The sequence below is a fragment of the Anguilla rostrata genome, chromosome 4, assembly GCF_018555375.3.
Source record: "Anguilla rostrata isolate EN2019 chromosome 4, ASM1855537v3, whole genome shotgun sequence".
Taxonomy (NCBI): domain Eukaryota; kingdom Metazoa; phylum Chordata; class Actinopteri; order Anguilliformes; family Anguillidae; genus Anguilla; species Anguilla rostrata.
Genome location: NC_057936.1, coordinates 41,864,149 through 41,936,237, shown reverse-complemented (window position 1 = coordinate 41,936,237; position 72,089 = coordinate 41,864,149). Strand labels below are relative to the sequence as shown.

The window sequence follows — 72,089 nt, the reverse complement described above, 5'->3', positions numbered from 1 at the left end:
TGATAGAGAATGTAATTAATATTTTCCTCATTAATGATGTATTATTTCACCCACCTGCAACCCATCTGCTATTAATCAGAATATTAATTCTTATGACTCGGCCCGCCTAATCCGCAGATTAACCGCGGGGCCCGCGGTTATCCGCGCATCACTAAATGTCACACTGTGCATGCAGGCACAAATAAACACATTTTTAGAAACAATTTATAGTTAATTTCATAAAATGTAGTAATAATAAAAATAAACAACTTTGTTTCTAAAATATTTGTTGAGCTGGCAATGGAGGTAGGACATGAGTTTGGAGGATCCTGATGATTTTTATCTAAATTGTTATTCTTTGGCGCTTTTCAATCATATTTAGCCCCAATTTTCATCATTCTGTTTTCTGTTTGCAAATTTAACTTTGCATAAAAGTAAAATGTCTGGAAAGAATAAAACTCGTAATGCTACCCAGTCACAATCGAGGCCTAGTCAACACGCAGCGACCACCTCCGTGCAGGACTCGTCTCCGCTCGCTGAGTCTGCCTTTCCCCAGGCAGAGTCTGCAGTCGACACGGTGGCCCTGAAGCTCGAGTTGCTAGCTTCTTTGAGGAAGGACATAGTGGAGATCTTTAGAAATGAACTGCAGGCGGCACTTAGAGTTGATTTGTCAACTATCAAATTTGAACTGCAGGCCGTGAAAACACAGCTGGTGTACGATAAAGCTGCTACTGCTGCCGGTATGTCTGCATTAAAAGGAACTGTTGGGGAAATGGAGCGTTCGCTCTCTGGCTGTACTGATGACATCGCTGAGATGCAAACTGTGATTAAGTACTTTACTGCTGACTTAGCCAAGTTGGAGAAGAAATGTGAAGATATATGGCGCTTCTCCATTGACCAGCATGGCACGGTACAGGACGGCAAGCATTCATACCCTACCCGTGCCGTGTTGCCTGTTGCGCTTCTCCATTACACAACAGACCCGTGAAGGTAAGATGAGTCATGGGAGGTGTAAAGCGGAGTAAAGCGTCCTAAATGTGTAATAATTAACTCTTGTATGTATTTCTATACTCTGTACTCTCTTATGTTTTCTTTTATGGGGATGGGACGACATGAAAACAATTTTCAACCGTCCACCACGTTTTGGCAATGTTCCAACTTTCACGTCATCACTGTTGCATACATCACAAAAACTATTATACTAATAACTAACGCTTACATTACAGTGTGAAATATCCACATTATATAATACCACTAACCTATTTAAAGACACTCACTTTCAAAAATAACATATATAACCAAAATATTTTGAGCAGTAATACTTACATTACGTCTTACGTCTTTTACTGCTATCACAGAGAGAATGCGTAAGTGAATGCAATGATAAGAAAATTTTCGGTTACGCTGACCTATAAAACGCTATTCCAAAAGCAAAATTAGATATGTTATACATCGTTTGAAAGCTTATACTCTCACCTACTGAATAAATGAATCGTCAATCAAGCCAGTCTGTAATAAAAAGGCGACAACGCCGTAAACAACACGTGTGGTATTACCCTCAGCTCGTTATTTACGAAGATACCCAGGCATCACAAATGTGCGTATATTTCACAAACGGATTGTCCAAGACAATATATGACCACTCAATCTCAAAAGGAACATCTCTACGTGTAAAACCAATGGTAAGGTTGTATATTTATTCAATATTTAGTACCAGATATTGACTTCAGAATTCGCTAGTTAACGTTACTCTCTCTTGCGTTGTGGTATTTAAAAATGGCGGTTGCTGCCGGAGAACAAACTGAACATGGGATGACGTATTTGTGATGATTTCCATTGACCAATCAACGGTCTGCAGTATCGAATTGCAGCACGGATAGTACCTTTGGTACCTACCCCAGAGCAGTAGCTAAAATCGGCAGGGGTACTTGCGGCCCGGCACGGGTCATGTGGCAGTGGAGAAAGCAAAACAAAGCGAAGCATGGATTCTGGCATGACACGGTGGTGGAGAAGCGCCAGTAGAGTATAGATCATGTCGTAACAACATCAGGATAGTGGGAGTTCCAGAAGGCCCTGATATTTGCACCACCGTCACTGTTGCTTCCTTGTTAAAGGAAGCATTTGGTCTGGATAAGGAGCCGGTTTTGGATCAGTCCCACCGGACCCTTCAACCTAAGCCGAAGCCTGGTGAACGACCATGAGCCATTGTGGTAAGATTCCATTATTACAGTGACTGTGTTGACGTCTTGCGCCGTGCGAGAGAGCTCCGTCAGATCGAGATCAGGGACTTGACCATCTCGGTCTTCCCCGACCACACTGCCAAGATAGCCCGGGCTGCGTTCAACAATGTCAGGCGTCAACTCCGTGACATTGAAGGCGTTCGTTATGGTCTGTTTCATCCAGCACGGCTGCATATCACTTACAATGGCGTGGAGAGGGAGTTTCACTCAGCGGAGGAGGCCAAAGACTATGTTAAGACGTTGAAAACTGGGTGAGATATAGTAGTTCTGAGTTGACTACTTTCTTCTGCACCCTTACGTGTGCAACTACACTTGGCTCTTGGTTGCTGCTAAAAGGTTATCATTGTAATAATTGTTTACAGTTTGTGAATTCAATCCGTTTACAATAGATAGATATTTGCTTTTGCACAAATAGGTTGTTTTCTGTGTTGATACAATAACAAGGGTAGCGCTATTTTTGTATTTTTTTTATTAGCGCATAAGAGTATTTTATTTTTGTACTCTTCTCTTCAATATTCCAGTGCTTTTCTAGGTCACGGTTGTGTACCACGAAGTACAATTTTTATTTGTGTCCTTAAAGATCAGTGAAATAATTTTGTTTATGCACTATCTCGCTCTACATCTTTGGTTCTACCTCTATTTGACTTAATGTTATTTGTTTATTTATTTATTTATTTATTCTTTTTTGTACAATGCTAATGTATTGCTTATACTTTATTTATTTGGTCTGAGCGGTAACTGGACAAGGGTGATTTAAGACATTTAATATTATCAATGCTGTTACTTTGCTGTAATGTTTGTCATCAGACAAAACAATATTTCTAAACTGGAGTTGTTTGGGGGTTTCTTTATTATTGTATGCATGTCTTTGTGCATATTGTTAATAAGATTTGAAATCTGTAGTAGTCCTTTCTTTTTCTTTACTTCTGCTTTTTGTTTGTTCAGCTTACTCTCCGAGTCGTTTTCACAATTATTGTGGACGGCTTTCTTTTACTGAGGGATACACTGCTGTCTCCTTTGTTCAGTGTTTATATGGGGACTTTGTGTGTTTGTTGGGGGGAGGGTCTCCCACCTCGGCTCTCTATGGCTATTTGTATTTTTGTTGTTCATTTCACATGAATGATTAACAGCAATGTAAATCCCAGCATTGCTGAGACAGGCACACCTGTCAGATTTATTAGTTGGAATATCAGAGGCATGGGTAATCCTATCAAGAGATCTAAGGTTTTTACCCACCTGAAACATTTAAACTCTGATATAGTATTCTTACAGGAGACACACCTTCGGATTAAAGTCACAATTGGAAATATTTGTGTAAAATTGCACGAGGTAATAATGCCCAAAGCATAGGCTCTGCGTCTCGGGGCTGCTGTCTGTGAACACTTTAGAAGTGGTTTGATGGTCCTAGGCCCTATTATATGGGAGCTATTGAACTTTGAAAGCGTTTGCCAGCTGCATTTTTTTTCCAAATGTCAGCTTAAAGTCACAATTGGAAATATTCGTGTAAAATTGCACGAGGTAATAATGCCCAAAGCATAGGCTCTGCGTCTCGGGGCCGCTGTCTGTGAACACTTTAGAAGCGGTTTGATGGTCCTAGGCCCTATTATCTGGGAGCTATTGAACTTTGAAAGCGTTTGCCAGCTGCATTTTTTTTCCAAATGTCAGCTTAACCCTCTGGGGTCGAGAGCTCCGCCGGCGGAGCTCGACAAGATGAAATTAACTTTCGTTTCTATTTGGATGATTAACTTCACGTGCTGTTATCATACAGACGCAACAAAAACATTGACAGAAACCTTAGAATCGCGACTTTCCAATGCGCCCATTGGCAAATAATATGAATTGTTTTAAAAGTTTTAAATTTGATCAATTACACCATGTATGCTTCGTTAAACTTTACTCATTACTATGTGAATTTCGCTCAGCAGGAAGTCCGCCCAAATCGCATTCACATGTTAACAACATTATAATTACTCTCCATAGAAGGAGACTAAAGGAGGGGCGATGCGAGATCCATGTGAGAAATGCCAAGTCTGCGAAAGTGGGATAGAATGTCAAAGTGTCACCTAATTCACTTATTTTGAGGTGAACATTTCGTTTAATTTTGGAAAATGGTCCGTCCGGAAGCCGACACTGATGAAGAGCGGTGTCATTTCGAACAGCGAACTGATCCAGCTGAGAATCAACTTCATGCGTAAGTATATTTCTTATGATCATATTGGTAAATATGTGTACTGTATTGCAACGTATCTGTGTGTTTGTAGGAATATCCAGCAATATGTGCGTTTGAAAATTCCCACACTATGAACGATTCGAACTATTGCATCTCAAAATTATAGGCCAAGCTCTCTGCATCTGGTTGTGTTAGAAGTATCAGGTAGACTGTATGTTTTTCGATCATATTCGTAATAAATAGCTCACGCCTGGCGTGTAGTGGCGTGGATAGGATTCTAAAACTGATGTCCTTGCACAATCGATATTGGCATACTGTAAGTAAGTTCGGGAAATAGCAATAAAATAACCACTTAACTAAACAGACCTAGCCTACTTCAGATTGAGGCATTGTTATTGATGAGTTGCATGTAGTTTAGTTGGAATATCAGTGTTTATTTAGTTTAGCTAATGTTGTTTCGTTGATAGCTTGCATTATTTGTAAATGTGTGCTGTATTACATTCTCTGTGTGTTTGTAGAAATATTCACTAATATGCGCGCTTGTAAATTCCCACACTACGAACGATTCTAACCATTGCTTTTCAAAATTATAGGCTACCTCTCTGCGTCTGGTTGTGTTTGTTTGGTTCTTTGTTTGTATATGATGACACATTTCATAAATTTTGTTTTCATTAGTTAGTGGTTTGTCCCTTTTTTGTAAAGCACATTTAATTTTCACCTGTTGAAGGAAATGTGCTATATAAATAAAGTTTGATTTGATTTCACATTTCCTAACAATTTTGTTTTTATTATATTTGCAGAGATGTTGATCAGGAAACACGGCCTAGTTCACCACTAGCTAAGAGGCCAGGCAGGCGTTGCAAGAGTACACCAGTCTCATCTCATCTTCCATGCAGTTTACTTCAGTAAATGTTCTAAAATCAAAAGATGTCTTTGTTTCTGTCTTCTAAATGGCTCACTGAGTCTTTGTCTTAGTGGTGGGGAGGCTTGTGGCCAGGTGTGAATAGCCTACTTAGCTGGCTGGTATTCCTACCCAATGCATATTCATTACGGAAAGGCCATTTGCCCTCCCATTCTCACCTGGTGTTGAAAAATAGTAGTCACAACACTAACCTTTAGCAATTTATTTTATATTTCTCATTGGATTTGCTAAAATATTTTGTCATCTTTTGATACCCAAGACCTTGAAGAACACATTTCAGTGACCAAAAGTCTTAGTCACAATTGTTTAGTGTGTTTTATTACAACATTCCTGTGCATGTTCAAAACTACTGTTTACAGTTTGTGTGTTTTTAGAGCAGTTTACAATCCACACGATTATGACCTACTTACTGCTGCCATATTATTGTAGCTGAGTTTGTGCTGAAAACAAAGATATGAAACACTTTGGAATCACTGTATATAAAGTTGATGAAATTTACACAAATGTCAGAGCATCGCACAATCACCAGTGTGCCTCATTTTACCCTTAGACCCCAGAGGGTTAAAGATCACCATAGGCTCCATTCTCCTTGGGTGAGTCAAGTCTTCCATTCCAACTTTAACTCTAAAGCAAGAGGGGTTGCCATTTTAATAAATAAGAAAATTAAGCAACCGTCCCTTTTTAAATACTCACCTGTTAATTTTTGGAGGGGATTTGTGTTTTTGACCCAGTGTTGGATCGGTCTAATCCCTGTAACTTGTCTCAATCGGCTATGTCTAAGACATTCTCTGACTTTATGTAGAGAATGGTCTCGTTGACCCTTGGAGATTTCGTAATCCTTTATCTAAAAAATGTTTTTTTTCTCAGGTACATAATTCTTATTCAAGAATTGATTTTTTTTTTATAGACGGTACTCTTAACTCCTGTGTAGTTTCCTCTGATTATTTAAGCATTGTAATATCTGATCATGCACCTTTATCATTAGATATTCAATTACCTACTTACAGACGTAGTCCTCCGCTTTGGAGATTCAACTCCCTTCTCTTGGCAAACAAAGAATTTTGTGAGTTCATTTCGACCTCTATTGATAATTTCCTTGCCTTTAACCAGAATGACTCCACTTCGTGTTCATTACTTTGGGAGGCACTTAAATCTTATCATAGAGGGCAAATAATTCTAATAAACTAAATACTAGGCTTAAAGAACTTACATCTGCGATAAGTAACCTCAATCACAGATATGCATGGAATCCTTCTCCAGAGTTAGTTAAGCAGCGTCTTGACTTGCAAGCAGAATTCAACCTCATCTCAACCAAATCAGAATCAGAATCAGAATCAGATGCAGAGCACCTGTTACTACGTACCCGTGGCTCATATTACGAACATGGCGACAAAGCAAGTTGTTTATTGGAGCATCAGCTAAGACGACAAGCTGCGTCATGCCTGATACCTCAAATCAAAAACACTTCTAACGTCATTACTACAGATCCCATGGAAATTAACACTACTTTTAGTTAATTTTACTCTTCACTATATAAGTCTGAATACCCAACAGATGATACAAAAATGAGAGAATTTCTTGAAAATCTTTCAAATCCTGTCATTGATCCTGATTCCGCAAAAGAATTGGACTCCCACCCCACTCTCTCTTAAAGAAGTAACACATTCGATTAAAGCAATGCAATCTAATAAAGCTCCAGGCCGGATGGGTTTCCGATTTAGTTTTTCAAAACATTTATTGGAATACTGGCCCCATTGCTTTTATCTATGTTCAACAAATCATTGGAACATGGTTCATTACCACCACCTCTGACTCAAGCATCAATAGCTCTCCTTCTTAAGAAGGATAAAGATCCGGCTTCCTGTGGTTCTTACAGACCATTATCTCTACTTAATGCTGATGCACAGGTGTTGGCTAAAGCAATTGCATCTCGTTTAGAGACTGTGTTCCCTTATATTATGTCTGAAGAGCAAAATGGTTTTATAAAGAGACATCAGTTGTATTTTAATACTTGTACATACATAATATAATTTACTCTAAACATTCAGCTGAACTCCCTGAGATTGTAATTTCCCTAGATGCTGAAAAAGCATTTGACAGTGTAGAGTGGGAGTACTTGTTTGCAGTATTAAAGAAATTTGGATTCGGTGAAAAATTAATCTCTTGGATTTGTCTCCTTTATATGTCTCCTAAAGCTAGTGTACATACAAATGATGTTCGTTCTGATTATTTTGTTCTCGAACACGGAACTCGTCAAGGTTGTCCTTTATTGCCTTCGCATTTCGCCGTCGCCATCGAGCCACTGTCTATTATATTAAGGTCCTCCCCCTATTTAAAGGTATCATTTGAAATGAGGCGGAATATAAATTATCGTTATATGCTGATGACTTGTTATTGTATGTAACTGACCCTGCAGCCTATGTTCCTGTTATTCTAACTATTCTGGAGAACTTCAGTTCCTTTTCAGGTTATAATTTGGGAAAAAGTGAATGTTTTCCTGTCAACGTTGCAGCATTGCAACTTCAGCAATCAGACCTATCTTTTCAATTTAGTCGTTCAGGTTTTAAATATCTGGGTATTAATGTGACAAATTCATTATCTAACCTTTCATTGGCGAATTTAACTCCCCTCATCTCAAAAATAAAATCTGATATTCAGAGGTGGAGTAACCTCCCCCTTTCATTAATTGGCAAGATCAATGTTGTTAAAATGAATATATTACCTAAACTTCTTTTCTTATTCCAATCAATTCCTTTATTTTTGCCAAAACATTTTTTTGATTCATTGGACAAGATAATTTGTTCTTTTATTTGGTTTGGGAAGTCTCCAAGGGTTCGCAAAACTTTATTACAGAGATGCAGATTTAGCGGTGGAATTGCCCTACCTAATTTTCAAGTTTATTATTGGGCGGCATAAATCCACAAACTCTATTACTGGGTAGGATCTCCTGGATTTTCTTGGTGTAAATTCGAATTATCGTCTTGTAGGGCATCCTCTACATCTGCTTTACTTTATTCTTAGTACACTGTGGTACTCAACACACTTAAGATCTGGTATCAATTTAGACGTCATTTTAAATTTGTAGCTGCATCCTCTCTGGGTCTCTTAAACAACAATCATTTATTTCCCCCATCACTTTTGGATTCCACCTTTTCTTTATGGTAATGATAAGGGCATTAAACATTTTCAGAATTTGTATGTAGATGGTGTCTTCGACAGTTTTGCCAACTTGTCGTCTGCTTATGGCCTACCTGCAACTCATTTGTTTCATTATCTTCAAATTCGTAATTCGTGTTTTCCTAATTTCCCCTCTGTTCCTCCCAAGCAGCCTTGGGAAAGCTTGCTTTCACTTAATCCACAACAGAGGGGAATGATTTCGAAGACATATGATTTTATTCTGTCATTAGGCAGTCAGTCAATCATCAAAATTAAGAAGGTATGGGAAAAGGAATTGGGAACACAATTAAGTGAAGAGTGTTGGGAGGAAGCTATAGATAGGATACGGTCTACCACTTCGTGTGCTCGTCTTGGACTTATCCAATTCAAAGTTCTACATAGTGTTCATTTTTCTGAAATACAGTCCCCTCCAAAAGTATTGGAACAGCAAGGTCAATTCCTTTGTTTTTGCTATACACTGAAGACAATTGAGTTTGAGGTAAAAAGATGTACATGAGATGACAGATCCGAATTTCAGCTTTTATTTCCTGATATTTTTATCTAGATTTGTTAAACAACATATCACCTTTTGTATCAGACAACCCAATTTTTAGGTGAGCAAAAGTATTGGAACATGTGACTGACAGGTGTTTCTTGTTGCCCAGATGTGTCCTGTTAGATTGATTGGTTAAACAATAAATAGTTCTGAATGTCTACTCTTGGTGTTAGCCTTGGGTTTTGCCTGTGAAAACTGCATTTGTGTTATAAAATATAAACTAACATGAGGACCAGAGAGCTGTCTTTGGGAGAAAAGCAAGCTTTGAAAAGAGGGGAAATCGATCAGAGCCATTGCACAAGCATTGGGGATAGCTTGTACGACAACCTGGAATGTCCTGAAAAAGAAAGAAACCGCTGGCGTACTGAGCAACAGATATCGAACAGGTTGACCAAGGAAAACAACAGCAGTTGATGACAGAAACATTGTGAAAGCTGTGAAGAAAAACCTCAAAACATCAGTCAGTGACATCACAAACAATCTCCACAGGACAGAGGTGAAGGTATCTCAGTCAACTGTTTGAAGAAGACTTAGAGAGCAGCAATATAGAGGCTATACCACAAGATGCAAACCACTCATCAGTAGTAAGAATCGGAAGACAAGATTACAATTTGCAAAGAAGTACAGAGATGAGCCACAAAAGTTCTGGAACAAAGTTTTATGGACTGATGAGACCAAGATTAACCTCTACCAAAGTGATGGAAAGGTCAAAGTGTGTAGAAAGAAGGGATCTGGTCATGATCCAAAACATATAAGCTCATCTGTGAAGCACGGTGGAGGAAGTGTCATGGCTTGGGCTTGCATGGCTGCTTCTGGAGTGGACTCACTAATCTTTATTGATGATGTAATTTATGATGGTAGCAGCAGGATGAATTCAGAAGTCTACAAAAACATTCTGTCTGCCAACTTACGGAGAAATGCGTCCAAACTAATTGGGAGGAACTTCATCCTGCAGCAAGACAATGACCCAAAACACACTGCCAACACAACAAAGGATTTCATTGGGGAGAAAAAGTGGAAGGTTTTAGACTGGCCAAGTCAATCACCAGACCTTAACCCAATTGAGCATGCATTTCACCTCCTGAAGAGGAGATTGAAGGGAAAAACCCCCCGAAACAAACAACAACTGAAAGAGGCTGCAGTAAAAGCCTGGAAAAGCATCACAAAAGAAGAATGCAACAGTTTGGTGATGTCAATGGGTCGCAGGCTTGATGCAGTTATTGCAAGCAAGAGATATGCTACCAAATATTAAGTGTTATTTGCTTTCATTTACTTAAATACTCTCTGTTCCAATACTTTTGCTCACCTACAAATTGGGTGGTCTGATACCAAAGGTGCTATGTTCTAAGCAGTTTAGGTGTAAATACCAGGAAATGAAAGCTGAAATTCTGAACTCTTGTCTCATGTTCATCTTTTTATCTCAACCCCAAATGTATTCAGTGTATTGCAAAAACAAAGGAATTGGCCTTGCTGTTCCAATACTTTTGGAGGGGACTGTATATCCTGACATAGTAGACAAATGTGATAGATGTCATGGCTCTCCTTGCTATCTAAGCCATATGTTTCCACCCCCCCCCAAATCTACATGTTTCTGGACTGGTTTCTTCAGTATTAAGTCCAACATACTTGGAGTAAATTTGCAACCATGCCCATTGATTGCTATATTTGGGACTCCTGTCAGTATAGTAGCATATCCTGTGCAAAAAGATATTATAGCTTTCACATCCTAACTAGCCAGACGTTCCTTACTATTGCATTGGAAGTCTGCTAGGTTCCCCTCCATTTCTCAGTGGCTTAAAGACACCATATTTTTTTATAAAACTCGAGAAAATTAAATATACAATGAGAGAATCTACTGAAAAGTTATTTCACAAATGGCAACCTTTTATATCTTATTTCACAGATTTCGGTGTAACACCGGAACCGGTCCGTTCGGGCTAAACATCATCGACAGCGAAGTAAAGTGAGGTTAGGATGGCTAATGTCATGGGGCTATCCCATGCCCTGTAAGTAAGATGCACACTGGCCTTTACACACGGTAACACTCAATATTATTTATAATACCATCTTGCTGGCATATAGAATTGTTGATACTTGTGTAGTGGCTAAGCTAACATCATTATTGCACTTATCCCTAACAGGGTTTGCCTAATACAGCTCTGGTCACCACATGTGTTGAGGCTTAAGCTAGCCAAACATTAGCTTAAGCCAGTTCATTGTTTATCATTCATAGTATGCATACTAACACCATTTACAGATACATAATTAACAGAAACGCACATTAGGAATTAAAAAAGGTTTATTGAAATGTATTGGGTCACAAATTACCATGTGTTGGTCTCTGTGTTCTCCCACACTGGTGATTACCCCACGTAGGAGCACCGACTGCCAAACAGGAACTGGAAGATTCCAAAATATTTTCTAGAGGGGAGACCCAGACTGCACCAAGTGTGGTAGAGTACAGAGGGGGGTTTAAGAAGTTAGGAGGGAATAGGCATTTAAAGTACCCTAATCAATGTTTATTGTGAGTATTTATATGTCAGTATGGATATAAAAATCTCTCCTTATCTGCAGTATTATTTATCCATGGGAATAATGTCTGCCTGTATTGATTGATTGTATGTTAACTATGGTTTGTCTCTGTAAGAGGAGCTTCCAGTTCAAAGCCTGGGATAGAAGTTCCTCTTGGTCAGTGCTGCCTGGAACTTACTTGAAGCAGCAAGTGCTAGGGCCCAATAGTCAAGGACCTAGCTTTTGGTTAGTGTTTTCTTTGTTTTGAAAAGTTAAGTTTCCTTAAGTTGATTTGAGGAGCCTTGTATTTCTTTTTCTTAAAATTTAATGTTTTTTTTGATATTTTCCATTTTCTTCTTCTTTTTTATTTTTGTCCGCATATGCTGCAACCTTTTGACGGGTGGAAAAAAAATAATAAATCAAAATACCAGCTGATAACTGCCTTTGTGACTCTTCTTTCACCATTGGCCTATTCCTTACAGCTAACATTATGATTTATAATATAATATATATCAACATTACGTAACTTTAACATGAACTGATCGTATTAAGCGAAGGCTTAATTTGATTATCGATAGCATCAAATCTATCTAGGATTCCCTGGTTGGGTTACTTAGCTATGTTGCGTTTCATGCACATTGAGCTAGACAGTATGCGTAAAACACCTAAAGTAAAAAGACAAACAGACCTTATGTTGATCTTGATTGATAGTTGGAACAGCATCTGGCTTTAGAAACGTTGTCTTGGCAAAACCCATCCTCTTCTGTTCATAATTGTAGAATGAATCTGGGGTAAAATGTGTAGGGTACTGCGCAATTTTGTCGCCTTTGATATTTCTAACTTTGCACTGTTTTGTTTTTCTATATAATCGATCCAGACCTTTCGGAGACTTGGATCTTTTGACAAGGCGTGAAAAGATGCATTCCTATCTCTGCAATCTTTAATAAATCAATAAGGCATTGTTGAACTGGATAGTTAGCTAATGTTAGCAGCAGACCCGCACAATATGTATTTCAGAATTTGGTCATGGCTCTGAACTTGGGAGCGCACACTACATAAATATTCATACTGGGTGAGTGTTTTGGCCACCGCACATTGGTCAATGCAAATTAGAAACATTTGTGACATCACAAATTGGGTCTCAAAATCACCAATACCAAATACTCCACCAGGCGGAGGAAAAAAAAAAATCTAATTCATTACATACATGTATGAAATACTTTTAAAATCAATGTGTAAGTAACCTTATAGTCTTTGGTCATAATATAAGCATTTTAAAATCATGATTTTGACTGCACAGATTTTGACTGCAATGGCCATGAACAACTTTGCAGTTAGATGTTCTTTAATACTGTCATTTGCTCATGCTTTTAAAGAAGGTAGCCGAGTAAGCACAATTCAGCCCCGGTTTTACTTCCACATGGCCTGGCTATATTCTAGCTGGCTAGAAAACATTCACATTGCAACCAAATCTAGCCGGTTTACCGAACGTCTAGATGGTATGTCATAATTGTGAGAGCCTGCTTTTGCCGCCAGTCTGATCGTGTCACTCCCTGCATATGTGCCGGGCTCCTTGGAGTCTGCGTGGAAGGAACTGTGAGCGAAAACCAAGGGCTCTTTTTCCACCGTTGTTTTTGTTTATAATGTCTATGCGTAAATGAGTACAATGTAAGTATTTCTACTGTTTTGCTGTGCTTGTTAGCCTTGCTGGTTTGCTGTGTTTATTATTTGGCCAAAATCGCCAATTATTCTAGAACATATTGTTTAATTGCTGTATTATTTCTGTGTTGCTAGTTTGTCATACAGCGGCTAGTTCGGCTAGGTTGCTACACCCATTAATAATCGCGTATGTAACGTAGCAGTGGAAAACGTCAGCATTGTTAAGTTAATTATGATGTAAAGCACCTTGTCCATGCATAGTACTGCGAGTTATTCTGTTGATGCCACTGTATTTATGTTAATGCTAATTTAGCAAGAGCAAATATGCTACCGATGTTAATTGGCATACTAATGCTTGTAGCCTTTGATTATTGTGAAACTGTATTCTTCAGTTAAACCCGGATAGCAGCTACTAACACTATAAGGGTGGTAAGTCTGCCCCAGGGTGATAATTCATGTTATTATTCTTATTGTAACTGGATATATTGTTATTATTATGCCTTTAAGGTAATGTAATGTTTTCTCCTTTGTATTTTCTTTAGACCACACACACACACACCAATGACAATGCATCTTAAATAAAGCTGCTTAAATGAAGAATCCTCCTCGCTGATTCTCTAACTGGAGTCAGGTCCATATCGCCCCAACTCTAAACACCAGTCTGCAAATTCCAGAGGTCCCTACACCTCTAGTATATGGTCCTTCGAGCCGGATGAGTTATCACATTACCAGGCGATATGGATGAAGCAGCTTCGGATGCACAAGAGCCAACCGGGCGCCCCCACAGAGAACGGCATCTCCCTGCACACTTGACCGATTATGAGGTTGGATATCCAGCTCACCCGGATCATCCTCCAACCCCACCACCCCGCTCCTATAGCAGAAGGAGTGGCAAGATGAGGACTCCATCCCAGAGAAGTGAAGCCAACTCCAGCTCAAGTGTGCTCTCCATTCCAAGATTTGTGGGCAAGTTCCCCAGCCAATACTAGAAGAGAAGGTAAAGCGCATGGAGCTAGAGGAGCTGTGTCGCCAGCTAGATGAGGACCACAGCGCTGACTTTGAGTGCCAGCGTCTAGCCAAAGAGGCACAGCGCCTTCAAGAGGAAGCTCACGAGGCTAGAGAAGCCTTAACTAAACAGCTGATCAGGCGGCGACGCCTGAAGAAAGCCGAAAACGAGTTAGAGGTAGCCAAGATCATCAGCTCCTTTCTCCAGGAGGGAGATGGGGCCCCAACACCGGACCAAGTCTCATCGGCACCTAGGTTTCTATCCTTACCCAGGATGCCACATGCTGACCAGGCAAATACGCCTCCTCCTCCGGCACGAGGGGATAGAACTGCTGATGGCCCACCACCCACCCTGCCAATTTTCAAGAATTGACGCAAGAGCGATTTTGCCCTGCTCAAGACGGCGCTGGATAACCTGCTGAGCAGCCACAGCCACTTGAGTGAGCAATACAAATATCAAGTGCTACTGGGCCACCTCAAGCTACCCAGCGCACTACAGCTCGCCAAGGCTTATATGCATGAACCAAGGCCATACAGCACGGTACTGCAGGCACTCCTGGAGAAGTATGGTCAGCCAAGGCAGCTCGTTCAGTGTGAGCTACGCCCCTGCTATCAAGTTCGGAGATACAGATGCCTTCGATGCCTTCGCTGTCAGTCCAGTCGCTCGTGGGCATGCTGAAAACCCTTGATGGACAGAACGGTTATGAGCTCAGGTGTGGATCACATGTCGACCGTCTCTTGAGCAAGATGCCCCCCACCTACCGAGACAGATTTGTGGAACATTGCCTCAGCCGCAGCATCCTACAGACAGGTACAGACCGAACCTATACCTTGCCTGACTTAGCCTCCTGGTTTCAGACCAAGTCTCAGGCTAAGAGACTCCATAGCTCCAAGTCAGTGAAGAAAGAGCAACGATCAACTTGACCGAAGGAGAAAACAGCAGCAGCTCTCCTCAGTGAAAAAGAAGAAGTAAGCCCTCAAGAGCCTGCCCGTGCCAAATTCACCTCCAAACCCAAGCCATATTGTCCACATTGCAATAGCAAGGAGCACTTCCTCAACTCCTGTACTGAATTCAAGCTCACCACAAGTCAGATCGTGAAATGGATCAAAGAGGGGAAACAATGCTGGAAGTGTGGACGAAGCCATGCAGCAGACACTTAAAGCACCATGCAAAACCTGCAAGGAGGTACACCTCACCGTCCTGCATGATGTGGTTCAAGAAATCCAGACCTCCGTCCTAATGGTCAACTTACCTCTGACTAACATCTGCCTTGATCATCCCAACCGTTCACAGAACGTAATGTTGAAGGTGGTGAAAGTCTTCCTTCGCAATGGAGACAAAACTATGGAGACTTATGCTGTCCTTGATGATGGTTCGGAGCTGAGCGTCGTCCTTCCTCAGGTCGTGCAGCAGCTCAATATTCCCCGACAACCAGAGGCTCTTTCCTTGCGGACAGTCCACCAAAATGTTGAACATCTTAAGGGGGCTTCAGTCACCCTGGAGGTATCCCCACTGCACAAACCCACTGAGAGGTACTAGATATCACAGGCCTTCACTGCTGACGGCTTACATTACATTTACTTGGCAGACGCTTTTATCCAAAGCAACGTACAAAAAGTGTATTTCATGGTCATAGACAACTGCTGAACACAGGTTCAGTAAGGTACAATACTTATTTTGTACAGCTATTTCTAGCTAAGAACACAGTTCACATAGTGAACACTATTCTGACCTAACCTCTGCAAAGCCAACTAGGCAGAAGAATAAGCTACAGTATTAAGACAAATACAAATTACCAAAAGTGCTGGGATGGGGCAACATGTAAGAAATGTCATGAAAAGGGTTTTTTATTTTTTTTATTTCATTTTTTATATAAAAGAGTGAAATATACAGTGTGGTGGTGGTTAGTCTAGGTATAGTCTGAAGAGATGAGTCTTCAGGCCACGGCGGAAGATGGGTAGTGAGGGGGAGGTTCGGAGAGAGACGGGGAGTTCGTTCCACCACTGGGGAGCTAGGGTGGAGAAGCTCTGTGATCCCTTTTGGCGGGTGGGAGGGGTTACAAGCCGCCCTGCTGCCGCAGAGCGGAGTGGTCGAGCAGGCACATAGAATCGAGTCATGTCCTGCAAGTAGATGGGGTGTGCCTGACTGAACATTCTTACCCCGTCGCTGCACTATAGAAGTGATACAAACATCTGAGAGGTTTGCCACTACCTCGCCCAGCCGCTAGTGCTGATAGGTTCAGATATACCACATCTGCTGATGCCCATACAGCCAGTATGTACTGGACCGCCTGGTGGGCCCATTGCTGTTTGTACGTGATTGGGTTAGTCACTCCAAGGTCCTACCAGCATGATCGAGCCCCAGTGTGTGGAACAACAGTGCCTGCGAATCTCCACTGTCTCCCCGTCCAGCGAGCTCCTCAGGCATGTGGAGCGCCTTTGGCAAGTGGACATGTCCCCCTATGTGAGCGAGAAGGTAGCCACCTGTTCCAAGCAGGACTAACAGGCCCTCACTCTGCTCCAGACCTCCACCACTCGAGTGGAAGTGGATGGCATCCAACGTTATGCTACCCCCCTGCTCCGAAGGTCACCGGCTACCGCTCTCCAAGCTACCAATGAAGAGTCGTGCTGCCCAGCTTACGCAGCACAGAACGCCGACTTGCCAAAGACCCCAGACGTGCAGAGACCTATTGCAGGGAGATCCACAAGCTTGAGCAAGCTGGATACGTGGTGAAAATATCCCAAGAGGAAGCCAGCCAGACTGCTGAGTCCTGGTTTATTCCACACCATATGGTGCACCATAATGGCAAGGACCGGATTGTGTTCAATTGCTCCTTCCAACATCAAGGGCAGTCATTGAACGACATACTCCTCTCTGGACCTATCTTGGGCCCCTCCTTGCTTGGTGTCCTCCTTAGATTTCGGCAACATGCGGTGGTGGTGAGTGGTGACATCAAAGGGATGTTTCACCAGATCCGCTTGCTGCTAACTGACAAGCCCGTATTGCGCTTTATCTGGAGAGCCATGCGGAGGACAGAAGAGCTGAACATCTATGAGTGGCAGGTTCTGCCTTTCGGAACCACCTGCAGCCCCTGCTGTGCCATTTATGCTCTGCAGCGCCATGCTCGGGACAAAGGGAGCGACAACCCTGTCCTTGTGGAGACAGTTGAACACTCTTTCTAAGTCGACAACTGCCTTCACAGCACCGGCAACACAGGAGAAGCCAGAGACCTGGTTAATAGCCTACGCCAGCTACTCCACACGGGAGGTTTTGAAATCCGCCAGTGGGCGAGTAACACGCCATCAGTCATCGAGCACCTTCCATCTGAGGCTAGATCAGAGAGTAGTGAGCTGTGGCTATCCAAGAACAGCACCGACCTCCAGGAGCCTACTCTGGGCCTGCGGTGGAACTGTCTCAGTGACAATGGACTGGGGTACAAGCATCGCCCTGTTGAGACATTACCACCAACGATGCGGAACCTATATAAAGTGCTGGCAGGTCAGTATGACCCCCTCGGGTTCATCATACCCTTCACCACGAGAGCCAAGGTTCTCATTCAAGACCTGTGGAAGGAAGGTCTAGGCTGAGATGACCCGGTCCAATCTCAGAGCCTGCTTGACCGGTGGCTCACCTGGGAACAGGAGATTCCAAACCTACAGCACCTACAGTTTCCCCGCACCTATGCGCCACCATGTGCAGATACTGTTACAGCTACCCAAGAACTGTATATCTGTGATGCCTCTGAGCGAGCTTATGGCTCAGTTGCCTACATTCGCACTGTGGATGACAAGAACCATATTCATGTTTCCTTTGTGCTTGCCAGGTCATGGGTAGCCCCAAAGAAACAACTCTTGAGTGCTGCACTCACTGGTGCCCAGCTGGCCAGCACCCTCCAGGCTGAACTCACGGTGCTATCCACCAAATAATCCTTTAGTCAGACTCCACCACTGTACCGTATTAGCTCAGGTCACAATCTTGCCGATACAAGGTCTTTGTTGGAACTCGTGTCACTGAGATTCAGAACCTGACGGAGGTGGAGAGCTGGAGATATGTGGTTTTGGCAAACAACCCGCGGATGACATCACCCAGGGTTTAACCCTGGTAGAACTAGCACAACCCCATCGGTGGCATCGTGGTTCACCCTTCCTCCATCAGTCTACCGATCAGTGGCCAGCAACACCTTCCACTGGTTCTGAGCCTGATGACAGTGAGCTCAAGAAATACGCTCTCATTGGTACTGTCTCATCTTCCCCCGGTCTGCAGCTTCCTGATGCTAGTAAGTTTTCCTCATGGAAGGAACTTTTGCAAGCCACAGCCTAGTCCCTTCAAGGGGCGGCTGATTCGGACTCTAACTCACCTGGTAATGCAGCAGACTACATTGCCGTGGAGAGGCTCCTCCTGGCACAAGCCCAGATGGACTAATTTCCTGAGGAGGTCAAAGCCCTTAAATTTAACCGGCCTTTCCCATCTGTCGACAGGCAACTCTATCTCCTGAGTATGACGATGCCACTGGTCTGCTCCGAGTTGGTGGCAGACTACGCCACGCAGAGAATTTAGAGATGGATGCAATCCACCCCATCGTCTTGGACCCACAGCATCAACTTACGAAGCTGCTCATCCAAGACATTGACCAAAACCTCCATCATCCCGGGTCTCAGAGAGTCCTGGCTGAACTCCACCACAGATACTGGGTTTTGCGGGGAAGAGAAGCCATTCGGAAACATCAGCACTCTTGCGGAAAGCCGTACGAGCTACTTTCTGACAATGGCACCAACTTTGTCGGTGGAGAGCGGGAACTGCATGAGGCTTTCACTTCCATGGCCCCTCACTTGCATGAACAGTTGGCTGAACAGAAGATATTGTTTCGGTTCAACCTGCCAAGTGCTCCTCACTTCGGTGGGACCTGGGAGAGAGAGGTGAAATCTGTGAAGACCGCTCTCAAAGTCATTCTCAAAGAACAAACCGTGCCTAAAACTGTGCTACAGACAGTTCTCATAGAAGTAGAAGCCCTGTATGACTCTAGCAATCTCCTAGGAAAGCGCCGTTGGAGACATAGCCAAGTGTTGGCGAATCACTTTTGGTCCACCTTCATTCACCATTACTTGACCAGTCTACAGGAGAGAAGGAAGTGGAGGACAGATGGCAAGGAACTGACTGTGGATCAAGTGGTGCTTATTGTAGCCCTTCGCCTTGTGGGTAAGGTGACTTATACGTACCCTGGAGCAGATGGACGCATTCAGACTGCGGCTGTTCAGGTGGGACACAAGACATACATTTGTCCAGTAGCCCGATTAGTCCAACTCCCAAGACTCAGTGATGAGGACGATGACGGTCACTAGCTTTCTCCCTGTATACAAATGTCCTGGCAGACATTTGGGGGCAGCTGTCTGAGAAAGCCTGCTTGTGCCACCAGTCTGATCGTGCAATGACGTCACTCCCTGCATGCGTACGTGCCGGGCTCCTCGGGGTCTGCGTGGATTCCCGAGGTCCCTACACGTCTAGTATAGTAAAAGTCCATACATTTGGTGAAAGACCGGCTATATTTGGTCCACAAGAATTATATAGTTGCAAAAGCAATAGTTTAAAAGTAATAGGCAGTTATTAGTTAGCGAATAAGCATGCGTAACGAATTAGAGATTTGCCAGAGCCTTAGCCGCCACAGACCCTTTGGAGTCACCAACGAAATAGTCGCAGCAGTTGCAAAATTAAAAAAAAAAAATATATATGTCCATTTCGCATGTGTAAGTGATGTATTGATTGGTTGGTGTAGCTATTTTCTATTACATTACATTTATTTGGCAGTTCTATCCAAAGCAACGTACAACATGTTACAAGCAACTGTCTCCTGTTTTCCATTGCCTTTTTAACTGGTCTTTGCAATGTTGTATAGTACCAAATACCTGGAAAAAGTCTGTTATCACTCCCCCTCCAAAAGTTCCTAGAGCAATTTAAACAATTATCGCCCTGTAGCACTTACCTGTATTGTTATGAAATGTTCTGAACACATTATGAAGGACATTTTAATCTATCAAACCAAATCTTTTTGTGATCATCTTCAGCTTGCCTATTGTGCCAATAGAAGTGTGGATGATGCGCTTGTCTCCATGTTGCATACTATATATGAACATCTGGATAGAACTGGCTCTTATGTACGCACACTGTTTTTGGATTTCTCGTCTGCATTTAATACTATTCAGTCACATGTTCTCATGCAGAAATTGAATAATATGGACGTAAACCCTTTTTATCACTGTGGATTCAGAACGTTCTCTCAGACAGATCTCAAATAGTGAGGATTGGACAACATCTCTCAGGAGATATTCGCTGCAACACAGGTGTCCCACAGGACTGCGTCCTGTCGCCCCTACATTTTACATTATACACTAATGATATGAGAGGCTCTACTAATATGTGCCACATTGTAAAATATGCAGATGACACCAGTGTGACAGGGCTTATCTCCCAAGGTGATGAAGGTCCATACAGAAAACAGATTGACACACTGATCACATGGTGTGAGGAACACTACCTGGTTTTAAATGTTAAAAAAACCAAGGAAATGGTCTTTGATTTTCACAAAAAGAGGACAGAAATAGCACCCCTGAAAATAGCTGATGAGGACATAGAGATAGTGACTGAATACAAGTACTTGGGAATGTACATTGACAGTAATTTAAACTGGAACACCAACACAAGCAAAATGTACTCAAAAGGAAACCAGCGTCTCTACTTTCTACGGAAATTAAGATCTTTTCAAGTAAATCAAGACATCATGCTGTATTTTTATTGCAGTGTGTTACAGTCCGTTATTTCTTTCTGCTGTACAGCGTGGTTAAATGGGCTCTCTAGAGCAAACCTAAAGAAGCTACAGCGCATTACTGGGCTAGCCGACAAAATTATTGGAACCGAGGTCGAAGACATTCAGATGTTATGTCAAAGGTTCATATTGGACAAAATAAATCTGATAATCATAGACGAGACACATCCGTTACACTCAGTATTGGTACTTAGTAAGTCAGGACGGATTATCCCACCCAAGACACGCACAAACCGCTCCAGATTTTCTTTTCTCCCCAGTGCAGCACACCTTTTTAATCAAAAATTTAAAAGATGAGATCCCAGTGTTTCTGGGCAGCTGCAGTATTTTTAAATTTAATTTAATTTAATTGTATTTTATCTTATTTTATATTCTACATGTTGGTGATGACTATGACTATGTTATGTTATATATGATGTTGTTGCTGTTGTATGACGTTGTATGATGTTGTTTCTGTCTTAATAATAATAATAATAATAATACATTTAATTTGTGATGCACTTTTCATTAGTAATAAATCCCAAAGTGCTACAGAGTAAAAAAAACAGAAGCATAAAAAATGAACCAACAGCAGAGAACAATAAAAGCCACACAAAGAAAGGCGGCCTGAATTGAAAAGAAAAAAAAATGGGTTGATTAAAAAGCAAGAGTTTAAAGACAATGCATAAAAACAAAGATAAAAAACCAGCACAAAGCTAAGGAAAGGCTCTGTTAAAAAGGAAGGTTTTTAGGCCCCTTTTAAAAGCATCGATAGTCTGTGGTGCCCTCAGGTGGTCGGGGAGAGTATTTCACAGACGAGGTGCAGCCGAGCAGAAAGCCCGATCCCACATGGTGCGGAGCTTAGTCCTGGGGGGATGGAGAAGGTTGTTATTTCTGGTTCGCAGGTTACGGGTGGAGCTTTGTGGCGTAAGAAGTTCCTTGAGATAAGGAGGGGCATTTCTGTGGATGCACTGATGTGTTAGCAGAGATATTTTGTATTCGATCCTGAAGGAGACAGGGAGCCAGTGTAGTGAGTGTAGGACAGGTGTGATATGTTCATATTTTCGCACTCTCATCAGGATCCTAGCCGCACTGTTCTGGATGTATTGGAGCTTCTGGAAGCTCTTGCTAGAAGTCCCGATGAGAAGTGCGTTGCAATAGTCCAGCCTTGAGGAGACAAAGGCGTGGATGAGTTTCTCCTCGTCTGACAGGTTGAGTGTGGGACGGAGTTTGGAGATGTTCCTGAGGTGGTAGAAGGAGGTTTTGCACAGTTGTTTGATGTGGGCGTCAAAGGTCAAGTGAGGGTTGAACCTAACGCCCAGGTTGGAGACTGATGAGGAGAGGGGAATGTCTTGGCCAGAAAAGGTGATGCGAGTTATGGGAGATGACTGGACTTGGTGTGGGGTGCCAACTAAAATAGCCTCAGTTTTGGAGCTATTTAGCTGCAGGAAGTTGTATTTCATCCAGGCCCTTACCTCCTCAAGGCAGGTGGTTAGTGATGATGATGATGATGATGATGATGATGATGGCGATGACGACGACAAGGCTACAGAGGGGGTTGGGACAGTTTTTAGGTATAATTGCATGTCATCAGCGTAGCAGTGGAATGATATTCCATGCCGGCTAATGACACGGCCGAGGGGGAGTATGTACAGGGAGAACAGGGTGGGACCGAGAACCTACTCTTGAAGGACACCACAGATGACAGGGTGTGTCCGGGACTTTGCACCTCCCACGGAGACATACTCAGTTCTTCCAGACAGGTAGGAATGAAACCAGTTCAGGACAGAGTCAGAGAGTCCGATGTTGCAATGGAAGCGCTTAAGGAGGATGTCATGATCGACAGTGTCGAACACTGCCGTCAGATCAAGGAGGATCAGGAGAGATGGGGTGCCAGCATCAGCCGCCATCAGCAGGTCATTAGTAACCCTGACCAGAGCTGTTTCAGTGCTGTGTGCGGAACGGACGCCAGACTGGAACTTCTCAAAGAGGTTGTTGAATTTTAGATGGTCCTGAAGCTGAGCAGAAACTACTTTTTCCAGCACCTTGAACAGGAATGAGAGATTGGAAATGGGCCTGTAATTGGCAAGGACATCTGGGTCTAGCGTGGGTTTCTTGAGAAGAGGTCTGATGACAGCAGTTTTTAGAGCTGATGGGAGATGACCAGCTTGGAGGGAGTGGTTTATGACTTGGGTGATCAGGGGGCATAGAGCACAGATGTTTGATTTAAACAGGGCCGTGGGAAAAGGGTCCAGGGCACAGGTGGAAGGTTTCATCTTGCGGATGATGTCCTCAACCTCTTGCTGTGTGACTTCAGAGAAGCAACTGAGATGCTGTTGGTCAACAGTTGGGACAGGCAGAGAGGAGGCGCTGGAGAAAAGAGAGCGGATGGTATTGACTTTTGTCCTGAAAAAGTCAATAAAACTGTTGCACTGTTCCTCTGTGGTTTCGGTGTGTGAAAGAGCTTGCGGCTTAAGAAGATGATTTAAGGTAGAGAAAAGCTGCTTGGAGTTGCCAGGACTTTTGTTGATAATGCTGGAGTACAACTGTGACCGTGCTTCTCTGAGGGACTTTGGGTAGGCCTTTTGGTGTTCTTGATAGACTAATCTGTGAACAGTGAGCCCAGAAAATTTGAGATGCCACTCAAGTACATGCCCAGTTGCCTTCATTTTCAGTAGTTTGCAGGTGAACCAGGGGGCTGAGCATGAGAAGGTAACTGCTCAAGTTTTCACAGGGGCATGGAGATCCAGGACACTGCTCAGGGTTTTATTATAAAAATCCACGATTCACTAGCTGATGAAAAGTTTGCAGAGGAGATTTGCTGGAGGTCCCGGGTCATGATGTCTGGGTTGATGTTTTTCAGGTTTCTGAAACTCATTTGGCACTTGAGCTTACATTACATTACATTTGGCAGGCATTTGGCAGACGCTCTTATCCAGAGCGACGTACAACAAAGTGTATAACCATAACCAGGAACAAGTGTGTCGAAAACCCTAGAGAGAAGTACCGTTCCAAGTGCAGGGAACAACCGCATAGTTCAACTTGGACCCTGTAGGTTAAACTGATTAACACTAACACAAACAAGAACAGCAACAACGCAGTCTATGCAAAAATACAAGCAGTAGTTAAGACGAGTGGATTAACTAAGTCATCTACGAAACAGCTATCTAGTTACAACCCTAAGCTTACAGTCAATTTAGAGATTACAGGGAGGTAGGGAGGGATGGGGAGAGGTGCAGACTGAAGAGGTGAGTCTTCAGTTGTCGCTTGAAGTGGGTCAGGGTCTCAGCTGTTCTGACCTCCACAGGGAGGTCATTCCACCATGGTGGGGCCAGAACAGACAGGAGATGTGATCGGGAAGCCCAGGTGCGAAGAGGGGGAGGTGCCAGGCGTCCTGAGGTAGCGGAACGGAGGGGTCTTGCTGGCATGTAGGGTTTGAAGATCTTGTGGAGGTATGCTGGGGCTGATCCCTTGACTGCCTGGTATGTTAGGACCAATGTTTTAAATTTAATGGGAGCCATAACAGGTAACCAGTGTAGGGTAGTGAGCAGGGGAGTGATGTGGGAGTGTCTGGGGAGGTTGAAGACCAGACGAGCTGCACCATTCTGAACGAGTTGCAGGGGTCTGATGGCAGATGCTGGTAGTCCAGCCAGACGAGAGTTGCAGTAGTCCATGCGGGATAGTACCATTGCTTGGACCAGGAGCTGGGTTGAGTAGGTGGTGAGAAAGGGGCGGATTCTCTGGATGTTATTCAAAAAAAATCTGCACGCCTGGCTTACCGCTGCGATTCTCTTGGAGAGGGACAACCGGTTGTCCATCACCACTCCGAGATTCTTGGCACAGGGTGATGATGTCACTATGGTGTCCCCTAAGGAAATGGAAATATCAAGGAGGGGAGAGGTTAGAACAGGAATAAAGATTAGCTCCGTCTTTTCCGGCTTGGTATGGTGAGAGAAAGATTGCAGCTCCATTGAAATGACCTTATGAAAGGACACACCCAGATCATACACCAGAAGATTGCTAATGGGGGCAGAGTGATGACCAGGTCGAGCGTGTGCCCCCTGGTGTGTGTAGGGACATCAGCTTGCTGTTTTAGGTTGAGATATTCCAATACTTGTAGAAACTCAGCTGTAGAGTGGCAAGAGGTGGTGTCGATGTGAATATTGAAATCTCCAAGTATGATAATATTGGCAGATGTGGTACAGAGTGAAGTGAAAAGTCTGTGCATCTCTGAGATGAAGGCTGAGTTTGGTTTAGGTGGCCGGTAGATAAGAAGTATTGTCATGGGGTAGGGGGGTTTGCATCTGAGGGCAAGGCATTCAAAGGAGGACAGCTCAGGTAGAGGTAGGGGGGACAATTTCAAGTCATTTTGGTGTATAACAGCTAAGCCACCACCACGACCAGTGCTGCGGGCTTTCTCCAAGTAACTGTAGCCAGGGGGACAGACCCCATTTAACACAGAGTAAACCTCTAGCTGATGCCAGGTTTCAGTAAGGCACATGAAGTCAATCCCCTTGTCCAAGATGTGGTTATGTATAAGACATGATTTAATTGTGAGGGATTGTGTGTTAAAAAGTTCTATTTTGAAGTTTGATGGAACAGGTAGGAGTCTCTGTAGAGGCCGCAGTAGACTGAAATCCACTCCACGTTTTCTGTCTTGCTTAGTGTGTAGAGGTCTTGCGGTGTTTCCAATAATGACGTGCAGATTTGTTTTGCTTCCACCATTGAGCCTGAAACCACGGCACCGTCCTCTGTGACTGTAACGGAATCTGTTCCTTATAGCGTTAATCCCAAGTAGATGACAGCAGGTCAGAGCTTCTTTACTAATGGTAACGGCAGAGTTCCGAAGTCTCTATAGTTGAAAAGCTGTGTATGAGATCATGGCTCAGGCAGCAAAACCAAAAACTCTGCAGTGTGTGTATGCTAAGCGATAGTGTCTGCCACAGGCTGGCTAGCGTTGACTAATGTCACTTCTATAGGGGCGATATAGCTCAGGAGGTAAGACCGATTGTCTGGCAGTTGGAAGGTTGCCGGTTCAAACCCCGCCCTGGGCATGTCGAAGTGTCCTTGAGCAAGACACCTAACCCCTAACCTCTAACTGCTCTGGCGAATGAGAGGCATCAATTGTAAAGCGCTTTGGATAAAAGCGCTATATAAATGCAGTCCATTTACCATTTACCATTTACTTCACAAGATCGAAAGAAGCTCCAAGGCGCACAGAGAGTCACAGCAACGAAAAATTAATCTATTAACAAACCCCAAGTCAACGGGCGAACAACCACAGACGATGGGGGGAGACCATTGAATCCAGGGCGTGGAGATGGGACCGGAGAACCTCCGTATTGAGAAGCATGGGGGTCCCCTCAGTCAGCTTGAGTCTCAGAGGGACGGTGCAGTTTCCTGGGCTGTAAGGCTGTGCACCAAGAAAACAAATTTCATGTTTTTTAAACATGACTAACAAAGTTAACATTAACTCTAACTCTAACTCAATAAGTGCATACCGAAGGTCATTAGAACAACTACAAAACACAGGTCCGGTAAGGTACAATACTCATTTTGTTAGTTATTCATAATCATGAACACATGAAGTCCAGTTCGCACAGTAAACATTGCTTTCTGACCTAACCTATGCTAAGTCAAACTAGGAGGCATGACAAGCTACAACATCAAGATAATGATACAAAGTACCATATAAGTGCTGGATGGAGGTACATGTAACATGAGTGGCACAGAAGGTACATGTGTAACATGAAAGTCCTATAGGAATAGGAACAGTAGAGGGATTTAAGTGATAAAAAATTATCATAGATTAGGAGTGCCCCGCAGAGTGGTTTCTATAAATGCTCTGTCCCTGCCCCCCGAGACTAGTTAGTTTTCTTTTTCATCTCCTGCCCATGATCTGCAGTGTTCTTGTACACTCGGGTATGATCTCGTTTAAATATATAAACATATATATCCATATTTGGCTGCTGATGTCATTTGCCCATATAAACTTCTATCCTCCAAATTAAATCATTGAGTCGCCTATAATTGAACCTGTGTTTCTTGGTGCTGTTCTGGTAATTTATCAGGATCTTGCAAGTTAACATGTTCAGATATTCAAACTCTCGGTTAGTGCAACACAAGGAGTTTTCGAGTTTTAACAGCAGGTAATCAGTATGAAGCAGCACATTGTTATATAACAGAAAAAAACAATGAAAACAATATTACCCGGGGCTAGAAATAATATCATCAAAACCAATCACATACACCACTCTGCCTCCAGAACATATCCAGGGTGCCACAAATTATCCTATTACATTTAATTTTATTGAATTATCATACTTTGTGTGAACTTTTAAAGCTTGTTAGGTTTACCCCCTAACAAGTCAGTTTTTTCCCCACCGATGAGGTTAAATGTAATATTTCACTCCTGGTTCTTTCAGTCAAATTGCTAGTGAATGGTACGCCCCAGAAATTTACTTAATGTTATATAATCACAGTGAAGGCCTGGTGAAGACCTTAATCTTTCATCCAAATAGTTCATGGTTGATTTTGTGAGGTATGTTTTGGATCATTGGCTTGGTGAAACATCCAACCTTTTTTCAGCTTCAGAGCACCAGGGTGCGGAGAGCCATCCAGAAATGTTGAACATGTTGAAGGCTCAGGATGTTGTAGGAGTGTCATGGCTGACACAAATCCTCAATGTCACATGGAGGTCAGGAACTGTACCTTTGGAGTGGCAGGCTGGGGTACTGTTTTCCTTCTTTAAGAAAAGAGACCAGAGGGTGTATAACAATTACCAGTGAATCACATTCCTCAGCCTCCCTGTGAAAGTTTGTACCGAGATGTTGGATAGGACGCTCTGACTGATAGTTGCACCTCAGATTCAGTATGAACAATGCAGGTTTCATCCAGGTCATGAAACAGCTTTTTACCATTTTGCAGATATGTGAGGGGGCATGGGAATTTGCTTATCCAGTCCACGTGTGTTTTGTGAATTTAGAGAAGGCATATGAACGTTTTACTCGGGGTATCTTGTGGGAGCAGCTGTGGTAATAAGGGGTGCCCGGGGTTGCTACTGTGAGCCATTCGGCCGAGAGCCGTGTTTGCATCCTTGTCATTAAATCAGCTTATGCAATGTGCGTGTCAGACTCCGCTAAGGATGTGCCTTGTCTCCTCTCCTGTTCCTGGTATTTACGGGGAAGGATATCAAAGACTAGCCGAGGTCGGGAGGGTGTCCAGTTTGAAGACATTCACCTCTATTTGCAGATGATGTCATCCTTTTGGCCTCATCGTACTGTGACCTCCAATGCGCACTAGAGTGGTTTGCAGCTGAATGTGATGCAGTTGGGATGAGGACCAGCACCTCCAAGTCTGTGGCTATAGTCCTCTCATGAAAAAAGATAGCTTATCCTCTTCAAGTGAGGGGGGAGCAACTGCCCCATGTGGAGGAGTTCAAGTATCTCAAGGTCTTATTCATGAGTGACGGTAAAAAGGATCGGAAGATTGACCACCATGTAGGTGCAGTGGCTGCAGTGATATGGACATTGTATTGGACGGTGGTCGTGAAGAAGAAGCAGAGCCAAAAGGCAAAGCCCTCAATTTTCCAGTGAATCTTCATCCCTGCTCTCACTGAGTCACAAGATATGGGTAGTGACTGAAAGAGTGAGACTGCAAATACAAGCTGCCAAAATGGCGTTTCTCTGCAGGGTGACGGGGCTTACTCTCCTTGATAAGGTGAGCAGCTCAGCTGTCTGGGAGGACCTCACAATAGAGCTGCTGCTCCTCTGCATTGAGAGGAATCAGTTGAGGTGGTTTTGGCATCTGATAAGGATGCCCCCTGGGCGCCTCCCTGTGGAGATGTTCTGGGCATGTCCAGTAGGAGAAGACCCAGGAGCACACCTGGGAAATACTGGAAATACTGGCTGGCTGGGGATTGACTTGGAATGCCCTAGATTGAGTTTCTGGGAAGAGGGATGTCTTGGCTTCTCTGCTTGCCCTGTTGCCACTGCAACCCTGACTTGTACTAAACAGTTAGAAAATGCATGTTTCAGCTTCAATTTCTTCACTGATTCTAAAACATTAATTTCTGGGATTTGTTGATAATTATTTAAATGTACTCTTCCTTCCACTGGTACAATATTTCCTGTACCACTGCCTGCCAACCCCAAAGCATAACAGATCCACCCACATGTTTAGCGGTTGGCAAGGTGTCCTGTGGGTTTTGCCTTACCTATCTGGCAGTTCTATGAGAGATGTTTCTTGACCTTCATTCTTTCTTAATGATGTAACTGGCAGTGGAAATTGCAAACTGGAATTCAGATAATGCGTTAGTTCAGATAATCTCTCTTTAATTTATTTCAGTTGTTGTTAGTTAGGGAACATACTTGTGCGTTAGTTAAACAGTGCATGCAGTCACGTGATACTGTTAAATAGCCCTGTATTGTCTTGCTAATTTTGAGTAGTTCTACCTGGTGCTATTCTGCCCAAACAAGCTCAATGCAATTACATAATTGCCACCCCATATTTTTAATTCCAGCTGAGGCTGCCATAGGCAACCTCGTCGTCAGTTTGTCATGTGTTTAACCCCAATTCCCTTGTGCATGTTGCCTTGCTCCAGACGGGCCATCTACCACAGGCGCAACATGTATAACCTGGCCTACCCACCCCTGTCCACATCTCAGGAACTCACTATGGTGGGTGGGCTATGGAACTGCCAGTCAGCTGTCCAGAAAGCTGACTTCATTACTGCCTTTGCCAAAATGAAGTCTCTTGACTTCCTGGCTCTTACAGAAACCTGGATCACTCCCGACAACACCGCCACCCCAGCTGCACTGTCTGCAGGATACCCCTTCTCGCACACCCGCCGAGGCGGGGGCACTGGTTTGCTCATTTCCCTGTCCTGGAAGTTCTGTATCTTACCCAGTCCTAACCTTAATCCCTCTTCCTTTGAATTTCATGCAGTTACTGTAACTCATCCTACAAAACTCATTGTTGTTCTCTACCGTCCTTGTGGTCCACTCGGCTGCTTCCTGGATGAGCTGGACACTCTCTGAGCTCCTTCCCTGCGGATGGCACTCCTGCTATTCTACTGGGACACTTCAACCTCCCACCAGAGGCCTCCCAACTATCCAGGGTTGCCTCACTCCTCCAGTCTTTTTCCCTCTCCCAGTCTTCTTCTCCCCCCCCACACAAGGCTGGTAACCAACCAGACCTTGTATTCACCAGAAGCTGCTCCATTCCCCAACTCACGGTGACGCCCCTTCATGTGTCAGACCACTTCTTTCTTTCTTTCTCCCTCTCCTGCATACTCCCCCACAACTCATCTAACAGCTCACCCACAGTAACTTTCAGGAGAAATCTCTCAACTCTGTCACAATCCTCCCTCCTCTCCACTGCTCTCTCTACACTTCCTCCTCCTGCTTCTTTCTCTAACCTGCCAGTTGACCTTGCTACCTCCACTCTCAACTCATGCCTCTCCCAGTCCCTTGACTCACTTTGTCCTCTTGTCTCCAAACCAGCATGCTCTTCACCCCCCTGCCCATGGCTGACTGAGTCACTACGCTTCAGCAGAACATCACTGCGGGCTGCAGAGAGGAAGTGGAGGAAATCCAGATCCTTTGATGACCTGACCGCATATCACACCCTGCTGGCAACATTCACATCTGCCCTCACATCAGCTAAAGCCTCATTTTTCCAATCAAAGATTAGTGCATATGTCTCTGACCCACGCAAACTATTCTCTGCCTTCTCTTCCCTCCTCATTCCTCCTCCACCCCATCTCCCTCTTCCCTTTCCGCAGATGAGTTTCTGGCCGCCTCCGAAGGAAAGGTGGCTAAAATCCAGTGCCCATCCTGTGAGCCCCCCACCCCCCGGGAATCCACGGCCACACTGACACTGACCTCCTTCAAGAGGTTGGAGGACTCCGATGTACTCCAACTCATCACTTCTCATTGCACAACTACCTGTCCACTTGACCCCATCCCATCTACAGTCCTCCAATCCATATCCGGTGAGATCCTTCCCTATCTGTCCTCCATTGTTAATTCCTCCCTTGCCTCTGGTCATGTTCCCTCTAATTTTAAGATGGCTCGGGTTACCCCTCTCCTCAAGAAACCCACCTCAGACCCCTCTGATGTAATGAATTATCGACCCATATTGCTTCTACATTTTCTGTCCAAAACCCTTGAGCGAGCAGTGCATAAACAACTAACCTCTTTTCTCCATCAGAACAACCTGCTAGACCCTCTGTGAAGGAGTGACCCTTCACTAGTTGTTTAATTGATTGAATTTAATGAATTGATTGTGTATTTATTGTTATTTGATTATTTAATTGTTTAATTTGTTAATTTGATATATTTGTAACCAAGGTGCAACTGATTGGCTCAACGATTTAAGTGTCTGCCAGTAGGGACAGAGAGAGAGAAGGTGAGCCATGTCTATCATTTGTACTGCTGGTGTTTTTAAAATAAATTATTCATCTTTTTAAGTCTTGTTTTACTCGGTTGTTTTTAAGCCTTTTCACACCCTCACTAATCTGGTTTCTGATCCGGGCAATCAACAGAGACTACACTCCTGGCTGTGACGGAGGCATTCGCCATTGCAAGAGCCTCACGCCTATCCTCTGTCCTGATCCTCCTTGACCTTGCTGCAGCATTCGACAAGGTCAACCACAAAATACTCCTCTCCACCTTGGCTGAGATGGGCATTTCTGGGACCGCCCTGTCTTGGTTCCCTTCCAGTCTTGCCGATAGGTCCTACCAGGTCACCTGGATGGGGTCTGCCTCTGTTCCTCATCCCCTTGTTACCTTGTTGAGTACCACAGGGATCTGTACTGGGTCCTCTGCTGTTCTCCATATACACCAAATCTCTTGGTTCTGTTATTAATTCATTCGGCTTCTCCTATCACTGTTATGCAAATGACACGCAACTCTTCTTCTCTTTCCGCCCCTCTGCCTCACAGGTTGATGATAAAATATCTTCCTGCCTGGCTGACATCTCAACTTGGATGGCCAGCCACCACCTGAAGCTCAACCTCAACAAAACTGAGCTGCTGTTCTTCCCATACAAGACCTCTCTACTATGTGAGCTCTCAAACACGGTTAATGGCACCACAGTGACTGCCTCTCACTCTGCAAAGAGCCTGGGGGTGGTCCTGGATGACCAGCTGTACCTCAAGGAGCACATCAAGGCAACATCACGGTCCTGCAGATTCCTTCTGTACAACATCAGGAAGATTCGACCATACCTGACTACGCACTCCACCCAGCGGCTTGTCCAGGCTATGGTGACCTCCCGCTTTGATTACAGCAACTTTCTCCTTGCAAGCCTGCCAGCTTGTGCCATACAGCCACTAGAGATGATTCAAAATGCCACTGCCCGACTCATCTTCAACCTTCCCAAATTCTCCCACATCGCTCCTCTGCTGCGGTCGCTCCACTGGCTACCGGTCGCTGCCAGGATCAGGTTAAAAGTCCTGACCCTCGACTACACTGCAGTCAGCAGGACGGCCCCTATCTACTTGCAGGACATGATTCGATTGTATATGCCTGCTCAACCACTCTGCTCTGCAGCAGCAGGGTGCCTTGCACCCCCTCCCACCCGAGTAAAGGGATCACGGAGGTTCTCCACCCTAGCTTCCCAGTGGTGGAATGAGCTCCCTGTCCCTCTTCGAACTTCTCCCTCACCCACCCACCTTCTGCCGTGGTCTGAAGACGCATCTCTTCAGACTATACCTGAACTAACTGCCATCACTCTGTGAATCACTTCACTTTAAATCCCCCCTTTCATGACACTCATGTTACATGTACCCCCATTCCAGCACTTTTTGTAATTTGTATTTGTCCTAATATTGTAGCTTGTTCTTCTCCCTACTTTGGCTTAGCATAAGTTAGGTCAGAATAGTGTTCACTGCCTGAACTGAACTGTGTTCTTGGCTAGAAATTGCTACACAAAATGAATATTGTACCTTATAGAACCTGTGTTTTTGTCACGGTTATGCCCTTTCTGGTATGCTATTTCATGTGTTCATTTATTCAATCATTGCGCTCACCTGTGTCTTGTTACCCATTAGTCATTGTGCTCGCCTGTGTCTTGTTACCCTGTGTATTTAAGTCTTGCTTCTCTGTCAATCAGTACTGGATCCTACTATTTCTGTCCTCGCCTTGTGTTCCCAGTGTTTCGAGATTTCGAGTTCCCTGTCCTTCTAGTGTTTGGATTTCCTCTACGTGTTTTCTTGTTTTCGAGTTTTTTTGTTTTGGAATTGCCCCTCGTGGCCTTTTGTTTGTTCTCTGTTTGTTTCTATTGAAAGTAAAGTCTTTGTTTAACACCCTACCCTAGCCTACTGTGTTTACTCTGCACTTGGGTCCTAACCCGCCAAAACCCAGCCCATTGATAGTTATATTAATGTACTGAGCCCATGGTTGTTGAGAGAAAGCACAACACCCTGAGATTTTAGACCTTAAAAGAAAAATGTCACTGGATCAACTGGAAGGGTGCCTAAACCTTTCAACATGTCACATTTTACATTTTTTTAAACTGTTAAATAAATTAATTTGTTTGCCAAATTCCCTAGCTTGCTGACTATAGTAGTTAGGCAGCTAAATAACAAGTTAAATAGATATAAATTATTGTTTTGATATGGTAAAGAATTTTTCCTGAAAGGTTTAAATTTTTTGTACAGAACTTACCTAATGTAACTCAAGTTTTTTATCAGTATGATATTAAGTATTTTAACAGACACTCTCATACAGAGCGACATACATTTATCCAGCTAGATATTTTATTCAAGCAATTCAGGTAAGTATCCTGCTCAAGGGTACAGTGGCACTGCACCACATAGGAATCAAACCCACAACTTTGGTATCATAAGCTCTGTTCCTTATCAATTATGCTACACTGCTGGCCTGTGATATAATAGCCCATTGATTGGTGCAATTGTATGCTGCACAGAAAAAAATAATTTAGGTGACAAATTTAACCAAATGAGATGGGTTACACAGTTACACACTTCCGGTTTGGCTATGTAGGAGGGAAACGTAGAGCAGAGGGGCTCCCGACTAATTCTCTTAATTACCCGAATAACTGATAACTTTTCACCAAGAGATTATCGAATTGAAGAAAGTGGAGTTTTTGAACTCTTGGGACAACAAAATGAGCCATTCTAAGCCGCAGAAACAGACGAACACACAACCTCCAGGTACGCATTCTAATACTAGCTTAGCTGGCAAGCTAGCAACTATGGTGGCAGCTGTTACCACAGACAAAACTGATGATGGCAAATCCGGTGATTCTCTCTCCATGACTCAAGTGGTTACAGAACTAGCTAAACAAAGTACCAGCCTTAAGGAAGACATGGCCATACTAATCCAAGAATCAATCAAGCCCTTGCAAGCTTCAGTGGATGGGCTACGTGATACAGTCAACTCTTTTCAAGGACGTCTTACCTCAACAGAAATCCTAGCAGGCAAAAACTTCGAACGGCTCTTTAGAGCTGAAGCCATCATCAAATCCCTTCAGGCCCAGAACTTGTCTCTGTCGGACCATCTTGAAAATCTGGAAAATAGGTCTCGCAGAGCTAACATGCGCATCTTAAATATACCTGAAGGAAGCGAAGATGGCCAGGATCCCACTACGTTTGTATCCGAGCTGCAGAGAGAAGCCATGGGACCGGACGTATTTGCGACCCCCCCAGAACTTGACAGAGCACACAGCTCACTAGGTCCAAAGCCCGCAGAAGGACGACCCCTAAGACCTTTCATCCTATGCTTCCATCGGTAGGCTACCGGGAGAAAGACCTCAATTTGAAATGGTCCAGACAACACGAAGTGAAATATAATGGAACTACACTGAGAATATCCAGACCTCAGTACCATCCTCGCAAAGAAACGATCCGCATTTAATGAGGTTAAACAGGCTCTCTGCCAAAAGGGAGTACAATTCCGTCTGCTTTTTCCAGCCCGTCTCAGAGTCACATTAGGAGGAGAAAGTCTCTGATTTCGGGCACCAGAAGGGGCCCAAGCTTTTTATGATCACCGTGTTGCGAAGTAAACTGTCGTCCACCAGTAATAATAATGAGTTATTTTCATTAGAGCCCGGAGGTGTAGCCATACGCGCGCAAACCTTCTATCCTTTGTTGTTATTGCTTTTTTTTCTTTCTCTCTCCCTTTTCTTCATAAACTCTTCACTTTGTTTACATACGGGAGAGGTAACTGTTGACTGACTGGCCACAGCTCAAAGCCCAGATTGAGCATGATAGGCGTATGTGTGTGCGCCTTTCCCCCCCCCCCTTCCCAGGGATTATACTGTCTACTTAGATGTTTATGTTACAACCGGACAGCCTTAACAAGGGATTATCATCACACGGTACAGTGGCCGGGGTCTATATACTGTGACGACGATATTCTTTATGTTCATGGATTGCTTATGCTACTGTCTCTAAATACCAGACGGATAACTGAGCAATTTGATTAAAAATTTTTTATTTTGTTTTCTGGAGGGGACTGACTTTCAATTCCCGGACATAATGGGTAAACTATATATTGAGTTAATAACATCGTCATGTAATACTTGCAACAACAAAAAAAGTTGATTTTTGTGTGATCACTGTCTGTGTATTTGGAATATTAGCCCACGAGAACTGATATTAACACAAAGTACTTTACCGAAACAGAATTTGGCTATAATGGAATATTTTCAGTTTTATCTAATAAACAGCAGTTGGTAAGTGGGGATAAACATCCGTTTGGCTATTAGTTCATATTCATCCAATCCTGGCTAGGCTACACAAAACAAGTAAAATGTTATGTTATATTGCCTTGATGATCAATGCACTCTTTTATTTTTGCTACTTGATTCAATGCTCAGACATAAAGTAACATAGTTTTCAGCTTGAAAGGTCATATATAAGGTTGTCAAGTTAAAAGTGCTGCAGTGATAGGCTTAGGCCAGGTGGGGGTACTGTATGACTTGACTTAGGGTAAATGGACACTATTATAAGGGTGATAATAATAATGATGATGGTATCATTGTTATCATGTTTTCTTTTTTTCTCTTTACATTAGTATATATGCACACATGCCACTTGTTCATTTGTACTTAATATTAAATTTTGTTGGGTTTATAGTAAAATTCCTATATACAAAGTTAATCGGGAGCCCTCTCAGGTTAGTTAATGAAAGAATGGTCTATTGGGAGACCTGAATAGAGAGATTTGAATACGAGACAGCAGTTTGCCTCAGTTGGGGAGTCAAACATATGGAAAGGCTGGGTTTTAATGGGTTTCAGGATGATTACTGCATAAGGGATGATATAGTCTATATATGTGTGGTTTTGTATTTAACAGTATTTAATCTTGTGGATAAAACAACATTCTGTAATTTAATAGGTTATCAGTTAATGTTACTGGGTTGGAAAATAAGAGTTAATCTAACTGCATATTTCATCACAATCCTGAAAGATGACTGATGAAAAAATGACTGATGCATCAAATAGCAATGCAAGGATAGGAGTATCTGCAGTCCGCTTTACTAGCTGGAATGTAAAAGGCCTGAGGAGACCAGTGAAACTGGCTAAAATATTTGCTCACCTTAAAAAATTAAAAACGGAAATAGCATTTCTACAAGAAACGCATCTGACAACAGCAGACCATATCAAACTTAAAAAACCATGGGTGGGGCAAGTTTATCATTCACATTTTAATACCAAGGCAAGGGGAACAGTGATATTAATCCATAAAAAGGTACAGTTTACCCTTAACAAGTCAATATCGGATCCACAAGGCCTATTCATCATAGTGACTGGCTCCCTTTTTAATACTCAAGTTATCTTTGCTTGTGTATATGCTCCAAACTGGGATGATGGCAGTTTTATAAATAGGCTCATCTCTGTATTACCCAACATGAATTCGCATCATCTGATCATCTGGCGTTTTCTTTATCCAACAAAGAATTTTCATATTTTTCACATGTACATCACTCATATTCAAGAATTGATTATTTTGTTATAGATAAAACCCTGCGGTGGGCTTAATATTAAATTAGCGGTGGATATTAATCTACAGAAATCTTCATCTGCCAATAAAGTTGAATCGAATCTCCAATTGGGGTGTTCTGTATGGTTAAGGGAAAGACATAAGTCAAGCAATACTGGTGAATGGTCCGATACCACAGTGGATGAATATTCAGTTTTCTTGTTAAGAAAACTGAATATTCATCCACTGTGGTATCGGACCATTCACCAGTATTGCTTGACTTATGTTTTTCCCTTAACCATACAGAACACCCCAATTGGAGATTCGATTCAACTTTATTGGCAGATGAAGATTTCTGTAGATTAATATCCACCGCTATAGATAATTTCTTACAAACAAATAAATGAGACTCAATATCACCATCTATCTTATGGGAGACGCTCAAGGTTGTAATTAGTGGAGAAATAATATCATACACTGGAACACTCATCATAACCAGAAAGCTAAGACAGGAGCTACTCATAGATTCAATACTTGATTTAGACTATAGATACTCCATATCACCTTTCCCTGAACTGTATAAAGAGAGACTGGGTTTACAAATGCAATATAACCTACTATCAACGGACAAAACTGAACAACATCTCCTTCGATCCTAGGGTTTTATATATGAGTATGGTGAAAAGGCGGGTCGAGTTTTGGCCCACCAGCTGAAATGTAGATCTGTTGTTCAACTTATACCACAGATCCGGAAGACCCTTGATGAGCTAACAATTGACCCTGTTGAAATAAATAACACTTTCAAAACATTCTATTCAAATTTATATACATCTGAATTCCCAGAGGATGATTCGGATATGCTCGAATTTTTAAATAACTTAGATGCGCCGTCCATAGATCCTGATAAAACGAAAGATTTGGATGAACCCCTTACACTAGAGGAAGTCATCAACTCAATCACAGTAATGCAAAGTGGCAGGGCCCCCGGACCAGATGGCTACCCAATTGAATTTTACAAAAAATTCTCATCCGAATTAGGTCCTCTTCTGCTTGAAATGTTTAAGCATTCTCTGGATCAGGGGGCCTTACCACAAACGCTCACAGAAGCTACTATTATACTTCTATTAAAACCCAGCAAGGATGCAAAAGAATGTGGCTCGTATCGGCCGATATCACTTTTGAACGGAGATGAAGATATTAAAGATATTAGCCAAGCTTATTGCTACTAGATTAGACACTGTTATGACGGACATAATTTCCACAGATCAAACTGACTTCATCAGGGGTCGTCATTCTTTTACTAATACGCAAGTGTCGTGTACTCCTCCGCATCCTCTGAGTCTCCTGAAGTGGTGGTCTCCTTGGATGCGGAGAAGGCGTTCAACCGAGTTGAGTGGCCTTATTTGTTTGCAGTATTGGAAAAATTCGGATTTGGACCAAAACTTATATCATGGATACGCTTATTATATGCCTCACCTAAAGCATCAGTAATAACTAATAAATTGTGTTCCAAGCCCTTTCCACTGTCGAGGGCTACGCGGCGGTTGTCCTCTCAGTCCACTCCTTTTTGCTTTGGCCATCGAACCACTCTCTATCATGCTGAAAACCTCACAACACTTCAATGGAATTTACAGGAAAAATGTAGAACACAGAGTGTCCTTATATGCCGATGACCTATTGCTATACATTTCAGACCCCATGTCGTGTGCCCTTGACAATGTAAATATGTTACATCGATTTGGCAGTTTTTCAGGATATAAATTAAATTTTTCAAAAAGTGAATGTTAACAACTCAGCTCTTCAAATCGCAGAAACAGACTTGCCCTTCCGTCTTTCTAGGTCAGGATTTCAATATTTGGGAATTAATGTTACCTGAACGCTATCTGGTCTTCATGACAAAAATTATATACCCTTGATTAATAATCTTAAAATTGACCTCCAGAAGTGGAGTATACTAAATTTATCCCTTGCAGGAAAAAAATTGCATGTGTTAAAATGAACATACTACCCAGATTTTGTATTTGTTTCAGAGCATCCCCGTTTTCCTCTCGAAATCTTTTTTTAGATCTGTTGACAAATTGATATCCTCATTTTTATGGGGTAACAAGAATCCCAGGGTTCGTAAGGAGCTCTTTCAGAGGCATAAGGCACAGGGGGGATTGGCCCTACCCAATCTGATGTACTATTACTGGGAGGCAAACCTACAAAAAATAGTTTATTTGATTCAGACCCCAAATGCTAACTGGTGCCAATTAGAAGCGAATACCTGCATATCATCATCACACCCAGCACTAGTTACTGCCAAGCTCCCTCTGTCTCTTAAACAATACTCCTCATGCCCTATTGTAACCTCAACTTTTAGGATTTGGTCTCAATTTAGACAAAATTTCAATCTGACAGATTTTTCTATTTATGGTCCCATATGTAATAATCATAGCTTCCTCCCAGTCAAATTAGATCCTAGATTTGCCCAATGGCAAAGAGCAGGCCTTGATAAATTCAGTCACCTCTACATAGATGGCACTTTTGCCACCTTTAATGCCCTTTCCACCAAATTTAAATTGCAACGCTCTAGCCTTTTCTACTATTTTCAGGTGTGTCACTTTGTTCAAACCATTTGCCCATCATTTCCCAGTCTACCACCAAGAACAGGACTAGATGTTGTTTTGCAAATTCCTGCACACTTTATGGGTCTTATCTCAAATATTTATGATACTATCATGTCACTTAATAATATAACACTTGATAAGATTCGAGCAGACTGGGTAGAAGAGCTTGATATGAATATATCTGATGAAATATGGAATAATGCAAAGGATAGGGTAAATAGGTCAACCTCATGTGCTCGCCTTGGCTTAATTCAGTTCAAGGTTCTTCATCAAATTCATTATAGTAAGGCTAGACTGTCCATGATCTACCCAAATGTAAATGAAATACGCGATTGTTGTCACACAGAAAAAGCAGACCTAACCCACATGTTCTGGTCTTGCAACAGGCTGAACAACTTCTGGACTACTGTATTCCAGATTTTTTCTGAAGCATTTGAAAAAGATATTTACCCAGTGCTGAAATGGCAATTTTTGGAGTTCCAGGGGAGGATATATTAATAACAAATAAAATAAAAGATGTGTTTGCCTTTGCTACTCTCCTTGCCCGGAGAAGGCTTTTGTTGGAGTGGAAATCGGTACATCCACCCAAAGCTTCGGCTTGGATGAATGACCTGATGCTATTCCTTAAGTTACAAAATATAAAATATTATTTCAAAAATTCCATACAACATGGGATCCTTTAGTATTCTATTTCGATAGGCTTAATACCCTTCCCCAAAATTAAACTGGAACTATAACTCTATCCTTCATGATTGATCCTCCCCATGAACTGCTCAAGGAGTGTGAAATGTTAATTTGTGTGTATATGTACATGTTGTGTTTTATTTTTACATGTATTTATTTTATTTTACTATTTAATTTGGCATTATCATTCCCTGTATAGATAGTTTCTTATGTTTTGTATAGGCAGTATCGGGGTGGGTGAGTGGGTGGGTGGGGGGGAGGAGGAAAGAAAATGTCTACTGTCAAATGTATGTGAACAATACTCATTTTTTTAATAAAAAAAAAAAAGAAAAAAATCTAATCTGGTATTTATATATCCTGGCACTCAATGTACTTACTGTTGGGAAGAACAAATGACAAGTTTACCTTAAAGGTTTCAAAAAACACAAGAAGACTTTTTCAAACAAAGAATCATAACAATGTTATACGGAGTATCAGAATGCCATCTGGTATGTTTGGGTTATTTACATTATTTACATCACATAATAATAATAATAATAATAATAATAATAATTATTATTATTATTTTACATTAGTTTCAGTGGTAAGCTCCAGTATTTTGTCCTAACAGCAGAGACATGCACAGGGCAGGCTTAATTCTGGAAAAGCAATGAGACCTTAATGTAAAGAAAGATATATTTCATGCTTGTTGAGGATTATTAGCATAGCAATCTTATTGCAATCATTGCAAGGCTTAAATGTACCAAACAAAGAGCTAAAACCACCTTGTCATCCAACAGTGACTTCTGGTCAGGAAATGAAAAAGTAATGAAAGGATTGAGGATGCTACTTTATTTGGATGGCACCCATGATAATTTAAATGGCAGGCAGCACAAACTGTGATTTTGACATTCTAAATGGGCATTAAGTCATACTAACAGAAACGAATTATCTTTCTGGTTACATCATATTATAAAGGAAATCTAATCACATATGATATTTTTATGACTTTGTTTTTTTCTTCTTTGGGTTCTTTATGAATGTAATCTGTATATATTCAGAATTTGTATTTTGGTTCTAGATTAGCATAGTTAATTCAGATGAGTGTTTTGGCAATGCTGTGTATACACTTGCTGATCTGGTAATGTTGTTAACCAGGTCTATTACTCATATAAATCAGATGAATGCACTTATGTCCTCATACATTGTTGCTTTGGATAAGACCATCTGCTAAATTACTACAATGTAATGGAAGATATTATTTCAAATAAACAGGTATCACATAATTATCCTTGCACCAATGTCCACTGTATATGATCTCCCCTTTCTGTCCAAACTAAATTTAGGAAATCTTGTGTAAACCTTGGAATATCAAAAGTTTATGTTTTCTGCATGATGGGTGTGTTATATGTGTCATTTTTAAATTAGACTACAATGTAAATAAAATACATAGCATTACCACATTTTTATTTCACCTGTTTGTCAATAATTTAATCTATAAGTGCATTTTTATCTATGCATTTTGTGAGGAATCTTTTCCCATGTAGCACATTAAAGAAAAGCATTATTTAATCTGACTTATTAAAAGTCCTGGGATTTAAATTCTTCATAATATGCATAACTGTTCCTGAAAGAATATGCCATTAAGAGGGTAACTCATCACACAATGGGTATAAAAAGTGTCTAATTAAGAGCAATTATCAGCTCATTACAATTTTGGTGTTGCAATTGTGGATGGAAAAAACCACACATGGAGGTCCAAGGAGTGTGAGAACCCCCTAATATACAGTGAAATGACAAATGGCGTTAATAAATCACGTTTTTGTATCCACTCATTGTTCTTCATACTCGAAAAAGAAATCTCATGAATCTGTGAAAGAAACAAACTAGGAAACCACGAGCCAACTTGTGGAATGGTCACTGGATGATTTATAACGCGAAGCAAACATAGGATCATCCAGCGCTGTGACAAATGTTACGGATCTTACAGCCTGCAAACCTATTGGTCTTTACACCCAACCTGGAGTGGTGACGTCACATACGGTGTCTGGGTTCAATTAAACGCACATTGAGAAATAGCTTGAATTCAGCAACCCCCCTGGAACTGCCTCACTCGCACACAGGACAGGAGCGCAAAGGTTACGGCCGCACATTTCGTCACCTGCTAAAGCTATCTAAGATTTAACCAGTGTAGCATATTGTTAACGTTTTTGGGGTTAAAAAACTTCCAAGATTTTGCTTCCAATGGCTGGACTACAGGTAAGTTTTCTGAAATACCGAAGCAACCCCAGAATTGTTTACGGATTCTGCAATGAGAAGTAGGCTACGTTTGGCAGTGATTTTACTTTTATATAGAAGAAAAGTATAATTCAAAGTTCATTTTGTTTGTGACAGTGAAGCCACGTAACTCAATCATATTGCAATTACTTTAAAATATTTTGTCCTGGTGAAACAAAAACTACGTGAGAAGCAGTTATAGTAATACTTTTAAGCATAAAATAAATATGTTGTTCAGAGCTCATGAAGGGCGTTCCTCGTGGACCAATCAGATAACTGGAAACTACAACTTCCCAGATGTTCTCCGCGAGCGGTCCTTCGTAGTTGGCTTTTATGGCGGCGTTGCTCTTCACTGTACAAGTTCTTAATTTTTATTTTTTAAGTTTAAAGTATCTGTTCTGACAAACCATAACAAGACAAAAAGACAACTTGCATTAGTTTACAGCCAAAAATACAATTGTGGGAAGAGGAAGTACGCGCAAACTTTACCCACTTTATAGTTTTCTTAATAAGCGGAAATATTCTGTGCCTGTTGAGTAAAGTTAAAGCCTGATAAATTGCAAACCAAATTATATGTATTTTATTTCAGCACGGTAGATTGCTGTTTACGGGTTCTTACAGCGTTATAACGGTGTTTCAGGTATATTGTATATCAGATCATATTAATTGATTAGCCTCTGTAGAGTAGTTGCTTGCATTATGTTTATCCCAAAATAATTGTTTCCACCACAAAATATATTATTTTAAATACTTTATGAAAGGAAATATAATTAGTAAGACCAACCAATACTTTTTTGTTCTGTAATGTGCTCGCCTATTTCTTGAACGATTCCTTTAGAGACTATATTTATTTAATTGTTTGCATTATACACTTACAGGTGAAATCACTGTGCCACACTCAAACGTAAATCACATCAGGTGGATACCTTATTTGTGTCACTGACACTAAACCATTTGTGGAAATGGACGAGTTAAGAGAAAGGAAATAGCAATGAGCTGAACATGCACTGTGTTAAAATAAAGTCTAAGGAAAAATATATAAGAATTTAAACCTGTTTTCACCAACCTTATTTGATCAAGAGATAAAATGGCTGTGACAAAAATTGGGAATAACAGGGCTGAGTTTGAAAACCTGTGCATTAGACACATGCAGTCGGCAAAAGCAAACTGGAGGGCCATTCTATAAGTGAGTCTACGTATTCAGGAACAATGTTCTAGAGTTTTATATTAGGCTTACATTTGAAGCCGTAATGGCACTTAACTGTGGACACCACACGTCAACGTGTACTAGACGTGGAAACGCCTCCATAACTCGCCGTTTCTGCACACAGTGGATGACTCGGCACTATTTCTCTGGTCGCGCATTAAGCCACGGGCATTCTTGTGTGAAGGGTCTTCGACATATGCATATAATTTTAAAGAGCAAGCCAGGGAATACTTTGGAGCGACGCGTTTCAACGAAGCTGAGAAATGTGTTCTGCACATTATTTTATTTGACGTCCACTGAGCACTGAGCTCATGCAGACCCACCATATGTATTAGGGAAAGTTTTTTGGCATTGCATATTAGTCTATACCTTTCTTCAGAAGATTTTAACACCATGCTTTCTCTGTCTTCTGCACGAATGGGACTAATTGTAGACTACATGTTTATATCTAGAATGAAAATACAGACAGGTGACAAATTAGTAAGGTGTTGGGTCACACAATCCACCAGAACATCTTCAATGTGTCTTGGCATAGATTCTACAAGTCTCTGGAACTCTACTGGAGGGATATAGCATCATTCTTCCAAACAACATTTCCTCATTTGGTGTTCTGATGATGGTGGTAGTGAGCGCTGTCTAACACGTTGGTCCAAAATTTCCCATAGGTATTCAGTTGGGTTGAGATCTGGTGACTGCGAAGGCCATAGCATATTATTCACCTCATTTTCATACTTATCAAACCATTCAGTGACCCCTCATGCCCTGAGGATGGGGGCATTGTCATCCTGGAAGAGACCACTCCCATCACGATAGAAATGTTTCATCATAGGATAACGATGATCACTCAGAATAACTTTGTATTGTTTTGCAGTGACCCTGCCCTCTAAGAGGATAAGTGGACCCAACCCATGCCAGGAACATGCCCCCCCAGAATATAACCAAGTCACTGGACCCCCTCATTGTAGGGGTCAAGCATTAACGCCTGTACAGTTCTCTTGGTGTATGCCACGCAAGCACTCGCCCACTTGTCGAGAATATGGTGAAGGGTGACTCATCTGACCATATAATTTTTATCCACATCTCTGTAGACCAGTGCCTATGGTTTTTTCAAATGTGCATTTGCCATTGTAATGAGTGGTTTATGCTCTGCAACCCTACTGTAATATCCCTCTCTGTGTAGTTGTTAACAGACTGTTCTTGCTGAGTCTGATCATGTCCTGCATTGACATTCTTAGTCTGTTGAGGAAGGGTTGCTCTTCTGTTTTTCCTAACATATCGCACTAATGCACAAGCATATCGACCATCGAATGTGTGCTTTCAACCACAATTTCCAATCCTATTTACTGATGTCTTTCCCACAGATATAAATGCAGATGTCACTGTTCCTATTGAACCACTAGCCAGGTGAGCAGTCTTTGTGACTGAAGCACCTGCCATCTGTGCCTCAATTATGAACCCTCTTTCAAAGTCACTTAGATCTTTTCCTCTTGGCATCTTGATCCAAAATCAAGGTCAGCTGGGGCTGTTCAGCATTTTTATACATGCCACAGAGCATAACATCCTATCATGCTTAATTGTTTCATGCAGTACACCTGTATTGAAGCCTCTGTGTTCATTATGATTCTCCACTCATTTATTCAGGTTTTTCCTTTAATTTGTCACCCGTCTGTATATTGTAGCACGGAAAATAAGTATATTGGGCTGCTGGATGGCTAATCCTATCATTCAAACTATGGGTGCATTTATGTGCCCCATAGTTTGAATGGGAAATGTTGCAGAGATGAGACTTGCCCACAACAGTACATACCAGACTGGGAGAAAAGAACTATATTTGGGTAAAAATGGCATAAAAGCATACAGGTGTAAGGCCTACTGTATAGATTACAATGTTCTCAGTAGGAGTGTATACCTCAAATTTAAACCAATAGGCAATGGAGCAGAATTAGAACTGGAACGCTTGGTTCTAACCCATCAGGTAACATGCCACAATTTCACTTCTTACGCAGTTCTGTCATGTAGTGGTTCACCCACATTTCAGCAATTTGGCAGATGCTCTTACGAAATGAAAACATATGACTGCGTGATGCGTGATGTTGGAAACCACTAAGCCAGTGGTTTCCAACCCTGTTCTTGGAGATCTATGGTCCTGTAAGTTTTCATTTCAACCCAGATTTGGTACACGTGATTCTACTCATTAGTCGCTCAATACGGTCACTTTTCTCATTACTTTTCGCTCCTCACCTCCTTTCCTCCACTCCCCCACTGCTACATGTCTCCTACCTGGAAGTACCGGGAGGAAAGGAGAGAATGAGGATGTGTGAAGAAAACTGGGACAACTGATCTGCTTCATCATCAAAGCTGAGGTCGACTATTAATGAAATAGCACTATAATAAGCGTTTTTGCATAGCCCACAAACAGTCCCATAACCAATCATAGATCTTACACATGATCGGCTCATTTAAAGCTGCAAAATAGCTTTTAAGTTTCAAGCACAAGTAGTTGCATGTACAGTGCCCTGTACAATCATGAACCTGGCATTGTGATTCATGTCAAGACACTAATTAATATACAATTGGTAACATTAGATCAAAATAAACATCTTGCAGTACAAGCAAACTTAATTTACTGCAGTTCAAGAAGTTTGCCCTATGTCTGAACATTCAGAGCACCTCACCCACCCATAATTTGCCTCATATACTATACTGAAACAGCCTAAATTTTATTGCCAGTTCATTGCATCTCACATAGGCTAATTCAGAAACATTTCTGAAAATTAGTAAAACTTTCGCTTCATATTATCTGAGTTATTGTTTCCCAATGTTCAGTGTTCACATTGAAAAATAATTATTTCCCACTGTAATACCTGAAATCAAATTTGTTGGTAATAAATACATCCTTTGGAAACAGTTGAGTAAATTAATTAATGAATACTATTCACACACTGAAATAATGGTAGTTGCCATGCTTATTTATGTTTAGAGTCATGTTCATTTAAGCAACATTCATACAAGCAAAGAAAAAACCTCCTTCCTGTCTTAATTGCTGAATTTGTCTGTGGAATTAGAACCACAAAACTAACTGATATTTTGTCATCCGTTGTAGACAATCTAGCCTTCGTGTAGGATGCTATGTGTGATAACTTACTGAACCAAACACAAATTTGATGTATCCTTCGCCGGATGAGATGAGGAGCCGAGTTTGAAGCTGCTTTACTCGTCTTCTCCAATATTGGTTGGAGGGAGGAAGGACACAAAGATCAGTTTCCGGGGTAACAGAGGATTCAAGGTGGTAGTGGAGAAAAGGAGAATACATTTTTTGAGTATTTAGACGCACCCTAACAGTTGAATGAGGTGTGCTTTGTTACGGTTGCATTGAAAACCTACAGGGCAGTAGATCTCCAGAAACAGGCTTTGGAACCTCTTATCTAAGGCCGAGTTTCTTAAACTATGGGTCGGAACCCAAAATGGGTTATGGGAGTGTATGAGGTGGGTCCTGGAATGAGTCTGTAGTCACCTAAGCCATGCTTGTATGTGTACTTCACAGGTCCCTGAAAGGTACAAAATTTCTAATTTGGGTCCGAATATTAAAAGGTTTAAGAAACAGTGCTCTAAACAAACTTATTGTTTTGGTTTTCGGCTCTCTCTTTGTTGCAGTACCTGACTGGCTTTGGTAATGAGTTTGCCTCAGAAGATCTCCGCTGTCCAGGGGCGCTGCCTGATGGGCAGGTAATGCTCTTCACCTCTGGCTGCACCCACTGAATTCCCTTCTGCTCTGAGCTCCATGGGTGGAATGCACTCACAGTTTCAGAGCACTACTGTGTTTCATTGGCAGGCATAGTCTGCTCATGGGTTTGCAGTATGTGTTGTATCTCACTTTTCCTGTTGGTTCAGGTCCTACTACTGTCACCCCACCTCCCCACCCCGATCCCCAGAATTTAGGGCCTACGTTCAATGTCCAGTGCTGTAGTTGACATCCTGGCCTGCTGCTACAAGGTTAAAATATACATGTCAGAAAACAAAAAAACTACTATGATGTGAATGTTTGAATGAATTGAGAGTATTATTTATACAAATGTATTTTTGTCATCATTTTTGTTTGTTATAGACAAGGTGAGGGGTTTTATTTTGTGGTGCCATCACATTAGTGCAATCATACATGGATATTTTTGGGAAAGTGTGGATATGCTTTAATGCAATAGTCATACATAGGCATGAATAGTTCAAAACATTTATAGTTCAAAACAAGACCAGGTCAAAACCTAGTATATGGCTGGACCGAACCGGCCGACCATTGGTGTAACTTCATCAGTCATCAGTCACTCAGTTACAGACATGCGTGGTGTAACTTCATCACTCACTCAGTCACTCGGTCACAGACATTCGCATTCGTAGGGCTGGCACCGCTGTTGCGGTCCAGCCAAAAACATGTGACAGTTTCCTTTTCCAGAATAACCCCCAGGTGTGTCCCTATGGGCTGTATGCCGAGCAGCTGTCTGGCTCAGCCTTCACCTGTCCACGGCCGGCCAATAAGCGAAGGTAAGGTGTTCAGTGTTGAGAATGCTGGCTCGACGAAGGGACCATGTGAATGTGACAACGAGAAGCCAGTAGCCAGGATGCTGCATTGCTGCTTTTAATCTCAATGCTGTTCCTCGCTGTGAGCAGTCTCTGTGTGGCTGTTGTCTCCATGGTGCCGGTCAGAGAGCTCGCTTATCTGCTGTGGAATAAACCTGTCTGTTTAGGAGGGCAATTAAATCCCCGAGAGGTGTTTGCTGTGGAGTAAACATGCCACGCAATGATGCTGTTTTCATTGCTTATCTGTCTCATCTCTACACAGGAAAATGCACGCAAGCATACACACATGCTCACCCCTTGTCTCCATCTCTTTCTCTCTCTCTCTCACACACACACACACACAAATGCACACACACTGCACGTATAATGGAAGATTGTGGTTCACTTCTTTGCTGGTTCACTGCTACTCTTAAAGACCATGTGCAGCATCCCTTTTCTTACATTTAAATTGTTCCTTTAGTTACTAAATTACAATATATATGTATTTTTGTCTACTTATTAGACTTAGAAAATATAAAAATCCTGCTTTGATGTAAAACCTGAATTTCTTAATATAGCAGACTCAAGACTGGCTAGGCGTGTCAGTTCTGTCCTAATTATTTATGCATTCACTTTTGATTGACAGCCTGGGCCGCTCATTTAGCTGTAACATAATAGTAATACCACCGGTAGCCTACAACATAGGACCCTAACGTTACAGGATAACCTATGTTAGCACCAAGCGGCCAAAACAAGACTTCGTTTTTGAAGCTCATTTCCTGGTTGCTCACTAGCGCCACTACGGTTGGCTCCAGTATAGGTGTTTTCATATCCGGTTTCTATGTAAGTCTACGGTACAAATGCGGTCAAAATACAAAGTCAATAATTTTTTCTCATGAGAACAAATAGTCACAACATGTGTATTTTATTCGTCTTATGACTGTCCATGGGTCGATTTCATGATTTATTGTGTCATTTGGGCACTGTTATAATATTTGTTGTGGACCAATGAGGTACAGTTTGCGTCACTTCCTGATTACTGCAGAGGACTGGGCTACAGTCTATGGTCACTGGGGTGGGAGGTGGCGCCTCTTGGCCTTGACATTGCGGCTCCGACTACGGTCCACCTGTGCGAAGTCAGAAAATGCAGGCATCCCATTTCGTAGTGATTTCATTATGGCGTGTGCTATTTACAGCTGCACTAGACGACCATAAAATAATCCTCCTCTTAAGTTTTTCGGTAGCCGAGTCATTTTTACTATTTCCTTTAGCCTACTTAACCAAATAATTCGTTGGCAGAAAGCATAATCAGCTTGCTATATTTGGTAGTCCAGTAGCCTATGCTAAAACATAGCCATTTGACTAGCTAGCTAACCCTAAACTGCAAATATTCAAACGTGTTTGACGGCTTGTCAGTCGTGTACATTCCGTAAATGTCTACCTGGGCCATACTTCACGCATGTGACAAAGCTACTATAATCCCGATTTTGGGATAGACACTGCAATTTTTTCAGTTTCACGAAGCGAATTAAGAGTCTTAAGGTTTACTTGCTGAATAACATACAACACACGATGAAATCACACACACAGAATTTAACGAAATTAACCATCTTTTTAAGACTGGCATTTAGAAAGGAACATGTTTTTAAAATTCAAGAGACCGACAAGAGCATTTAAGACAGTGGTTCTCAGAATCGGTCCTGGGGGCTCCTTGCGTATATTGGCTTTGATGATTTACAATAAAATAATAATAATAGCCTACTAATTAGAAATTCAATGTACATTATTTTTGTCTTCATGCACCAGGTGGAAAACTTGCTGTACAAAGTCCGCTGTCATATTTACACGCCTGCAGATCAGTTATTAAAATACTTGGTAGATTTGTTAATCACCGCTGACAGTGTTAATTTTTATTTGGTAGAAAGTGACTTGCGAACGATCGGTCAGCTAGCATAGTGACCACCACAAACGGGGATGGAGTAGCTAGTAGCAGTTACTGGCTCATTGACTGACTGTGGCGAAAACCTACGACGATAACTTGCAGGTCTACCAGACAGTTATACGAAAATTAGCCTAGTCAAATCACCAGTAGCCTACACATCTCTGATTGATTGACCATCAGTGTAGTCGATGTTCTTCCCCTGTGGTTCATATTGCTAATGCGTGAGCTAACCACGGATAGCCTACCTAGCTCACTGGCAAGCTGGTATGCTAGCTAAGCATATTCGTTTTGCTGAGAAACATAAATTGAAGATAACTGAACATAATTGTATTATTAATGTCATACATATAACGTGATTACATGACACAGTACAGTCACGGATGGAAATTAAACTCCGTAAACATTTGATAATATATTTCAAAACATAACGGCAGCTAGCCTCAAGTTCGTTCTGCAATCGTTCGTTCAGGTTGATGGGCTTTTACGCACCGGACTGTCAATCACATTGTAAAAATCACAGAACCGCTTAACTCTATGGTTTTGGCTCCAAATCGACAACATGGCCGCGCCCGCCATTGAGCTTCAAAACGTGTTTGACCCACGGAGAGTCAATGGGTGACGTCACAGTAGCTTTGTCCATATTTTTTTTTTAGTCTCTGGTTAGCACATAACATTATCGATTGGTTTTTTGCGGCAGTAACGTTAACAGTAACAGTCTGGAGAATAAAGTAACTCAACAGCTAACGTTAGCTATATTTACACAAGATAAGTACAGCTAATTGCTACATTAGCAAAATTATCGATAGCCAGACAGCAAGTAAATTGGGGAGATGAGGTTAACGGTAAGGTTATAGTTTGTAGGCTTGATTCTATTAATAGCAGAACGTCATCTAGCCCGAACGGACGCTTACCGGTTGAACGGATCGGTTCTGGTAAACGGACAGCGAAGTAAAGTGAGGTTAGGACGGCTAACATTATGATTTGTAATATAATCTATATCAACGTAACTTTAACGTTAACTGATCGTATTAAGCAAAGGCTTAATTAGATTATTGATAGCATCAAAGCTATCTAGGATTCCCTGGTTGGGTTAGTTAGCTACGTTGCGTTTCATGCACATTGAGCTAGACGGCATGCGTAAAACACCTAAAGTAAAAAGACAAACAAACCTTATCTTGATCTTGATTGATAGTTGGCACAGTATCTGGCTTTAGAAACATTGTCTTGACAAAACCCATCCTCTTCTGTTCATAATTGTAGAATGATTCAGGGGTAAAATGTGTACTGCACACTTTTGTCACCTGTGATATTTCTAACTTTGCACTGTTTTGTTTTTCTACATAATCGATCCAGACCTTTCGGAGACTTGGATCTTTTGGCAAGGCGTGAAAAGATGCATTCCTACCTCTGCAATCTTTAATCGCACAATAAGGCATTGTTCAACTGGATAGTTAGCTAGTGTTCAGCAGACCCGCAAATTATGTGTTTGAGAATTTGGTCACGGCTTTGAACTTGGGAGCACACACGACATAGGCTACATATTCATACGGGGTGAGTGTTTTGGCCACCGCACATTGGTCAGTGCAAATTAGAAACGTTTGTGACATCACGAATTTGGTCTCAAAACCAACAATACAAAATACACCACCAGGTGGCAATGTCGAGCATTGTATAGTTTTTAGGGGAAAAAATCAAATCCATTACATACGTATATGAACTTTTAAAATCAATGTGTAAGTAACCTTATAGTCTTTGGTTATAATATAAGCATTTTAAAATCATGCTTTTGACTGTTAAACCCTGCTCTACACACTATAATATTAATGAATGTTTATAATTACTGATACTTTTGAATAATACAATGGCATAGACTAGGAGCTCCCTAACTTGTGGAGGGCACAACTGCCCAAACAGCATCCCTGCATTGTAGTGGGAGAGGTAGCATACTCTTCACGTTGCTGGAATGTTGTGGTAATGTTGTGTGATGGCTGGGTTGCTGTAATGGTGACACCTTTCTCCTGGACATGGTTCCAGCTGGCTGTACCGCATCCTGCCATCTGTGTGCCACAAACCTTTTACTGCAATGCATCATGATAACCTCACAGACAACTGGGATGAAGTGGAGCCTGACCCTAACCAGGTGAGGGTGTGGGTTGTCCTTTGATATAATCATACACCCAGAGATATGGTGACACACCTTTCATTGCCATGGCCTTGTACCTGTGTTTGTTATACATGTAATTATGCCTGCGTATCCATCATGTTTTGCTTATGGCCTAGGCTGTACATTCTAAAAGTTCCAGCTACAGATGTTGTGTAAAGAGTCACCTAAAATATTATTATTACTAGCAGTAGTAGTAAGCGGAGTTGTTATTAGTACATGCAGAAGTATACCTAGTAGAACAGGTAGTGTAGAATTAAGTGTTAAATTATCAATTTCTTTTGTAGTAGTGATACGAGTATAGTAGTAATGCTAGCAGAAACAGTAATTGTGTTCGTGATAGTTTCATTATCAGTAATAGCATTGTTGCTATTATGTCATTCAGTTAGTAACCTTTTCAAAAGCAGCTTATAGTGGCCAAGAAATTGGTGGTAACAACTACAGTATAAAAAAAGCATGTACAGTATAAAGAGATGCCAATTGAATGTATCAATTTAAAAACAACAATGCATTTCCCATCACAGATAATGACTCAATTCAAATCCCATGATGCATGTTATGTCAGTCAAGCCACATTTCCCTTCACATATGAATGCTTTTTCTTGCTCCTGTGGCCATCTTAAAAAAAAAAAAAAACCACATGGAACTGCATCCTGCTGTGAAAGTCCCAAGAGCTTTGATACCAGAAAACAATCTCTGGAGCTGTTTTACACTTCAGAACATACAGTACAGCCTCACACACAAATACCTGCAGCACAGCAGCATATTTAAACAAGGCACCCTGCAAAGCTGGCTTTTACCTTGATTGTTTTTTGTGACAGGAACAGAATATTTAAACATTGCGATGTGATACAATTCATCGAGGTCACTTGTGATGGGTGGATGCATTCAGCAAATGCATGCTGCCATTAAAATATTCTTTAGACATGCAACTAATCAGTACCATTATCCATTAATTGTGTTTTGGCCCTTTAACATCCCATATGGATTTCACCTCTATATACAAATATTACATTACATTACATTTATTATCTAAAGCGACGTACAATGAGTGCATACCGAAGGTCATTGGAACAACATGTACAGGTAATGGCCCTGATAATTAGTGAATTGCTGTTTTACATAGTTTACACAGGTAAGGAATCCACAGTTAATTAATGAATTACTCTTCTGTATAGTAAATGTGTGGGTAAAGCACAATTAATTTTTGAATTACCTTTATTTGTAGTAAACACAGGAAGAAATGAATTAATTTTCCCACTGGGACTGCCCTGTTGTTTACTTTAATGGAATATTGAGCAAATTCAGTGTAGAGCTGCTGCAATATGAGTGAGCAAATAGGCAAATAACTGAATGGTGATTGTGCGAATGTGAAATTGGTTGAATGAGTGATGATTGTGTGAACGAGAGAATATGCTTACTGACCCTTATTTCTTTCAGCTCCGCTGGCTTCCATTCATCATTCCAAAAGCCTCAGAGAAGAAGGTGGATTTTGTAATGGTGAGTTCATTTTCAATTCTTGTCCACTTCTTCAATGATCAACAGTAACTGACTCCACTCCGTGTCCATGTTGCATGTTCCTACATTCTGATTGGCTCTGCTTTTTTCTGACTTCTATGGTAGGGCCTGCACACTGTGTGTGGAGCAGGGGATGCCAAAGCTCGCAATGGGATTGCCATCCACATCTACACCTGCAACACCTCCATGATTGACAGGTTGGAGTCATTCCTGATTCTGTAAAAACCTGGAGTTTGGAAGCTCCATGCTGAATCACACATTGGTGTACTCTATTTTGTGTTGTGCAGGTGTTTCCAAAACTCAGATGGAGATTTGCTCATTGGTGAGTCTGGACAGTGCAACACAACATCCAAATATAGCCTACAGCTTTCAAAGTGCATGTAATTTTTAAAGGAGAGCTGGCCGTCCACCCTCCTTTTCGTATTTTAACTCTTTTTTCAAAAAGGGGGAAAGCAGAGAGTGTTACAGATCAGAAACCTTGCTTGCATAGACCCAAGTACAGCAGCATACTACAAGTACAGCAGTCAGCTTGCTGGAATTAAATGCAACTGTAATTATAAATAGCATGAACATAGCAGTGAAATGCAAAAACAAACCTTTGTCTTTAAGCATTCAGTAATTTAAAACAAATTTTACTATATTTGTAATTAACAAAAGCAGTGATGACCTTGTCCTGGAAATTATCTTATGTAATCAAAATAAACCACTGAAACAAAATTAACACTAAACTGAACTGAACTGAATTTAATATGCTTGAAAATGTGATTCGAAAACAGGGCTTTTAGTATGAAAAGCCAGCTATCATAAAGAGCGTTCTGACCAATCATTCATAATTACTCCATGTCTGCATGAAAACTACTTTTCATTGACTGGAAGCTCTTACAGTATTTCCTGCTGCTGTATTGAGAGTACAAAAAAGTAATCCTTATCAAGATAAAGGTTTGGTTGAATTTCATATGCTATAAAACTGTTGAAGTGTGTTTGATTGACTTGGTGCGCTACATAACATATGAGGAAATTCAATCTTTTATCTGAATAGGCAATTATAGGTAATGACAGTGAACTAGAGACCCTGGGTAATATTGGTAATATCATAAATAGGAGACTCTTGGTAATGCTTGATGACAGGGGATTCTGGCCAGTGTAGTAGATTGAGAAAAGGGTTATGTCATGACCTATGGGCAGGGTTTCATGCCAGCTGAACTGTTATCCCCTTTTAGTTCCACAGCAGGGAGGAATCCTGGTCACCACGGAGTTTGGGAAGATGATGGTGGAGCCGAATGAGATTTGTGTCATTCAGGTGAGAGTGTCTGCTGTGCTGGTATGGCTAGTTGTAGAGGCTGCTGCAACTGTAGTATGATTTATAAAAACTAATTTCACACATCTGAAACGTATTAACCAGCCAGACTGAATGAATGAGTGAGTGAAACATTGCACTTTTTCAGATGCTCAAAGTATCAGGGGGAAACTCACCTCAACCACCACCAATGTGTAGCAGCCACCTGGGTGATGCATGGCTGCCATTTTGAACCGGAACGCTCACCACACATCAGCTAAAGTGGACAGGGAGAAAGCAATTTTTGACAAATTAAATCAAGGGATGATTATTAGGTGGCAGGTTGAGAGAGTAGAGTTTGGGATTTTAGCCAGGATTCCAGGGAATTCCTACTTTCTGCAACAAGTGCCATGGGATCTTTAATGACCACAGTGAGTCAGGACCTTGGTTTAACATCTCATCCAGTACTGTGTTCCCATTCATGCACTGGGGATTGTTTGATCCGAAGGAAGATTGCCCCCTGCAGGGCCACCAACACTATTTTCAGCAGCAGCTTCATTTCCCTGGAGGTCCACATACTAGCCAAGCCCACACTTGCTCAGCTTCATCCATTCTAATAGGAGCAAGATCCATGGTGGTATGACTGCTAGCTTAAATCTCATTTCAAAGTTAAATCAAGTTGCATCTTATTTCATACAGAACCAGCAGTCTCCAAATTTCAAAAACCGACAATCTCTGAAAATCTTAGGAAATTTAATTGAATATCATTAGAATATGCCAGTAATTTAAGAAATCCGGCCCGGAATATGTGTTGTAATAATCCTGCAAAGACACCAATGGCACAAGCAGTGCATAGAGCACCATTGTGTTAAGTTAATGGACTGATTTCTTTTCAGTTAATGGATTGAATTCAATTCATTTCTTGAATTGAATGAAATGAAATGGGATTGACCCCAGCCTTACAGATTTACCTCAGGTCAGATAAAATAAACCTCACTGTCTAAGTGTACTTCTCTGTCAAAATTAAAATGTGAAGTGAACTCCAGGGAGCAGCATGTAGCCTGATAGATAAAGCACAGGCCAGATTAACAGATTGTAGAATGCAGATTTAGCCATTCTCTGTACATCCAGCTGGGATAACTTCCCAGTACCACTACAGGCCTCCAAAATAGTGAGAAGGAGCCAAACATCTCTGTACCTAAAATGCCAAGAGTATTGATTTTTAACTTTTATAGTACAACACACCCCCTTCCTCCATGGTTACTCACATGCCTCTTTCACCTGTGTGTTCCAGCAAGGGATGCGTTTCAGCGTGGATGTTTACGGGGAGACCAGAGGCTACATTCTAGAGGTGTATGGTGCCCACTTTGAGCTGCCGGATCTGGGTCCCATTGGTATGTTGACCCGCCCCCCCCAGCCAGCTCCTGCCCCCGCCCCCCAGCCCAACAACCCTGTCGTGGAATTTATGAAATTATCACTTAAATGGAAAAGTACAGTATCTCCACACAAACTTCAGTCTATGCATATGCTCAACTGGTAAATGAAAAGTCAAGTTGCAAGCCGAAGACATGATTTATTAATTTGGTAAATTTGGTGAGATGTCGGGCATGTGTATCAAATTCCAAAGAAGTTGTTGTACCAGTTAGCTGATTTCTTGCCTTTCATTGAAACTATCAGCAATCAAAAGGTTTTATGTCACACTGTGATCTAAATAGTAATTAATTACTGAAAAAATGCTGCAGAAATTAACATTTCCTGTGAGAGGTGAAGAAATAACTTTACCAGCATTGGTAAATGCTGTGACAATAAATATGATAGCAGGGTGGGTTAATATGACCATGTGACAAACAAATCATGTATAACATAACGTAACGTAACGTAACGTAACATAACATAACATAATGACAAGAACAGGCCATTCAGCCCAACAGTGCTCGTCATTTTCCTAACTAAATTAGTGCTCTGATTACCTACAGACTAGATAGTATCTAACACTGTATCAAGCCTAGTCTTGAAAATCCCCAGAGTTTCTGCCTCTACTACGTGACCTGGCAGGCTATTCCACACGTTGACTACTCTCTGTGTGAAAAACATTCTTCATAATGTCTGTATGGCATCTGCCTTTTGTTAATTTTCATTTATGTCCCCTTGTTGGACTAACAGAACTCAACCTAAAGAATCTCTTGTAGTTCACTTTGTTGATCCCCTTTATGAATTTAAAAGCCTCAATCAAATCACCCCTGAGTCTCCATTTGCTAAGCTTGAGCTGAGGTTAAGCATCTTCAGTCTTTCCTCATAGCTTTTATCTTTCATACCAGGAATCAATTCTGTTGCTCTTCTTTGAACTTTTTCCAGAGCCTCTACATCATTCTTGTAGTACGGTTCCCAGAACTGCACACAATACTCCAAGTGGTAGGTGGTAGAAATAGACGAGCAGTGTTCGGCTGAATGGCCTGTTCTCGTCTTATGTTATGTTATGTTAAGTGTGGTCTAAGAAATGTATTGTGTAAGATAAGTATAACTTCCTTAGATTTATACTCAGTACTTTTGGATATATATCCCAGCATCCTGTTGGCCTTTTTGTGACTAAGATGTAATAAAATGACCAACCAATCATTCTTTGCTGAATAAATGTATTATTCGATATGTTGGTGTAGGCACTTGAACTTAATATTGAACTTAAAATGATGTCACAGTGAGAAATAAACTTTTTGTGCTTTGCTGTTCTATAGGCTACATAGCTACACTAATGAGCTTGCATATTTGCAAGCCAAGGTATTTGGCATGAGCAGGGTTTGTGAATGAATGGACTCCATTGCCTGTAATGCCTTGTGGCTCAGGAATGGCCCTCCTTATACTGCAAATAAAGGTTATTTAGAGGGCACATCTGTTAAGCTTGTGCATGTGCACTGTTTACAGGATGTGTGTTTCCTTAAAATAATGTGCATGTGTCTCATATGCAACATTAATAATCAGCCATTTTTCATGCATATGAAGAATTTTCGAATTCATCATATGCTGAAATTTAGAATTACATTTATCATGCAATTTACGCAAAGTTTGATAAATAACACAGCAGGATACAGCATATTGAATTTTTACATAAGAATAACAAATTATTTAATTGAAAAAAGGATGTTCATCATCCCAACTAGACTGTTCATTTTGTTTACTGTCTAGAACAGGGTTTTCCAATTTTACCTAAGAAGGACCGATGTGGGTGTAGAGTTTTCTTCTAGTCCAAGAATAACACACCTGACTCAACAGCTAATCATGTTTTTCAATCAAGGCCTGGATTTCTTTAAAGTTGTATGTTTTAGTCCTGGGGTGCCTACAGGGATTTTGGGCCTCATGAAAAGATCACACATTGGGCCCCACCACTCTGGAAAATCCTATGTTCTAATATTTTTTGAGGGCCCCGGTCAGTCAGGGACCTTGGGATTTTCCTAACCCCCATGTATGTGCCGCACCTGGCTGGGCTACAATAAAAGACCGGTCCTCTCTGGAGTGAACACCCCCTGGTCTCCAGAAATCTGTCAGACCTGGCCTTGAGCATGCTGAGGGTCTCTGCTGACTTGCATAATGTATGACATGACTCATGGCACAAGGTATTAATGTAATGTAATGTATTTATGCCTCATATCTGGCTTCTGTGCCAGGCGCCAATGGTCTGGCCAATCCCCGGGACTTCCTGGTTCCTGTTGCGTGGTACGATAACCATCCAGTGTCCAGTGGCTACACCATCATCAACAAGTACCAGGGAAAGCTGTTCTCTGCCCAACAGGTGTGTATGTGCTCTGTGCACACTGTGCAATGTGCATTGTATGCTTAATATGTGTGTGGTGTGCGGTGTATAGTTTCTGTGGTCTGTTGCACATTGAATGTATGTACTACATACACTATTTACAACATATACTATGTTGGTGTCACAGTCTCCCCATTTCATCACATAACATAACATAACATTTTGTTGCTCTTTTAACTTTTTCCAGAGCCTCTATATCTTTCTTGTAGTACGGTCCCCAGAACTGCACACAATACTCCAAGTGTGGTATACAAATGTATTGTATAAGATACATAAAACTTCCTTGGATTATACTCCATACTTTTGGCTATATATCCCAGCATCCTGTTGGCCTTTTTTTACGGCTACAGCACAGTGCCTAGAACCATTACTCCCAAGTCTTTTTCAAACTGAGCACATTCCAATTTTGTTTGCTATTTTAAATTTCATTTGCCAGGTTTCCACCCACTTCTGGATTTTATTTAAATCTCGGGTTACTTTAGTAGCTTCGAAACTATTAACTGGGCCTCCCAGTTTTGTATCATCTGCAAATTTGACTAATGTACTTTCTATGTCCCTGTTGAGGTCATTGATATAAATGAGGAGCAGTGGTCCCAATACTGATCCTTGTGGTACTCCACTTCTAACAACTCCCTGCTCAGACAATGTCCCTCCTACTACTAATCTTTGTGTTCTACCCTGTAGCCAGTTCCGAATCCAATCTGAAATACATCCTCTAATTCCTACTGTCTGCATTTTACTAACAAGTCTCTCATGTGGTACCTTATCAAATGCCATTCTAAAATCTAAGTAGATAATATCATACATCTTGCTATAATCAAGTCACTTGGTAGCATCTTCAAAGAATACCAGAATGTTTGTCAGACATGACCTTCCCATAAGAAAACCATGCTGGCTATCCCTTAGGATGTTGCTATTTTCAAGAAATACTTTCAACTTTTCCCTAATGATAAATTAAAGTATTTTACATATTATGCAAGTTAAACTTACAGGCCTGTAGTTTCCTGGATCAGTACGGTCACCTTTCTTATATATTGGAATTATATTACCATGCTTCCAGTCCTCAGGTATTTCTCCAGTTTCTAAGGACTGTCTAAAAGTACCTGCCAGTGGTTTAAAAATGATGTCAGCTAACTCTTTGAGTACTCTAGGGTATATGCCATCAGGACCTGCTGCCTTGTTTGTCGTTAGTTTAAGTGATTCATGCAGTACTTCTTTATCCTCTAATTCAATATCTGATAAGTGAATATGCCTCCCAGTCTATTAGTAACCTCATCTCTAGTAAAACTCTCAACAATATAACTATAAGAGCCTCTCGGCTTCCCGTAGTTCTTTTTTAACCTTAGCACACATATTACAATATTCAGCTCTATTACTCTCAGTGCTGTCATTTTTATATATCTTATACCAAGGATCATACCAAGGATCAGTCTCACACATAACTCAAGTCTGGTGGGAGTCTTCGGGTGTCTGGGTGTAGCAACGTGCATTGATCAGTTTCAATGCACGTGTGCAGTGTGTTTTTATAACAAATGAAGGGGAAGAGTGAAATACACTTGCTTTATTACACTTAATTTGTATGAAAAACATACACATACACCCCCCTCCCCCACACTATGGACAATTTAGAGTCTCCTATTGGCTTACCTGCATGTTTTTGGGCTGTGGGAGGAAACCAGAGTACCCGGAGGAAACTTACACGAACATAGGGATTCGAACCCAGGGCCTTCTTGCCGTGAGGTGACTGCTACCCGCTGCACCACTGTGCTGCCCTTGTAGAATTCAAGTTAACTAAAATAAATTGGAGTTGAAAGCACTGGTTATGTGGGCTGTGACACACACTGCCATTTCTCCGTGCTCTGTTTTCCTGTCTGAACCTCTCAAAGATCCACATTCTGTGTTTTTTATTAGCCGGGCATTTCTTGTGGTTAATTTGTAAAAATCTGTAATTTATTTACACCACAAAGAATTCCTCTGAAATGCCATGTTGAGTAAATAATTAGATAAGATCATGGAATTAGAACAGGATTTGGAGAAAAAAAAGTGCATTGGCAGTCTGGGGCGTGTTGGGAGTACATATATGTAAAATAACTAAATACATAAACAAAGAAATAAGGGAGTTGACTTTCAGCAGCAACCCCCTTCGATGTGCAGATCCAAACCCGACCATGGTTCAGACTTTTTCTGTACTCCACCTTTTTTCCCCTCTGTGAATGATGGAACACAACACTGGTTTTGCTCTGGGAAAGAAGCCATCTCATCTGCTGTTTTGTTCTCCAGCTGAGATTGGAAATTGCTCAAATTAACTTATTATTTGCTTCACTGGGCCAATATGTTTATTGTGTGTGTGTGTGTGAGAGAGAGTGTGTGCGTGCGTGTGTGTGTCTCTTATGTTTTTCGATTATAATCAAGTTTGGAGGGCCTAGTTGTTCAGAGTTATATATGGTATTGTAATGCATTTCAGATAGTGTCCCTCAGAGCACTAGGGTGCAGCAGGATTGTGTGTGTGTGTGTGTTTGTATTTATGGAGGTGTGCGTATATAGGTGTATAGAGATAGTGGGGCACAAGGCTGATGCTGTAATGAATTCTATTGATTTCACAGCCTTTATTGAATGCCACTTCAACAGAAACATTATCAGTGGAGCGCTATATAAAATTGCTGGGGTTTTAACGATTATGATAGAGAAATTTCACCGCACTAACCACCCCCACAATCCCATTCTTCTTCCAGCTGCGGAACATTAGAAGTTTGGGACAGTTTTACAGCAGGGTCCAATTACTCAATAGCACACTGTTGAGAGTAAGGGACAAAATAAGGGTGAAAAAAGACAGACTTTTCCTAGAGGAGGGAATGAAACAGGATTCATACAGAAATCTGAAAATGTTTTGCAATAAACCCTCGTACTCGTGCCTTACTCTTGGAATCTCTTGGGATGCTACAGAGTCTAAAATAATGACCTCTATGAATGAATGGATGTACATTCAGAAAAATTGTGATTACAAGGGCTGGCCTCATTACTTACGGGGATGATTTTTGATCAAAATGAATAATAATATATAAATATATAAATGTGGAATTTATCCATAACTCAATAAATAAATGAACAAATACAGTAATAAATGGCAGAACAATTCTGTATAAATAATTTGGCTTTTAATATGTGAATTTCCGTATTACTTTTCATTTCTGTGTGTATGTCCTTTTGTTGTCTGACAATGCTCTGGGGGGCACAGGATAATCTAAGTCATGAACATCATTACCTTAATTTCTTGCCTATCTTAGCAGGTGAACATAATGGCATTCAAAATAGATGAAGGCTACTAGGTATCTAATTTGGTAGCTTTTTTTATTTTTGAGGTAGCAAGATGACAGTCAACTGACGAAGCTAACTAGTCGACTGGCTAATTAGATAGCCAATATGTAATATAATGGTATATATTTTCTAATGAACTCATAGTCAGCTTATGCTTTACAAAATGATCAGTAATCATTCAGTTGATTGTATTTTTCTGTCTGGTCTGGTAGACCAATAGTAAATGACTTGAACCCAGTGGAGCATGGACTGACACTCATTCATTAGCATGTCAGCAGAAGAAAACACACAAATAGTTACTAAATACAATGAAAGTACTTTCTGGATCAGATTGGATTGGTCTAGAGTGCTTACAGAACTATGTCAGGCTTGGCCTTGAGCACTCTAAGCTTCTCTGCTGACTTTTATGAAATAAATAAATGAATAAATAAACAAACCCAGACTTTATTTATGGGGCTGCTGGGTGGCCCATCCTGTTAAGCACTGTGGATGGAGTGTGGATGGGCCCCACGGTCTGGTATCAAATTTTGACTGCCAGTGCCATCTGTGGCCAGAGACTGCACAATAGGTTGTAGGTCTGCCCAGAGGAGTAATTCAGCCAGGATGACTTTGTCTCATTGCTCAGCGACCTCTGCTGGTCAGTTGGGAACTCATAGTCTGCATGCTCAAGCTGGACATAACCAGCACAAGCCTGTGCTAGCTCAACTTGTCGGCTGTGGTGTGAGAAGAGGCTGCAGTCTCCCTATTTAAAAGTAGAGGCTGCGGTAGTGAGGCTGAGGAATTGGACATTTCTATTTAGGGGAATGAGGTGGATAATATATTACATATATTCAACCTTTATTGTATTTGTTCAACCTTTAACAGATTTGATTTGTAATTTATATAATGTATTCAGAAATTTATTTATTGATTTAAGGATGTACTTCCTCATTTTTTATAAAGGAAAAAAGAGCCAAAATAATTTCCCAAAAGCAAGACAATCTGATTTCAATTTTGCTGACGTCAAAGCTTTCTGTACAATGTGCTTTTTGTGTTTCTATCTCTGCTGTTGGTGTGAATTGATTATTGTTTTTGTGTTTGCATGCATACAGAAGTAATTAAACTTCAGATTTAAACAAAAAGTCAGATTTCTTCCTGGAAGGGATTGAAATCTGATTTTAAAAAGAAAAATGTCCCTTTCTCATCAGGCACTACAACAGTACAAGTACTACACCAGTCATTGTTGTCCCAATTTTCCATCAGTGTTATTGAATGGTGTGGTCTGTATTGTGTCAATGGATCCCTTCCCGTGACTGTAGGATTTCTCCCCCTTCAATGTGGTGGCCTGGCATGGCAACTACACGCCCTATAAATACAACCTGGAGAACTTCATGGTGATCAACAGTGTCGCTTTCGACCACGCGGTGAGTGAAATCCATTACCTTGCAAGCACACATATGTACACATACAATTCATATATAATCACAGGAAGTATATTTTTCCAAACTGTTTGAAAACATTTTCCAGGAAGGAACTATTTTCTGAAATTATTTGAGTCTGAATTATACAAGCATTCAAGTATCTATGAAATACTTGTAATAGATGGGGCTACTATAAACAATTTTAGCATACAGCTGCTTAATTATGTTGAATTTAGCAGGTGTTTAAACTTTTTCTTGCTTCTGTTCCTTATTTTGAATTGCACTTATTAACTGTTGGGGAACTACTGAACACAGAAATGCACTGTTTGAGTAAGTGATTCAGGTTATACATTACTGAAAGTAATCCATTTCAGAAACTTTAATCCAATATTTTGGAGTGAAGAATTGAATGAAAATATATTTTGTAAATATCTCAGTAACATATCATAAGTAGTAATAAATAAGTGTATGATAACATGATCAAATAGCTTGTAGAGATGCAAAAGTAACAAGTAAGTAAATATAAGAACCATCATAAATCAGTCAATCAACCAGATTGTAGTTTCAAAAGCACTTTTTTTTTTGTATTCAAATGTTTTAATTGGTTCAAAGTGTTATTTATAATAAGAGTTTGTTAAAAATATAACAGAGAGCATATGTACTAGACGTTTCTTTGGCACAGGAATGATGGTGGAGTTAATGAGGTCGTTCATGTTTCTTATCCTTGTTGTAACATGGAATCCAGAAAAGGAAGCAAGACCAGGAAATTAGGAAAAACTATAAAGTACTAAAATGCAGCCAAAGTCACTCTCTGTCACCATTCTACTTCCTGTCTCGGCACATTGATTGATCCTCTTTGTTGTTTTGCAGGACCCTTCCATCTTCACCGTGCTGACGGCCAAATCCACACGCCCCGGTGTCGCCATTGCAGACTTTGTAATCTTTCCTCCTCGGTGGGGAGTGGCTGACCACACCTTCAGACCCCCATATTACCACAGTAAGACCATAGAATGTTACCTGTGTTGATGCCTTGCGAAGACTTTGCTTTTTAACTTCAGAAAATGGTTATCATCTTGCTTATAGTAAAACAAATTCAGATTGCTTTTCACATATTGCTATATTTTTGTAATCTTCTAGAATTACTGACCTATTATACAGTTTTTATATCCAGATATTGCCATTCATTTTGTCCCTTTCCAAAATACTGGGTCCTAAACTTGAGTGGGATGTGCACAGATGTGCTGTGCATTGTGTTAGAGCTCCCCCTGGCTTATTTTCAGGGAACTGCATGAGTGAGTTCATGGGCCTGATCAGAGGGCATTATGAGGCCAAGGAGGAAGGCTTCCAGCCAGGAGGGGGCAGTCTCCACAGCATGATGACCCCACATGGGCCTGATGCAGACTGCTTTGAGAAGAACAGCAGTGCCATCCTGAAACCAGAGAGGGTTGCTGAGGGAACTATGGTAAAATGTGATGGCTGAATTCCTAAATTGTATTCATTTGAACTTTTTGTTGTTATTATTTGATCCACTCTTACTGACATTTGGCCTGACCAATGTTAAAAGATCATAAAATTTAGTATGTATACCCTAACTGGTGCACTTCATGTAAGTGACTGCTGTGAAATTTTTATTTTGTTCACATGTTGTCTGGAAACTCCCATCCCACGCCTTAACAATGGGCCCTGCCCCCAGTTTGGGAAACACTGATTTAGTATCCAGGCAGATTCTGTGGTGGGCAAAGAACTGCTGTAAAATAACCTAACATGGCCACATGGGGATTTGCGCATGTTCCACTGTTGCTTGTAATGGGTTCTGTTCTGTCACAGTGGTCTTACAGTTCTCTTTAATATGTTACAATGTACTCTTGTGATGGAATGATAGCTGAAATATAAATGGCCAAAAATGCTCCAGATCTGAACAGTGTTTTTACTTTTAAAGGCCTGGTTTGGATTGGATTGTGAAGGATGTGCTCTTTGTAGAGACACAGAAGTCTGGTACACTGAGGCGATGTTTTGTTTTGTGGAGCATATGGCGTAGTTACGGTGTATCTTCTCATGGTTCTCCAACAGGCTTTCATGTTTGAGTCCTCCTTCAGCATGGCTGTCACCAGATGGGGCTTGGACACCTGCCAACGCCTGGACAAGAGCTACTACAAATGCTGGGAGCAGCTGAAGAGCCACTTCAACCCCAACTGGAGACCCAGCAGCAAGTAAACCTGCAAAGAAACAGGTACCATGCACATACACACACACACACACACACACATGCACACGCACGCACACACACGCACACACACAGCTCACCTATGTACAGCAATCAGCCAAAACCAAAAACAACACACACAACTGAGTGATGCTGATTCTTCAGCTTTGGTCTACATACTTAAAGACTACAAGCTGTGGTAGACAAATATGATCTAAAATATGATAAAAATATGAGAGAAATGAATCACTTGAATCAAAATCTCTCTCTCCCTCTCTCTCTCTCTCTCTCTCTCTCTCACACACACACACACACACACAGTTCATAGCACATTTCCACATTTTACAAATGAACAGTTTGTACAACTGGACCATATGCATTTGTTTTTGCTTGAAAGTACAAAACATGCCTGTCTAAAGCTGAATCCTCTACACAAGCTACACAAACATGATTTATGTGGAATCAGACCGAAAGTGTGGGTGGGGGGCGCCATCATGTCATCTATCCTCAAATTTGGCCTATCGTCTATCTGCCCTCTTCTCTGCCCTGCAGGTTTCAGAAGAGCTGCGCCTACATCAACCAACTTAGGAGAGGGCCCAAAGCCATTTAATTGATCAACATACCAACCCACCAAACAACACGAGAGGGAGTGCTGTTATTCTGTATCAGCACGGCTGTGATTTGTTGGCCCGGGGCCGCAGGCTGAGTGCTGAATATAATCGTGACCTTGAGTGTAATAAGCTTTTATACAACAGTTCTACTAGCCTACAAACTCTATCAAATAATGATTGAGACAATAGATGATGATTTTGTTGTTCATTAAGCCCCACCAACAATTATAGTTCTTTCATGTTTCAATTTAAAAATCATGAAAAAAGTGTTTTTTTTCCTAACAATGTATCAATTAGAATGTAAACAATTCAGACTGCTGGGTTACAGTAACAAGTTCCAGTGCTATTGCACTGTATGTCAGCAATCGTGGAATGCCTCTTGTCCAATTACATTACTTGACCGGAACTAACTGGCATAATCATCTTTATTAGCTGTGAAGTTGGGAATATGCAGTGCAGCAGAAAAATACATAAATAGCACATACTCGGCACTCGCAAATAGAGATATGCACACCCACTGACATTCACAAGCGCACACTATTTATCCTCCCCTAAACACACTTACACACACATGCACACACACATGCAAGCATTTCCAAATACACCCTGATGCATGAGCTCATTCATTCACGCCCACAGGAACACATGCACACTCACAGTAAGGCAGAACCGAGTGAGATAAATACAGGAGTGAGGATGGAGAGCTGAAGGCCTGTTCGGTATGTAGATGAGTTAATTATAGCCTTTTGCCCATACAGCATGTGCACGCCTCCCAAAATTCTGTGCAAAAATCATCTGTATGCTCTGCTTCTTCACAGCAAATCTGTTCAATCCCTTTACTGGTAATTAGAAAATGGATGCTCAGTCTGCTCTTCTTCTGCTTGGCTCTAAACCACAAAACAATCATGCCCCTTACAAGGTTACCAAAAAAAGTTTTCAAAGCATAATCTGTGGTCTTCTTGATGTTAAAGGTAAAAATAAATGATTTTAGATTCACTAGTGCATTCTGGGATGTTCTGTGTACTGACCTGGGGTTCACCTGTTCAGAATGAAAACAATTTTTCTACGTGTCCAATGGACTGTTCCATTTTCTCAAAATGAAATGCGTTGCAACATTTTGTTTGTTACCATTGGGGGGTGTAACAGATGTAGTGTGTAAAGTATTCACAGAAAGTTTCGCACCACACAGTTATCCTTTGATATGCAAGGCATATGCAACAGGACATTTCATATAGCACTTTTATGAAAGTGTCCAACTAGTTGCTCATCCTAAATGCAGACCGAATTTTCATCTCCATGTCCTTAATATTGAATGTCTATATGTGTGTTACGTCCCCAGAATGGTCTAGGGGTACAGGGGAGTAACAAAATGAATGATTATTAAAGATTAATTTTATTTACACAATTAATTTAATATACAATGAACAAACAGGAGGGGAAACACTGGGCGGTACCAAACAAAAGAAAACAACCAAAACAGAAAAATATAAGCGACAAACAATTCTAGAAATGGAAGAAACTAACTAACTGAAACCCGAAAATCTTCCGAACCTAACTAACTATACTGACTATTCTAAACTGAACAAAAACATACAAGGGTGGTACACGCCCGTATCTATATATATATAGAAGTGAAACTAACAGTGACTGTTAAGAAAAAAAACACCTACCTAAATCCCACTCCTAACCCAACACAAAACCAGCAACCAAACCAGAGACGCAAACCCAAACTCGAAGTCTTTTCAGAAAATACGGTCGATAAACAGAAGTCAAAAATAGCAATACAGAAGTGAACTAAAATTCAAATCCAAGTCACTGCTGGGTAACTGACAATATTAGCTATATATAGGTGTGGGTCGGTTCCTCATTGGCCGCCAGGCAGGTCCGCAGAAGAGGATTGGGGGGAAAACAATGCACTCTTCCTCTGCCTCACCAATTGCGGAGTGACCTGTAGCAGACTTGACGGGATCATGAGACCGGAAGAAAAGAACAAACCTGGCACGTAACAATGTGCCATGGTTAAAACTTAAGAGTTGGTTCTGATTTGGGTCATTTTCATAGAATGGTATTGATAAAAACAGCATCTATAGCTAACACAGCAGCACAGGCACCACATAAACGGAAGCCCCCAGGCTTCAGAGTTGCAGTAAGCTGACAAATTGTGCCCCTAATGGCTGGACTCAGTATAGCTTCCATTGGGATTCCATTATAACTTGCCAGTTACACAGCTACCTAGTATTTCCCCTCACATTCCAATATTTAATCTGCAATAATAAAAACATCTGCTTGTCTGATATGACTTCTCTGCATCACTCTATGTATGACTTCCCTCCCACGTGTAGGTGGGTATGAGTGTTCAACAAAGGCTGAGCGAATGAGAAACAGTTATGAACAAAATTGCTGTACCAGGAAATTCTAAGCAATGTGTGGCTTTGATGGAGAGTTTTGATACTATTTTGATTGAGTTATTTCAGCAATGGCATTCTATGGGCAAAATCTAACACGGGGTGAAATGTTACACTGACTTTTTAGGCAGATACATCAAGCTTGAACAGAATATTTCAGGTTAAACCTAGGAATATGCTTCTATCATGGGCAGCATATTGTAATGTAAGCCATTAAAATAGGAGATCGAAATATTTTGAGAAACCAGCTATTCATATAGCTAATTTTTAAATATTCATTTGAACATGTATATGTAATTGTTATCCTTGCCAACATGTCAACAAATATTTAAGCCATCACAGTCCCAAGTGAATTAATTCAATTGAATTTTAAGGAAGCCATTTTGAAAAATGGCCCTCACAGGAATTATGGGTAAAAATTTGTTTTGGCCATACAGCCCAGAATCTGCTCCACTAGAAATAAACTCAAAAAAAGTTTGGTAATTTGTGTTTGGTCGATCATACCTCTGTTTTCACTGTATTATTGGCATTGCATGTTATATCATTGGAAAGCCTGTTCATTTCCCTTTACAATGATGTCCCATTTGTAAGGATCATGCATTTGTGGGATGAGCAGCACAGCTGATTATGTAGGTGGGGTCCCAAGTGAAATGTGCCAAATTTCCCTGCCAATGTCAAACAGTGTATTCTCCTGTTGGTATTTACTCTGTCTCATAAAAAACACGTTCTCAACGTACAAAAATGCCAAGTTACTCAAAAGTATTGATAACAAAATGACGCCAAGTTACGGTACTACAAACAATATAGGCTATCTTGCCTCACCAAAATTAAATAAGATGTGTTCCAAAGCAATGCTACCCAATATTTCCTCAGTTCTTTCAAGTCACTTGGCCCTGTGTGTATAAGCATGGACTACATGGACAGGCCAAACATATGTGTGGATGGCTATCTCATAGTCAAGATTGATTGAATAGGCGTGTATATGTCCAATTTGTATTGGTATGTATGTATTTCATTGCCCAGCCTTTCTGTTGCGTGAATGATAGTATGTGTCTTGGTATAAGTGTGTGTTCATAAATGTGAATGTAACATGCTGCGAGGGAAATGTCCCCATGGGGATAAAGAAGTTCTCTATGTATGTATGTACAATATGTATTTTACATGCAGTATTTATTGTACGTAGCAAATATATAATAACTTGTACATGTACTCAAATTCAGTTCAGAAGCAAGTATAAACATGTTTTCTGGAGAAATATGCTTCCTGTAGTTACTCAGCAGCAGTTTTTTTACATGAATTTCAATGTGTTCCATGAGGCAATTAGAAATATTTGACTCTTTGATCTTACATAAAGTTTGCATGACATTGTAAAATGGTAAGATTACAAAACACAGGGCCAAGTGACTTGAAAGAACTAAGGAAATATTGGGTAGCATTGCTTTGGAATACATCTTATTTAATTTCGGTGAGGCAAGATAGCCTATATTGTTTGTAGTACCGTAACTTGGCGTCATTTTGATATCAATACTTTAGAGTAACTTGGCATTTTTGTACGTTGAAAACGTGTTTTTTATGAGATATCATTTCTTTTTGCAAAGCGTTTTATTATGAGAGTGGGAAATGCGAAATGACCCTGTAAGAAAAGGTTGTGGATAATGGCTGTCCTTGTGTGAATTTGTACAGTCTGATGAGCGTGTACTGTTTAGCAGTTTCGGTTTGCTATATATGTAAAAAAGGGTGCGGTGGCGTAAATGTAAACGCAACAGAAACGCAGGTGAAATATGGCCAGTGTATGTACTCACGGATTTGACGGCCATCCAACAAGCCTTGATTGAGAAAAGAATCAGCAAGCCCGTAGAATTAGAGCTGCCTAGGTCGCAACTTGTGTACCCTGCTGTCCTGCTCCGTTGTCTGTTATTTCGTGGAGATGCACTTTTAGTGTTTGTAAGGTTTATAAGGCATTTTGATAGGCTTATCTGCAGGTGGGAATCCTGTTCGCTGTTTTGCTAAGCTAGAACCGGAAAACTTGATAGTGGAGAATAGCAGCAGACGCATATGTCCCAGTAGGCTTTGCATATGAGAAAATAACAACAGTGTGAGAGAAATTAGGATGAAATGATGAAATTGCGTAGTTGAAACAATATGTTTTTAGCAGAATGGGCATGTAGGTGAAGGTTGACATGATCACAGACTATAGTGCGGAGTAAATAAAGTGACCATGAGCAAGCTTAGTTTCCCTATGGAATGGTATATATAACCGTCGGTATAAAGCGTTTGCTGTTAAAGTGGAGGGTTAAGTAACGTGTGAAATCTATTGCACTAATGTGCTTTTCTCATGTTCAGTACTAGTAGTTATACTTATGAGTGACTCATGGTTTTAAATGTAATGTTTTAATGGGGAGTTGCAGAACGTACATACGTAGTAATTGTTTGTATGTGGCTAGAGAACAGGGCGAGGTAACATGGTAACATGAATGTAGAAACGTGGCGTTTGCTGATAAGAAGGTTTTGTACGGTAGCTAAGTGAAGAAATATAGTTAGTAGAAATTACACAGTGGTGAACTGGTGTAACTTTTTAATAAAAGGAATACATTTGCCGTCATGAAATGCATACGAGTGGCCGTGAGTGAGTTTTGGTAAAGAAAATATAAAAGCGTAAGAAAACGTTCGTGTAAAAGAGGAAATTATCTGCCTGAGGGCGAGGCGAGATTCAATCCTTCAACCGGAGGTTTACCAGTCTGTGACTTTGTTAGTGCAGCATAGCTATGCAATGCGCAAAATATCATTAGCAAACCTGTCCATGGTTTTAAAAAAGAACACAGGCCAGTAAGCACAGAAGAGCTCCCGTTGAATCCATATGGCTTTGCAGTATTGTAGCCGGTTAATAACTGAATGTGCAGACGGTACGTCATAATGCAGTGTATACGTTCGGTGAACTGCTGGTAGATATGGTGCAAAAGCAATAATTGAGAAGTAGTAGACAATTATTAGCGAGGGTAAAAGCAGGTTAAAGAAACATGTCCTTAGCTGGGCTTGAACCTAGGACCCCATGTTCCCAAGACTGTAACCTTACCCACTAGGCCACATGCAGATTAGCTGTTCAAACTGGAAATGTTTCAGAATAAAAAGGTATGGGTATTTTGTGTGTGTATGCGAGTTTTTGATTGGGTCGTGAGGGTGAGGATTTGGCTGGTGTCTG

The 72,089-nt window shown here is 41.2% G+C and overlaps 1 protein-coding gene across 1 annotated transcript; it reads left to right on the top strand.

The window, feature by feature from the left end:
- The first annotated feature begins 42,304 nt into the window (after positions 1-42,304).
- hgd (homogentisate 1,2-dioxygenase) lies at positions 42,305-67,481 on the top strand. Its single transcript, XM_064332696.1, has 15 exons — positions 42,305-42,478; positions 47,358-47,429; positions 48,151-48,239; positions 52,231-52,336; positions 53,798-53,857; positions 53,981-54,072; positions 54,163-54,197; positions 55,096-55,175; positions 56,446-56,545; positions 58,811-58,935; positions 63,570-63,674; positions 64,542-64,668; positions 64,952-65,133; positions 65,742-65,901; positions 66,427-67,481. The coding sequence occupies exons 1-14, from the start codon at positions 42,464-42,466 to the stop codon at positions 65,883-65,885; spliced, it is 1,332 nt and encodes a 443-aa protein (XP_064188766.1). The 5' UTR covers positions 42,305-42,463; the 3' UTR covers positions 65,886-65,901; positions 66,427-67,481.
- Positions 67,482-72,089: the final 4,608 nt, after the last annotated feature.

What these genes read in the sequence shown, in the direction of transcription:
- hgd (XM_064332696.1), top strand. An exon ending in CGGCCGGCCAATAAGCGAAG is followed by an intron (nt 48,240 to 52,230) that starts GTAAGGTGTTCA and finishes ACATGGTTCCAG; the next exon opens with CTGGCTGTACCGCATCCTGC. An exon ending in AGCTGTTCTCTGCCCAACAG is followed by an intron (nt 58,936 to 63,569) that starts GTGTGTATGTGC and finishes CCGTGACTGTAG; the next exon opens with GATTTCTCCCCCTTCAATGT.